Raw genomic sequence first — 72,089 nt, forward strand, 5'->3', positions numbered from 1 at the left:
ATTGAATTGTTTTAAGCATTTTTGAACCAAATTTCAGAACTTTCGGCAACGCTACTTTTGGTTCTTTATTTGACTTTGTGCCTGTTTTTGTGTTTTTTGAACAAATAGTTTAGGTTTGAAGCAAATTATATATCCTTGAAATAGTAAGCTACAGTGACTAATGGCAATACTGGTTATTATGTTTAGCAGGTATTATTTTAGTTTAGTTTTTCTTGTCTATTCACCAGCTTGATTATAAGAGAGACCTAATTACTAGTGATTTATCTGTCTTCCCCATGTACTTAAAAGTGAAATTAAGTCAGACTTAAGACTGCTTTGTTCATTAATTTTCTCTATTCTGGTAACAACGTATTTCTCAGAACTGAATTACAGACGAATACGATATTATTTATAAGTTACTACATTTGAAAGCTGTAATTTAAACTTTTCTTATGTATTAAACACTTTTATGTTACATAATATTTTGTAGCATTTTCAGAATTTATAATTTTTGAACAAGAAACTTTAAAATGTACAAGTAAGTAACAATTGTTAAGAGAATGTTCGCTATTTCATTTTCAGTTTATTATATAAGAAGTTTATTGTATTATTGTAAACAATAAAAGTTGATTACATTTGACCGACCTGTGATTAACGCCACCTTCTGGTCTAGTTTTCCTCTCCTTCTCATGAAGTAGTCATTAAATACTTTATCTACTCAGAAACATAATTTTAGTGTATTTTAATAAGGAGATTAGAGTGCGACGAAACAAATAGGGTAAAACACTAGACACAGAAAAACACTGGATATAATAAAGCCTCTATTTATTCACCCAAACTGTCAAGATCAACAAATAAAATCCGATGATGTGATTTAAAATAATTATTAAGTTTATTTAAGATTTGATATAAAGCAAAAAAAATAGTGGGAAAATTATACGAAAGACCTGTTATTATAATATATGTATGTATTAACTAAAGAAGTGGAGACCTCAGTTTGTAAAGATAAAAAGTACTTGAGATTTTATGACTCTTCAGTACATTTTGATGAATCAGATTATTGGATTGAAAATAAAACTTCAACTGTAAATGCTATTTTCATCGGTGACTTTAGAAAATATGGTAATAAATAATTGATATTTGAATGAAAATAATTAAAGTTATAAATTAAAATGTGTTCAATGATTAAATATCAATTGATTTACTTTCTAAATTACAAGTATTACAATATATATATATATACATATATTAACCTCACTAAGATACACGGTATAATATTACTGCTCTTATTCAACAATAAGTGAGATTCATGATAATACCACATATAATAACAATAATGATTCTGCTCAGTGAAAATTATAATTCATTTTCTAATTCTACTGATAGCGCAGATAGCCCTTGTGTAGCTTTGTGCTAAATTCAAAACAAGCAAAGTTCTACTAATAAGAATATGGCAGGGAAGTTGTATCATATTTATCAAGTGCTTTATGTTATTTTTTAAATACCATTGATTTTCTCAAAATTAACATATGCATTGTATACCAGGAGAGGAAGAAATAGTTAATAAGTAAAAAATTATCAAAATATTTTACTAGAACAATAGTGTAATTTCAGTTTCATATGATAGTTTATTCTAATTTACGATATGAAGTTATCAAACCATTTTCGTGAGCCAACAATATAACGTTTCTCGCCTTATGAATTATCTTGAACCGACGCTCTTCTTATTTAATTTTCATGTTGGAAACTAACCTTAAAACTTTACATTAACACTTACCGTCTGTTTTAAACGTAGATTTATGTATAAAATTCAACAAAATAATTTCTGGAAAGAGATATGTATTTTAGCAAGTCCTTACAAAGTAGCATTTTACTTAAATTATCCGTCATAGTTCACACAAAGCTAGCAGTCAAATTATCCCAAAAAAGGCATATTTGTTTATTCCTCTAACCTTCAAGTGCTTATACGAGTAAGTTACCATTGTCTGGTAGCATGAGTTTTAAAACAATTCTACTTCAACAACCACTCTAGCTCAGGTGGCCTAATTCTCGCTGTCTGATTGGAAAATATTGTCGAATGTGCATATTTTTAAGGCTATGGCAAAATTGATTATTAGTGGAGTCGTTGTATAGTTGTAATACAAAACTTTTTTAGATAAAAGGTAACACCTCTATTTAACATATTAATATTCTAATAATATCAAAAGATTGGTTGGTTAGGACGCGAAATTAAAAATGTTTAATTAATTGCGCCCATATTGAATATTATCATTATTACTTGAAAAATTTTTAAAACCGTTAATTTGTTTCTCAGTAAGAATATAAGAATTAAATTTAATATTATCATTTGAACGAAAGAAAATCTACGTTGTGGTAGAGAATCCGTTGTTTGATTGTTGTTATCGTTATGTGATATGTACGGGTATATTTTGTTCATGAAAAATAGTTCATAAAGAGAAGGGTAGAATAAAGGTTTTTTCAATATTAAACTGATGTAATATACCTACAACAATTACCTGCAAGTGAGTCTAATGTGTTGATTTATTTAGAATGAATAGTCTGAAGGAAGTACATAAGAAGATTAAAAAAATTAAAGGTGATTTTATACATGCACTGAACAGGAATATATTTGAACTTATCTTACATTACAAACTTATAATAATTGAATTTAGTTTTTTTCAATAAACTTATTACAAAGATATTAGAGTTTAAAAAGCAGCTAGCCAAAACCAAGGTTACAATTTTAGTTAGGCAACAAGAAACAAGTATAAACACTCAATGTTTTAATTAATCTCATGTTAGACTTTATATTCCTGATAAAATGACTAAAATATCTGGAAAAGATAATCATTGTATGTTATTCTTCTGTGCATGTCACAATATTTATACAGTTTAACAAAATTATGTTCACCTTTTAGTTTAACAACTGTATTATCAAGTTGTGTTAATAAAATCGGCATCAGAGTGTAATTTATTATTTAAACCGGTTTGGTATCTAAATATTAATTTTTCATTTAAATAAAACAACATAGACGTCATCACAATAATTATTTATTTGTGTCAAGTGGCGTGTCTACTTTCTTATAGTTGCCTGTAGACAGTTGTGGGAAGATGACTACTTTCTGAGTAAAGAAGAAGAATAAAAAGAAGACAAAATAAAAATTAAATCAAAAATACAAAATAAGAATTAGGTTCTACCATTTGGAGGAAAGTAAGTTATATAAACTTACCTTTTCAAGTGAGCACTCCAGCCCTCATTGTTGTAGGAAGGCACTAATTAGTAGTCTAGTAAAAAAATTATACTAATCTGTATGGTCCCAACCACTTATTTATACTAACTAGTATAAGCCCCAACCACCATCCATTAAGTCTAATGTAACTGTCAATATTCATACTCTAGATAAATCTTTATATGCGGCAAGGTGTTCATCCGTACAAAGTAGTGCCAAGTTGTTAAATGAACTTCTCCCCAACTGAAAATAATTATCAGAGATTTTAAGTAAATTTTTTTAAAATTATATATATTCAATATATTCTTATATTTATTACAATGTATTTTAATATATATGTGTGTGTGTGTGTATTGAAAGGCATACTTTGTATTTGGTTTTATAAAAAAAACAAATAACAATTATTCGAGTAAACTGTACCGTTTTCATATCATTTTTTTATTTTTTTAAGGAAAGTAAGGGGCAAAACTACCCAAAGGCTGTCTACGCTTCCTGTCCATGACATTCGACTATTATACAAATTGAATAACAATTTTATCTGACCGAATAGCTGCGAACTCAATGCTCCAAAGTGCGGAGCGTCAATTGTACTGGATGATAATAAAAAATACGAAAAATTTATCCACATATACCTGTTCCGGCACATTAACCAAAAGGCCCCACTCAGTACTATAATTAAGAGTATACTAATAAAATTAACACTTTAAAATGTATTTTATTGTTGTTCTTTGATTATACTCCTGGAATTTATGTGATGATAAAAAAATCATGTGTCCGAGATTTATTGAATTACGTTATGAATGAAATGTTAAAATCGCATTGGAAGTTTGATATGAGTAGTACTGACATTTACAGACCTTTGTTGTAGACACTTGTGTTTAATAATTTTATTTTCCATCATATTTTCGCAGTCGTTCCTACTATTAGGTTTAAGATCTATTTTCGTCTCGTCGAAAACTGGATTTTATCATCACTATTATAACACATCCAATACCTCAAAACTCGGAACGTCACTTGTTTTGGATGATAACTGGATGCAAATGTTGGACAGGTAGAGCCACAGTAAAAGACGTTAACCACTGGCTCGTGCTTAACCCTCCTGGGTCTAAGCATGGCAAAAATATTACTAAATAAAAAAAATATTCTATGATGATTCTTTGTTTTAAGTGATGTATCAGATAATACTGAAGATTTTAACAATTAACTAATGTGTTCTGAGATTTCGATAATGATGAAAAAGTGTATTTCTTTGTTTGTTGAATTTTTCTTAATGATACAATAGGGCTATTTATATTAGCTGACCCTAATGTCGTGGCATCAAAGCTTAATATATAATGTTAAAAACTGTATCAAGGTATATGTGTGCAGTGCTATTAAATTGATTTCCTATAACATGTACAGGTTACATATGCTGGCTTTTTTTTGTATAGTAAAGACACCTCAAGGGGTACCATAACAGTTATTTGAGACCCTAAATTTGATTAGTATGCTCATTCAAGCAGTACTTTTATAAAAATGTCCATGGTACAAGTGTATGGGAATACTAAATAATCATAACTAGAATCACCCTAGCTCGTTCAGTTGTCAATAGGGGTCAGTGCAGCATTACCATAGCGTTGAAATTTACATTTTGTAATGGCGTAGAAAAACTAGTTCCATAAAATAGAAAGAATGAAAAAAAATATTATCCTAATACTTTTGCGCAGTACTTTACATACATTTTATAAAAATCTCCTATGTATATGTTCACTATATAATTAGTGACGTGCAATGTTAATTTTTATTATATTGATTTTGTATCCTAGCCATTCAGTAACATCTTGAAATTACGAAATACATAAATAAACAGTTCAAATCATTAAACAAGGAATTCAAAGGAAGCTGAGAAAAGATATCACATTAAACCCAGGAAGATATGTAGATAGCCAAAATCCAGCTAAAGCTCTTCTAGATAAGGAGGCTGAGAAACCAGAGAAATAATGCGAGAAAAAACAGATTGTTTGACTTGTTCTGTATTAGATTATAGAAGTCGAAAACATAAAACCTTGGAAATCACATCAATAGTAATTTGCCTTGAAATCTGGTCATTAATGAAACATAAGTTTTCACCTTTTAACAATACCTTAAATTCTTTAATTTCTATATGTGTATTTCGGTTAAAACAAATAAATTATCTTCAAGTTCAAATCTCTTTGGAAACGGAACACACAGGAGGCAAGAAACGTGAAAGCAAAGAAGAAATTGTTTTATTGAAATTTCATAAACTACAGTAGACTTAAATTTATTATACTATTTGTTAAAATAAAATAAAGAAATACGATGTCGTTGTTGATCTAATGTCCCAGTAGTAAAATCATTGAACGAGTAGTTTTAACCAGATTTCCAGGAATTGTACGCCTCGTTTATACAGCTCTAAAATATGAGATGTAAACATTAAATTATTGATTATTACACATATAAATAACTGGTTGAACTAAAATTAAAGTTAATTTTGAAACACAATTTAGGCTCTGCAGTTGAGGCGACTATTAGATAGTAAAGCGGTAATATATTATTAAACTTGTCTTCAAGAGTCTCCAAGCCATGCAAGCAACTTAATAATAATAAGCTGAAGAAAACAGTTTAAACTATAATTTTTAATTTACGTCCATGTTCACAAAGTCAAGGTCATATACTTTCATCACGTGATTTTAGAAATTAAAGAATGGTTCATTTTACGAAGAAGCAAAGTAAATACTTTACGAATTTCAATACTAAAATTTTCTATATACTCATATAAGTTTCAAATTAGTGGACTTATAACTTTTGTTTATTAGAATAGTATTTTATGTGACGGACTAGAAAGTTGCAGCTAGTCAACAACAGCTTCTGCCAATTGTTGGGTTACTCTAGTCTCACCATATAACATGTTTGACGTTCATCTTAAAACGTCATTATGGACGAACATCCACAGTCCGGTAATTTATCCATAGAGCTACACTTAGTCCTAACCACCACTAATTTTCACAACCACTTCTTGTGACTTTTTACAAATATGACGCTTATTTTCATGTACTTCAGGAAAAACGTGTCAGATAATTTTTATAAAACATTCTACTGAACGTGAGTTACTTTTTCTAATTAAGTAACACGTGTGAGGTTTTTACTAGATTTTACAACATAATTATTAAATGTGTAACGTTTTATTTTTTAACCATCAAAATCGTCTCTGCTTCTGCATTTCTTTTTGAAATGCTGTAACCTTGAATTGTTAAATTAACAGTTTAAATATTGGAACACGTACTTATATAAATGTAGAAATGTTTGTTTGTTTCTATTTGTATGTTAGTGTTTTGATACTGTAGATGTGTATCGATGTAATTAAAATTAACGTTTTTACGTGCGCACGTGCGTAGGAAACTTTTCAAATTTCACTAAGATATTAAACATACTGTTGGAGTGAACCTGCTTTGTGGTCTCTATGTGGAAAAAATATATACAACGGACAGGTAATACAAAGAAAAAGTCTCATTGACCACTATTCACTCCTTCGTATTATTTAGCGGTTCAAGCTATTCAAATAGAAAATACCCATAAGGAAGAATACATGACATTATCATATACGTTAAGAAATAGTGGGTGTAGACAGTGGTATGCATTCCAAAGCAAAGGGAATTTGAAAAGTGGATCTGTTATCCTTCAGATATTCATCTCAGGCAGTATGTTGAGGCTCTATCTGTAAATTAATTTCACCCTTTGTTGATAGACATTTAGTTTTAAAACTTACCTCTGATACCCAAGTTTTGGGAATGTTGCTGTATTTGGTGTGTTTTTTTTTCATCGAATAAGTTGATTGGTTTGTCATTCATGATGACACCATTCGCCTTAAAGTGTCTTTTGTACTGCAAGTACTTGGTGGACATGAAGTATTATGGAATAAGTTTAATTCATTTAGATTAAACCTAGCAGACATTCTGATGCCTGGCATGGCCATCGCATTTACTCAAAACTCTATGTACTAATGTTTTATGTGGGTAGGTTGTGTTGTTTTTTATTATTTTAAATACACACTACTGTCTTTTTATTGAATATAATTTGTTTTCAAATTCAAAATAACGCAAGCAAAATCATTCCTTACGTCAAACAAAAGTTTTGTTAGCATCTCATTAGACAAACAGTATTATCGTTAGCAAAAGTAACAAGTCCGACTGGTTTGGTTTATTTGTATAATATATTTGTTATATAAGTTTGCGTGTGTGTGTGTTTGAGTGTTCTCATATAGTAAAGCCACATTTGCTTTGTCCACTGAGAGGAATCGAACCCCTGATTTTAGATTTGTAAATCCGTAAATTTACCACTTTCCCAGCGGGGAAAATGTAAGTTTATATTGTTTTAGAAGTCTGTACCCTAAATATATATTTGTTTTTCTAAACGACACTTTACTCATCATATACACTTATTTCATACAAAGTAGTTTTAATTTCGAATTTCAAGGCAGAAGGACGAAGAATAGTAGGTAGCACTTTTCGTCTGAAAAGGCTATTCTAAATAAAACACCAGGATTGACTGTCACTCTTACAATGCGCTAACACCTAAGAGTATGTGAGGTGGTGAAAGAGCTACGTATGATATTACTGATTCAGACCTCCAGTCAGTTACGTTATTCATAAGTAAATGACTTGGCCTAAGAGCTAAATAATGTTTTCATTTAAAGTATCCTTATTGATACTTACTGCTACTTGTCCATATCCGCCCTTGTGAGCCTAAAGAAGACGTTTAAAATATCATCTTACAAAAAAGAACTATATCAACAAATTAAGTAAAACTTTAATTACATATTTTGAACTAAATACATGTTTGAATTTTTATACACTACTTAAGATTTTAAATAGAATATAATACACACAATAATGTAAAAAGAAATAATATCAGTGTTGAAATTAATTCTACAAATTCATTCTAAATACCTTAAATGGATTTTGAACAAAATACTAATAATTTCTTTTCTTATTTGGTAAGTTCTTTCCAAAGCGTGTTGTTAAACAAAAATATATATGATTAATTAATATAAAGGTAATGAAAGATACAATAACAATTCGGTAACTTAATTTATAAAATATACTACACATTCCAACCCTTAGGGTAGTAACGGTTGGTTTTAAATGTATGCATAAACATTTTAATCTTTTCACTTTATTATGAAAGCGATGAGCATAAAATACTATAAAACCTTAATTAATTATGTTTAAGGTTACAAAACTATATTGTATAAAGAATAGACGAATTTAATGTAGAACGGAAAAGCTTTATACTTACTTGACTTTCATGGGCACATGTATTTACCTGAAAGAGGTAATTCAATGAACTTACTAGTGTTTCCTCAACAAACTGAAGTAGATTCTTAAACAATTTAAAAAAAACTATTTATATTAGAAGCTTTTAATGTTTTAAGTTTTTGAGTTTTATTTGCCATCCAAATATTAATATTTAAGAAAGTAGAAACAATGTATTAAACCAATCTAATAGATATGTAAGAGGTTAAGCAGCATGTCATCTGCATTATTTACCATAATAAACAATAATTATTTAAATATATATAAATATGTGTGTGTGTGTGTTTTGAGCCAACGTTTTGTCTATAGAAACAATAATAATAGCAATAATAGCTGAAATACAATAAATTGTATAGACGTTGAATCAAATAATCTGATTTAAGGTGGTACTATCTGGTAAGGAAGTTTTTAATATCTTTTTATGATAGAGAACCACTTTCACAGAAGAAAGAAAAACAAGTTTTTTGTTTGTAACATTATTAGACACTGGCTGATTAAAAAGTATGTGATTAACTAATTGAAAAAAAACATCAACAACATATATCACTGTAATGTAGAGATAGCTAAAACATAAATTCTTAACACTATTTTTCAGAACTTACGTCTTCCCATTTTGTACACAGATCTTCATCCGAAGTAGCGCCAAGTGTTGTTTTGCATTCTTCAAATTTATTATTAAACTAGAACATGATAAAACAGTAAATTGTATCGGAATTTAACCATATACAAGATTAACATAAACTGATTCAGTGAATATTTAAAAATTATCATTGGATTTTATATAAATTATAACAAATATTTTATACAATAATAATAATATATGTTAGCTTAAAGGAAGAATGGAACTTCAGCATTTGTATAAATTTAAATATTAAAAGTACAGAATAATAAAATAATTACACGTAATAGCTTTTCAAAAATTTACTGTTTGGTTTGGTGTAAATTTTCTTAAACATCTCTAGCTCTAATTCCTAAAACAACCTACAACATCGATATTAACTAATAAAAGCTTCCATTCAGACATAGGCTCAAAAATAACACATCATAACGTTTTCTACATAGATAAAACAGTTGCAAATTTCATTTTATTAAGAAACAGCTTTATACTAACCATATATGATTTGTTGTTGCAACCAAATATTAGTTATAATAAACAACAAACTATGTCTGAAAATGTGAAATAATTAAAATTTGGGTATTACAATATTATTATGATTTTTTAAAGTCCATCAGTAAGATTTTAATTTTTGGTTTCAAGAGCTTTATCACTAAACTTACCTCACTAGCTTTCTGCCAACAATCTTTCAAAGCAGTCTTGACATTTTCATCGTTACTTTCTGTTAAAAATATATGATGTGATTTCAAATATTTAAACATCTTAAAACAGCCCTTAGTATAATAGATCACAGCTTGGAAAAAATTATTAACGAAATGTGTTTTAAATTACAACATTGATTATAGGAGTAAGGTTCTAAAAGTACTCTTTGAATATGTGTTTCTTTCTTGTATGATAAACTATGTTACTATAGTTGAAAAAAATATCATAAATATTACAGAAGAGTATGTTAGAGAATGATTGAGGTAGAAACTTTTAAGTTACTAAAATACGGACTTAATATATGTATATCAATATAGATATTTCACACAATAAATTTATAACTTACCACAGAGCATTTCTTGCATTTTGTGGTGAGGTCCATGGGCTGCAACATACGCTACAACAACAACCAGGAGTAGTGCAACAAAAACTTTCATTCTAATCTTATTTAATATTGTGTTTATATTTAATTGTGTGGTATGAATGATAGCTTGGGTGTTGTTTCCTTTTATATTCATCAAAGCTACCCAGAGTATCAGTTTACAGCTGTCCATTTCAAACAGTGAATTTCTGTACAATGTAAACATTCGACTGGTCTTGATGGTAGATTTGCATGACGTATTATCGTTGAATTTCTGATTTTACAAGAATTTGGAACTGTTATTATATTTTCTGTGTGAACACCTGCTCTGACAACCAATATTAATTTAGAATGTTGCTATAGTAACTGAACGAGGTATCTTGTCGACTGTTAACACATAGTGGGTTTGTTTGTTTTTTAAAGATAGTTTCGCTAGTTTCATCTGACTTTATGTATACATCGTGACCTATCGTAGCTGATAGAGTTAAAGAAAAATTTACAGGATATTTGATGTGACAGGTGACAAAATACTTCTACCTGTTTAACAACTACCTCGAACTAAATGAGTTGTATTCTGTTTGTAAACTGTCTCGCCAGCAAACTGTAGTACAATTTTAGTTCAATTAATTTCCTCAGTATGTCTATCCATTATTTAAACGTGCGCTGTTCCTGTATACATAAATTAGTTTTAATGTAATGTTTGTTGCTTAAAACTTCTCATTTTCTTATTAATAAATGTATTTTATCAGTCTAAAAATATAAAATAATGGAGCTTTACTTAAGATAGTTTTAATAAATTCATAATCTGTAGTTTCAATATTCGAATTGATCAATTCAATTGTGTGTGTGCATTTATTTACATGGGAGTCCACTAACAGATAATAGGCTTACCAAAAAGCTTTTACTACTGAAGGTGTAGAATGTCTTCCTATAAATACTAACGTATCAAGTTAATTAATTGAAGTTAACGATTTGTAATGTTAGGACTCTATAAACGTTCCTTGTCAAATATCTGTAGTTTTCCGATTAATAAGTGTTAATTGAATGATTAGTCTCCTTGCACCTGTCCACTAAAAATTAATTTTCTGGTAATATAGGCCTAACGATTAATATGTTACAGAAAACTAACAGTAGTAGGAAAAAAAAAAGAATAATGGTTTGTTCCGTCAAAGAAAGATCTATAGTAATTGAACTACCTTCCATGGGCCTTGTCAAATAGACAGACGATTCTTGGACATACAAAAGAAAATAAAGGAAAAAACAAGTTTAAAATGATATGACACAATCATCGCAACTCAACGATGAAGTAAGTGAACTATATTTGTATAATTTTGCGATAGTAATAGAGAATACAGTTCGGCTTGTCAAGTGAAATTCTAAAGTAAATTAATAGACCTAAGTGGATTCTTGACAAGATGAAAACACAGTACGTAGTGTTTATTATATCCTATAATCTCTATAGTATGAAGAATTTGGTGTACATACGTTCAACTTGTTACGAATATATATATATTATTTTGAAAACAAGTGAAGTGCGTGCCGTTCATTTGTTCTTTAACTTATGGTAAACAAGGCACAGACATTTACTGTTGAAGAATCCTAATCCACACAAGAACACAGTATGTATTTATACTATTAAGAAGTATAAGTATAAACCTTTTTATTCTGACAATTAAAGAAAGTAATTTAATTTTTAGATTCTTACATAAACCTCCACCTAATACAATATTTAATGATTTATTTCTCCAGTAATTTGTGTTTAGTCATGATTGTAGAAGAAATGTTATGAACGACTTATTTCAATTGCAGATTAGTGTTAGATCAGGGATCCAAATATCTGTGGCACTATTTGAAAGGTTTAAGCTCTACCTTTGATATTTTAAAATATTTTAGTTAGAAAATAGCTTGAATTTTTATTTTCCTTTTGTTTTTGTCAGAAAATGTCCATTAGTGTTTTTTTTTTTGCTCTTTAATAAATCTTAATCATTTCTGTCAAAGCAACATTTGCATTCATTTATGAGTTAAGAAAATTCTGATGGTTTTCACACTGGATGCTACACATGCTGCTTCTCTGATGTCAAAAGTGAGGAAAGTATAAGGAATAACGAACTTACCCATTCATTTTTGGTATAGAAAAGAAGTATTGAGAGAACTAATATTATTTTAACGGATAACATTAAAATAAAGTGAACCATAAACAAAAAAGGTAAATATTCACTCACTGAGCCAGTTTATTGTCAATTCTCATGCAAAATGTTTTATGGGATACACAATATTTAACTTTAAAATACTATCTCTTTGAAGTACAAGGTATACAGTGGACGTAAAACCAACATACTTGTTGGAAATGACTGTTAAAGGACGAAGTTTCATGTAGAACATTGAACGTACTGACAAAATTCAATCTGAAAAACACAAGTACAACAAATTTTATTTTATGCACAATTTATGTCAAAATATAGTACCTCAGAGTTTGTTAATATAGTGTGTATATGTACATGTATAGTGAGGTAGAAACAGTGACATCGTAGCGCCACGGTTCACAAACTAATATTAGAAAGTATGTTTTTCTGAGATCGTACGTATCAGATGTATATACAAACACTTGTCATGAACAACCTATTTGGTGTTGTGAGTGGGACACACAGGCTTGTTACAAGAATGACTTTTAGTCCTAGCATTACTCTTTATAGCTTCCTGAAACTTATTCTTAGCTGTTATATTCCTAGCATGTAAAAGCTTAAGCTTTGTTTGATATTCTGCTATCATTTCTCACAGTCTACTCTTCAATTTATCTATTGCTCTTACTTTAATTGATATCCTCAAACTTTTCCTCCAACTTACATACAAATTGCACATCTTATTTATGAGCTTCTTTTAAAGTACATGCGACTCAAATAAAACCCACTCGTTGCAACATTACATCTGAGCAACTGTGAACGCTCAGTTCCGATACTGGTTTTAACCATTACATTTATATCTGTAGCTTGACAAAATACTCAGTATCGAATACAATAAGCCTATTGTCAACGCTGTTACAGATAATAACCTATTATATCAGTGTCTTTTTCACCACTATTTTGTCTTTACACTAACTAAATAACATATAGAATTAAAATTTATCAGAAGTTACAATAACTAGCCTTTGATGTATCAATAATATTATTAACAGAATTAATACAACGTATTCAAGCTAAAGTTTATTATAACCTATCTATATTATAAGCTGAACTTAAACTGCTGGATCTAGGTTCAAATAAAGAAGTTAATTTTTAAAACCAGGAGTGACAAAAGAACTAATTTTTATTTTGTATTTAACCTGTTTAACGATTTACCAGTAAGGTAAAATATACTTAAGTCAAATATACACGACTAAACTCTAGGATTAGACTGTGAGTGTCTTACTTTTATTAACCAACCTTACTATGTCTAGTTATTCTTATGTTATTAAATCAAAATTACTACAAATTATAGTATTGATATCAAATAATTCTGAGAAATTTCTGAGAGTTTAACTTTCAACGTCTTCCCTTGCACCCTCTTCTCCGCTTAAACTGACTTTTCTTTATCTTAGACTTCGAAATTAAACAATTTATTTTAGGAATAACAAGTTATTGTATTATATCTGCCGTTACGCGGTTATATAATGCGAAGAAATGAACAGCAGCCAATCACACTTTTTCTTCACTTCACCTGTATTGCGTATACGTTTTCCACTTAATAACTACACAGCACGTTTATACAAATATTATGTGTGTTACCACAATGTATACAGAGTCTAATTTTTTGATGGTTTAAATGCTTAAACTCGTAAATGAATAGCAGTATAGTCCATCTTACAATTTGTATTCTGTTACTATAAATTATCAGTAAAGTTGACAACTCGATATACTTTTATATTTATGGATAACATAAAGGAAATAAAAATACTGAAGTCTAAATATTAAACTAACTTTCATACAAATATAATACATGACGGTTTGTCTACATTTTTTAAAAATACTTTCTACTCAGATTATCTTACGTACCTTCGTTCATAAGTCATATGGCTGTAAATGACCTCAACTTGAGAATAAACTTTTTCTACTATCACACAATATTTGAGTATAAAGTAAACGAAAACTGATATACGTACTTTGATATATAACAACAGAGAAAATTGATTGTAACTGTATAAATAGATTTTTCCTTTTGTCGTTTTAGGCCTGGCATGGCCAAGCGCGTAAGGCGTGCGACTCGTAATCCGAGGGTCGCGGGTTCGCACCCGCGTCGCGCTAAACATGCTCGCCCTCCCAGCCGTGGGGGTGTATAATGTGACGGTCAATCCCACTATTCGTTGGTAAAAGAGAGCCCAAGAGTTGGCGGTGGGTGGTGATGACTAGCTGCCTTCCCTCTAGTCTTACACTACTAAATTAGGGACGGCTAGCACAGATAGCCCTCGAGTAGCTTTGTGCGAAATTCCAAAACAAACAAACAAATTTGTCGTTTTGTGTTGGTAGTACACATATATAACGCAATGATGTGTTCTGAGGTGCGCGTATGCGAAAATCTTTCGGCTTCTCCTGTATATGTGTCCCTACATATATCACAAATGATTTGATAGACTACACGTTTTATGTTAACTACGATATGCCAAGTCACCCTCTAACAAACGACACGTTTGAATTAAACTATTGAAAACAGAGTACACAACAATACGTTATTTCAAAAGACAGTTCTGGGCGCTATTCTTGGTGAGACCTCTACTCAGAGTTTTACTGCTTTCCATGAAGTAAAAGAAACATCACATAATACAGCATTCTGGTTTCGTTATTATTTAATTATCTGAGAATATTGTTACTTTTCCGTTTAGGCATAATGGTTGAAATGTCACAGGAAATTAAAGATATTATCTGAAATGCTGGTTTCATATTTTTCTTTCTTTTTGGACTTATACAAGTGGTTACAAATATTATGGGGATAATCTAGCTGCCACTGTTATGATTCACTATCCTATACGAAATTTATAAAATAAAATAAACACATCTGTTGACTTTCGTGTTTGATAGACACATTTGACTTATTGTAACTAATAATAGCCCCACTATCCATTTTCAATGATGTATTTGTCGGTTTTGATTATATTAGACTTAAAATATATATTTTGGATTTTAATTACAAGTTATACAATGTATAATCTGCTCTTTATCAACCTTGGGTCATCGAGCCCCTGAATTTCGCGCCTAAACCCCTAGCCATAACTCATACTCACTGGAAAATTTAATATATATATATATATAGATATATTTAAATATATTTTTCAATGCCCAAATTTTTAAATGAAAGAAAGATTCTGTTATTGATTTAATCCAATGAGTAAAATACATAAACAAAAATTTGGTTGGAATATGTGAAATATATGTATTAAAGTTTAATGTTTTTACATGAATTAAATTATTCATAAGATATCTCAAAATCTAAAATAACAGGTTTCTGGTCCTTTATTCTTTTGTTAACTATACAATTTAAATTTTTTTGAAATTCTCAGTTTTAATAGAAACGGTTTGCGGTCACTGTACTGCCTCACATAAAGATTCGTCTCACTTGTTTATTGTTAATGTCTGTGTGACCAACATTTTAACAAATAGAGCTTTTTCTGTTTCGTCCAACTAAATTAACATTTACACTGAAATTATCTGTATCTAACATTAGATTTGTTTTGTCTGGTTTGTTTTGAATTTCGAGGAAAGCTACATCTGAGCTAACCGTCCCTACTTTAGCAGTGTAAGACGAGAGGGGACCAGCAGACTATTTGTAAAATACATGTTAACCCAATGTTTAGAGGCAAAACGAGTCAAAATATGTTAAACTTTGGTAGAAAATTGTAGGTTCTTATTGAAAATTGACAGTTCAACATGTACCTAGTTCTCTTTTAATGACGGAAGAAGGTAATGGATAAAAATAGGTACTTTGGTCTAGAATACTTGGAGATATGCAAATAAGCTAATAACTGTATCGTGGCAAAAATTTATTTTCTAATTTATTTAAAGTATTGGATATGTTTAAGATAACGGGTTATGCGGACTATCAAGAAAATTCTTCTAATGTTGTTAATACCAACATAACCAAATACGATGAATATTTACAATGCATAGATTTTATATCTACTTTTGAAGATATGTATGATATAACTTCTCCCAGTAAGTGTTTAAGTAATCATGAAAGGAGTAATAAACAATATCAAGCTTTTATTGTATTATGCTCTCCATAAGTTTAATTCTTTAAAGAATAAAATAATCGAAAGTAAATGGTATCAGTTTCTTATAACAAAGCCACATTATTTACAGTAGGTGTCTGTTACTTCTTGGCGATACATTTCAACAATAAAGAAGTAGCATACTGTTCTCTTATGTTAAAATAATATAACACGTGTTTGTTGCATTGTTGGTTATCAGAGTTCCAGTTTCAGTTTAAATAATTACTATACTGTTAAATATTCATAGCTTTAAATAATTCTGTTTTCTTTTGGTCAAAGTCCTCTCAGACTGATTCAGTTACCTGAGACTACAACTGACAAGACAATGTATATTTTCTCTACAAAGTCATTACAACGCATAGTGTGATAATTTCACGTTAGAATTTTTTCACTACACACACTTCATGGCAAAGTTACTCAGTCTAGATTTTTATATCTCTCACTAATTAGTTGATTCTAACTAAACTCTGATGCGAATTTTTTTTACACTCAACATAAGCCTTAGACGTTCCCCTCATTATAAGATAATATATTAGAAGATATTACTGTCATGATGCGATAAGTAGGACACACAGTAGTAAGTCGTATGTCCAAAACCTGCTGTAGGATACACTGTATGTTATTAATAGGAGTGATAGTTTAGCGATTTTGCATCTTCTTATCTCGTAATGTGAGGGAACTGAACTGTCATTTATTTTTCTGTTAATATGCACTACTAGACTTTACATCACATATTAAATTCAAGGCAATTCTTTAGAGGACACCTAATATGCAACATTTGCACCAAAAGTTAACAAACTTTATTTGATAGAAAACATATTAATTTTACAGATTTCTTCACATTCTGAACAATGATAGCTATCTTCAAACTAGAATTAGGAGTCTCATTTGGTGCAAAAATTAAAGACGTGAGCTTAGTTTTTCAACTAATGTATCGAAAAGTTTGCACATACCTACGTACTTGAGCTATCAGTCCAAAATATTTACTACAGCTTCACCATAGAGCAAGTGTGAACTGCATTGAATTTTTATCATTCAGAGTATAGACGGCTGATTCAGAGCAGCAAAACTATAAGTGAAAGGACCAACAGATAAATAATTATTAGTTACACGAAACAAAGTAGATTAGTAATTTCTAGGGACAAGTTTTCGAAAGAATCATTTCAGTGAATAGGTATTATCGGCTGTTAATTGAAAAATCATAAGAACTAATTTACTAAGTTCTACAAAATTAACCTAATTGAAGGGATTTTTAGCTGTATGTGACATTAGTTTAAACGATTAGGATAAACAATGATGTTTGGTACAAATCGTCGAACCAGATGAAAACTCTTACGGACGCAGAATGCAGCTCAAGAACAATAAGCCGGCATCTACGAGAGAAAGGCTTTAAAAACCGTAAATGTCTTCAAAGGCCACGCCTCCTTTCACACCACAAAACAACTCGATTAAACTTTGCTGAGAAGCACCAAACATGAAACATAGAACAGTTGAAAAAGGTTTGTTCTCTGATGAAAAAAAAAATTAACCTGGATGGTCCAGATGGCATCCAACGTTACTGGCACGATAAGGATATCGTGAAAGGTAGAAATGTTTGGTAGTGGATGACAAAGGAAGTCTATAGAAATGGACGTCAAATCCAAACAGTGCATGATCTTCGTGAAGCCATCTTCATTACTTGGAATAACATTTCAGCCAGCCTTCTGCAAACGCTTATATCGACCATGCCAAAGCGAATGTTTGAAGTTATTCGCAATGACGGCCATGCAACTCACTACTGAGACCTCTTGTTGCGCATTTCCTACCCTGTTTAGGACTGCTTTTTGGTATGGTCTTAAACTTTTGATCAGCTAGTATTTAGACTAATTTCATATTGTTCACATTTTCCCTATTAAATGCTAAAAAGGTTTTTATTTTTATTTTCCCTTTTCTTATTTTCATCTTTCGAAGCTCTACTCAAATAAGGGTTGAGTCTAGCAAAACAAAACGCATATTTTTTCTTTATGTTCATTGGCTTTAAGATTTCGACCAGCAGTGTATATATTCCATAGTTTTCTAGGTTGTGTATTTTGGTTTACCCACTAGTATAAATCAAGGTTTTAATTTTTTTAAGTGTTGGAAAAAAAAGAAATTTCAACTGTACACATTCGATTGCTTAAATTTAAAAAGTAAGGAAAGTCTTTGCCTTTTGCAATTCCAGTAGTCGGACGAGAGCCTAGAAACCATGATGATTTTTACTTTTATTCGTGAAAAATGCAAGGATGCAACACTCGAATCTCAGTCTGCTTTAAAATCTGTTCCTCATGGACTTGTTGCACAACTAAAAATCTCTGATTTGGTTTCATCTGATTGCGAATCTGATGTCAGTAGAAATGAGGATAGCGATCGTTTTCTATACGAAACGTTTGGTAAACCAAAACTTTTCACACAAAGTATATGTAATGATTTTGTAAGAGATTTGGGTATTGCAAATTATTCTTCAGATATTTTTTTGTGTTCAATCTTAAGGTTAAAACTTAATTTCTCTAGAGACATCAATTAACTAGAGCAGAAATCGTGAGAAATAGTTTATATTATAATTTTCGCAAGAAGGTTTACTGGATCATTAAAACAAATTGCTGAATTAATACCAATGTAAGAAGCTGCAATCTATGAACCATGTAAGTGGCGATTAAAAAGAAAACTAAAAGGTAGTTTCTTCATATATGCATCTGGTCCTTTTCATTATTCGGTTCATTTGAAGGAAACGTATGGAAATTACGAGCTACACAATGGGCTAGCTGCACTCTACTCACCACGGTTAGCGAAACCCGATTTCTAGAGTTTTGAATCTTGAGAATACGCTGTGCCAGAAAGATACTATAAAAATGATAAATAGTACGTAACAAATTAAGACAAAAATCAATATCAATATATATACATACTCATAAGTACTCACCCAAAAATAAAAATATATATTAATTCACATTATGAATCACCGAAATTATATTTTCTAGTAAATATTATTTTAGGGTAGAAATGTCAATGAGTTAAATAAAGATCCTTGAATACAACTTGAACTTTGGACCCTTATATAAGAAAGTCAATGATTTACCAACTGAGATGTCAAAGAGTACAAACAGTCTCTATCTGTCCTTTTTCTCACAAGGATTTTCAACTATTAATGTGAAACTTCATGGTATCTCTGCTGAAAATTACTGGGTTGTTTGAGTTACAAGAGAACAAACCTTAAGAGTCTAAAGAGACTCACATATACATCTTCATTACAATTACTTAATTCGTTTTCTAAATCAATAAGCTCATCTATCCAAACACTTTGTAGTGAGGGACATAGTCAATAAATGAAGAAACTCAAGACTAAAAATTCAACCCAAAACGTTTAATTAACATGAACAATGTTCTACCAACTGAACTATCCAAAAGCTCTCGTATATAAAGACAGTTAGGATGCCTTTAACATAACTGTGAAAATGATAAATATCTAAATATAAGCTTAATATAACGACTGGATTTGTTTTTATTCCTGGATTGTAAATTAAACACATATTTAAAAATATATATACATCTAACACACCACACCAGGAAAACAGCAATGACCAGCCTTTCATATAGATGAAAAAGGACCGAACTCAAACATCATGGTAAAAGAACAATAAAAAAAAACATTCCTATATCCATGGATATCAGTAAAACAACTATTATTTCTCTTGACTGAACAGTGTCAAACTAAAGCCTTATCCCATAGGAAATGAGCTGAAGTTTTCATATTTTACTCTACTTTGCAAGGCCAACACTGGCCTGACATTCTTAAATAAAATAAAAGAAACCTTTATGCTAGACAACAGTCACCAACACTGAATAACATGTAGTCTCCTTATAAACTGCGCTTTTATATAAATATATACAGTATTTTGTTTAGTATTTTACTTTCTATGTGTTTAGTTTGTTTTGGTTAAATTATCATTATTGTCACTAGGTATTTGAGCTAATTGCTTAAGGATGATGTGATTCTTATTTTGCTGTAAATGTTAAAAATACAATTTGCAGAATTCTTAAAAGTTTATTTGTGTCTCAATTTATTGAAATAAACAATGTTGTTCACCTCAAGTGTTATAATCCTTTATATTGTGAATCTTCACGAATTATTTTGTGAATCTTATAACAACTTTGTTGACGTTTAAGATGTAAAGATTAAAACTTTGTGGCGTTATATAGTGAGAATAACAATTATCATGATGAAACATTGTAGAATGGATAGCAAATGCCTGTTGTAAGATACAAGTGTAGAGGACGACGTTTCGAAAGTCCTCCTGGATTCTATGATTGTGAGCTCTCCAGGACCTGCTGGAGCAAAGCAGCCCCAAACTATGACACTTCCCACTTCCACCTCCATGCTTCACAGTTGGTATGAGGTTCTTTTCCTAGAATGCTGTATTTGGTTTACGCCAAACATGTCCTCTGTTCTGGTGTCCAAATAATTCAATTTTGGACTCATCTGTCTAAAGAACATTATTCCAAAAGTCCTGGTCTTTGTCTACATTCTCTCTGGCAAACTTCAGTCTAGCCTTATTGTTTTTCTTAGAGAGCAAAGAATTCCTCCTTGCACACCTCCCAGTCTCTTTCTGATTGTAGAGGCAAGCACTTTCACATCAACAGTAGCGAGAGCCTGCTGTAGATCCCGTGATGACATGTTAGGGTCTTTGGAGACCTCTTTTAGCATCTTGCGGTCTGCTTTCGGGGTAAACTTGCTTGAACGACCAGACCAGGGCATGTTGGCAGTATTCCTGTTAATTATTACAACTGTGATGCTGTTCTTCTTCATATACTCTTATTAAGTCAGATATTGAACCATATCATTTCGGAATCAAGCAGTGTTCTGTCTGTCTTAAATCAATCCATGTAAGAGAATAACTTCTGAAAATGTTTAGAAAAGTAATACATCCATTCTTTAACCATTCCCTTAAATGCAGGAAGGAGTCCATTTAGTGTCGATCATATGGACCTGTAAAGGTGAAATATCCCTTTCTCCTTTGGACTCTTAGCCAATAGCAGGTGTTTTTAAAATTGGTTTTATAGTGGAGCAGGGTTTACTGGGGATGGTACCTCGTGGGCGGGTGTTAGATTCACTCTGTTGTTCTTGTAGAACAGTGATTTAGTAGAATACCTCATCCATCACCTCAACACATAGCTTTCTACATGATTAAAAGTTATTTTGTTAATATACTTATATTGACAGAAAGCTCACCACTGTCTTAGTCCACTCAATCTTAGGTTCACCAGACTCTGCAACACCCTGACGATCCTCTTCATTGGTACTTCTTTCACACTAATATCAACGTCAATAAGTAATATTCACAACAGAAAACCTCTATGTAAAAATACTTAGATATATAAATATCTCTATTACAAAACGCAAGCAGTCCATTGTTCACTGAAACTCGAAGACTTCCGTCGGGCTTCTTCATTTAGAAAGTTCGATGTAGCTGTGGATTCGATACTCATAACTGTTCAAATCAATAAACATTGTTCTCGCGCTCTGTGGGAGTACTACAAAAATGCCTTCAAAGCCTAGCTTTCAGAACTGAGTTCTCAGATGATCTGTGTCGTTTTGTAGGTGTCACAAAATAAAAGGTATTCTTAGAAGTATCGCTAGACATTTCATCTTCATCACTCTCCAATCTAAGAGCTTAATCAGACTTTCCTGTTTTCTTTCTCCATGTCTTTGATTTGCTCTGCAGCTGTTTGCGATCAACTTTTCATGCTATTTTAACCTTTGGTTTTCAACCGATGCATCCACACTGATATCAAGGGCATTAACCACAAGCATCACACATACGCACTTTATAGTTGCACGCCATTTTCTTATTTGCCTGTAGAAACCTTGCTTTATCAATATAGGATCACTACATATACTCGCTAAATATCGATATCTATTTTGTGGCCAACATGGATCCGGTTTTCACAAGGGGACGGCAATTGTCTGCTTTTTTTTTTTCAACCGAGAATTATTAAAAAGTATTTCGTTAAAAGATATTGTGAATTTTGTTTCACATTTTACGAACGTTGTTTACTCAAAACTATTTGAGTGTTAGAAATCAAAATCTATAATTTTATTTTGTGATAAGTAAAAATAACGAGTATCAAAATAAAAGATGTGTATCAGTTAAGATTACAAAATATTTAATTGGTAACCAAATTAAATAACACTTATTGTATCGTACTTCGGAATCCGAGAAATGCTTCTTCAGATTATTTGTATGATTTCTCTGTGTGGCCGTGTTTCTACGTGTTCATTGACTAGTGACAATATTAATTAGCAAGTATAACAGGTAATTTTTAGTTAGGTTTTTTGTTGAGAAACATTGTGGTATTTTGAGGTTTTTTGTTGAGAAACATTGTGGTATTTTGAGGTTTTTTCATTGATTACAATACTTCAAAGTAGAGAAATAAATGCCAGTTACAGCGTGCCTGGTATTACGATATATTGTGCAATAATTCGCTAAAGTTTTCATATCACCTGACCAAAAATGTAAGTGCGTCAAAACCTAGACTGTATCAAAGTCGAAGGCAAGCGACAGATGTTTATATTATTCTCAGAGAGACGCTGACACAGCAAGGGAAAGATCGTGATAATGTTTGTGCAAACCTCATTCGATAGTAGACAAGAAAATCGTGTTGACATACTTCACCAGTATAGCACTGAGAAAGCTACGAGGAATATTTACACCAACTTGGAAAAAATTCCTCATAAACAGTTAGTAAGAAACCTCTGAGGTAGGATAATATCCAGAAGACAAGGACAAATATATGTAAAGATGTAGCTGAGTTATTGTCATCTGACCAATCATTGAAGCATCTTTATTCTTGGGTCTTTGAATTATGACGAATTGCGAAACATTAGCCAGTTAAAAACAGATCTTTGGAAAAGGTAAAGTGTTAGTACATATTAATAGATAAATGAAAATAAAATGTTATTAGCCTTATCCGTATGAAGGTTTGGTTGAAGAAACCAAAGCAGATGATCAAAAGAAGAACGTTCGTGCATAAACTGATATCTCGAGTGAGCTTGACTTATCTTTTAATGAGGAAGAAATAACAGAGGCAGATGTAGAAACCCTAACGTTTGAGGATGACAGTGTCGCATTCTGTGATGAGGTTATAATGACATAGGGTGTTCCAATTAGTAGCACTGGTAGAAAAGGTAGGCTACCAGTATCTGATAATTCATGATGTTAGAAAAACATATAGATACAAGAAGTATTGATAAAAGTGAACAAGAAACCTCATGACCCGAGTGCTCTTGAATGGTGAACGTTTCTTCTTTAGGAAAAAAGTGGGAATAGTGGTGTAATCGAACGAGTGACATACATGTATATATATAGAGAAAGAGGGAATTTAGTGACATCATGAAGGTTATACGGTTTTACTATTGTAAGCGTTCCATTTTTGGTAAATGTAGCCAATGACGAGAGTGTATGAGAAAAGGTATTATGGATATTTTATCTAGAAGTGGTTAAATGTACACCTTGTCGTATATAAAGGTTTTTTTTAAGAACATGATAATCACAGTAAACTAAGTGAATGGGTGGTGGTTGGGAGCTATACAAGTTTGTTTAGATAGATGGATGGGACGCTTAATGCTGGTATAGTTCGTTTGCTGTTCTGTCAATTGATGCCTTGCTACTATATTGGGGTGCTGGAATGCAAACTTACTTACCCCTTAGTGGTAGTGTGTTATTTTTCTTATTTTATTTCAAATATTTTTCTTCTTTGCTTGGGAGAGCAGTCACCTTCCCACAAATGTCTGCAGGCAATGAAAAGTGATATAGATGTGAAACATTGTGGGCTTTAGCACCCACATCTCGTTCTCGTAATTTCTAATTTCTGTTTCTATATATATTGCTTGTATTCTACTTGTTATGCGACACCGGCAAATAAAGGTTAAGACTAAAAGATTGTGTATCCCCACAGCAATGTGGGTCCTACCACTTCAGTCACCTCCTAAACTTAGGGAACATTTTATAATCTCACATTATAGCTCATACCCTGGGATTTTTTCAACAAGAACAGCGTTTTCTGTTTTATTTATTTTTGTTTCGGCTAGATTTTAAATTATAACAAACTAATGTAATCTAAAACTATGCTTAAGTAAAATAAAGACGACACCTGGAGACTGATTGAAAATTACATGTTATACTAATCAATTTATAAAACAGGTTTGAACAATTATCTTAAACGAATAGTAAGTTTTAGGAAATTCAACTTTCATATTTCATGAAAAAATACGCAGGCAATAAAGTTGTTGTTTCTTTTTCTGACAGAGATGAAACCAGTACACGGAGATCACTGATTCCAGGATCTAGATTTATTCTGAAAGGTTGAACAGTGTTTAGATTAGCAATCCAACAAGTATCCTTTATTTCTCTATCTGCTTTAGTTTTGAATCCTGTTACAAAGCCAATGACAGTGACATCGTCATTAGAATGACCGGTTGGTTAAAGTATTAAGAAACAGAGAGGTCTTTTTTGGTGTTAATAGAATATTTATGTTTGTTGAAACTTTATATAAGAGTTGTTTATGTATGTCATACGTATTGGTGATTGTATATTTTTACTGAAAAAGATAAATGGTGTTTTTGTTCCACAAGTAATTTTTTATGTATTTCAAATTTTCTTTGATTGTACTTGTTAGAAAAACGAGTCAGTGGTTTTTATGAGCTTGTAGGTTTTACAACCATTTTTGAATGGAATGTAGTTCACTTTTGTGTGAAAAAGGATTTCTTTTAGACTTCTGCTTTGTTGGAAGGAGCCAACAGAAACTTCAGGAAATATCTCTTTAAGACGATCGTTAATTTGCAGAAGATGAAAATGTTTTTTTTAAGAATTTATCAAACGTTTTTAAGTTTAAACTGATGGATGATAATAACAGGAATTCATTTTGAAAGTTAACTGTTACTCTGTTTAACATATTTTCCGCTGAATGTTGTTAGTCTTTTCAATCTTTCTATAGACTTCGGTATCTTTATATCCTCTTCCTAATAGGCTTTGATTTAGATCCTCATCGCGTTTTCTGTAGTCTCTTTCATATCGCATTTTCCTTATACTAAGAACTTGACTGTAGTTAATGTTTCGTTTAGCGTAAGAGGAGCGACAACTTTTGTATTGAAGATATTGTGATATGTTTGTATGTTTTTGTACAAGTCACTGTATAAAATTCTGTTTATTTAGAAGAAGTGTGACTGATCAAAATGAAAAATATGTCGTATCTGTATGAAAATGATATATAAAGTACCTCACTGACGATATCAGCTGATATAGTGACTCATGACTGTAAGTAGTCCTTTCTCAGCTCAACCAGAAATGACTTCTACACGAAGGAGGAAACGAGTAAAATTCAATCTCAAGTAGTTGTAATTAAGTTTAAGAGTGGCGTAAAAGTAATTGATACTGACTCTAATCACATAAGATACTGTGTATTAGAAGCTTTAAATAATATCATAAAGTAATTACAAAGTTGTAATTAAGTTAGGTAAGTAGGATAACACCTATATGTATATCATTGTGTACGGTATATAAGTTTTTACAGGTAATTTTATACATACTAGTAGTAGACAGGTACGTAGATATACCAGGATACTTGTGCTACTGATGGTAGTAGTTGGAGTTGGACAGAATGTAAGTATTGTTCCACTAGAGAATAAGTTGGGTATGGTGTTTGTTGAGAAAGGAAATTTGTATTATCTGTAGATAAATTGATAATTGTCGAAGATGTGCCATTTCCATTGTTTGTTCGGTTGTTACTCCGTTTACAAAGAGAAACAGTATAATTTGAAAATTTGTTTGACGTTAGCTTTGATACGGAAAGCATAATATCACATGATAAATTTAGGACAACTACCTAAAAATTAGTAATAATTTTACAAGGAGGACTGATTGAAAATTATAAGACACTACTTCAAGGATATTATGATGAGACACATGACTTTTTACTAGAATTAACAGACATTAAATATATCGTTTTGATATTTATCTGAAATCGACAAAAACGTGGATTGAAAAATGCAGGTAGAAGTGTTTAAAATTTTTGTTCGAAACAGTGATCTGTGATAAATTACATGAACTATATAAGAAAATCAAGCTTCAGAGACAATAACCTAGAAAATGGTTCATCTTATAGGTGAACGGATGACTATAATGAATTCATATCAACATTTTTACTTCAAGTGGGTTTCTCGTCATCACGATGAATTACATTTGACATACGTGGGCTAATGTTTATAGTTACAGTAAGGGATACTTATAGAATGTTTAACTTACATGCAATTTATTATGGAATTGTATTTATATGTTTATTTTGATGCCTACGTTTGTTTCGGTTTCATGCGCGTGGCGTGTATTGCGCAAGTCCTGCCTATTCTTTAAATTTGTGGAAGATTCTTGAAAGTAAGAATAAAAAATATTTGTTTTAACAAAAAGGTTCGCATTTATGAATTTGTTGAACGTTCTAAATCTAACGTGATTCGTGTAAAAACAGTTAGCCGAAAGACAGTAATAGAATATTGTTGGTCAGCTAGTCAGTGACTTTTATCCTTGGAATATATAATTGTGATTAATGCTTATTGATAAAAAAACTACAAAACTGGACCAGGAATGTTAGTGTTACATAAATGTTAAACATGCGTATAATTCAAAGCCATCTCTTTATTGAAAATATAGCAACAAAAAATTAAAAACAAATGAAACTGACGATTTAAAAACACTAAACAATTCTATTTACGAAAGCAACAATAAAGAATTAATGGTGTATATCTTCCTATGAAGTACACACTGTTTCACTTTTCAAATTTACTCCAGATGGTTCGAAATTATGGAAATGCCAACACCCAATTATTGTGCTATTTCTCGAATAGCATACCGCGGGTTTTATTCCACTAATGTCCTCAATTGGTCGATTCCAACAACAAAAGGACATCCTCTGCCATCTTTATCTTCAAGACTCACATCTCCATTACTGTATGTTTGCAACCAATTTTCCACTGTATATTCGGAGGTGGTTCCATCATCCCATGCTTGGTTGACATTGGGACTTGTTTGAGATGCATTTTGACCAAGTTACAATTCATGCAAGAAAATAATGCGTAACGGTCTTTTTATTTTAATTTTTAATTGTAAGGGTCTGAAATATTAGAAATAAGTTTTTTAGAAAAGAATAAAACCGCTAATGAAAAGAAGGAAACCTTAGGTTTTTCGTGATATATTTTAAGTCATAAAAATGACAGGTTTCTTATCCCTACAAATGAGTAAAATGTTGACATCAAAATTTCCCATTATTTTTCGAACAACCTTATATATATTGAAATATCTCAGTGGAAAAAGAGGATAAGCTAATTAATAAACTAGATTGTATTGTTTTATACCCAAAAACAATAGATGGAATTCAACAGGATATGGTAGTAATGTTATTCATTATTTAAAATCTTTGCTTCAGATTTTGTCCCAGTGATTCAGTCCGTAGTCTAGCCAATTCTTAGTTTCAAATAATTATCTAATAACGTGATTATTTTACGTCGGCTAGAACTAGGAACCAATAGTACAAATTTATGTTTGAAGCCTACATCGTTAGAAACCGAGTTTCGATATCCGTACTGGGCAGAACATCGAAAGCTCTTTGTGTACTTCTGTACATAAAAATAACAACATCTGTAATATTCGGAGGAGCTGAATAATTAAAACAATGTCCTGCTGCTTGACTCCAAACTTAAACGGTAACACTTGTCATTGCGATTTAACTCCTCTAAAGCTAGACTGTTGAAAATGTTTAACGGGATTTTATTGGTCACGAGACGTTGTCACGGAGAATTCTCAAATGTTGTATTTATTCACAAATATGACCAAATAATGTTATTTAATAAAATATTAAGTTTACTATGAAACTTAAAGGTAACACTTACCATATGCGTGCTGCATAGGAAGATATTCACTATTCATTCTTTATGTTGCTTTTAGTAACAGTGTTGTTTAGTGCATTTAAAATCTTCAATTTCATTTATTTTTTAACTTTTTGTTATTATATATTCCTTAAAGACGTGGTTTTGCATTATTTTTACATTTAAAATTTATTTAAGAATAATGTATATCTCCTAAGCTGGTTTAATTTTGTGAGATCCTGTTGGGTTTGACACTGAGAACATGTTAACAACGATAGTGTACAATTTTAAATCTTTATTCGAAAGACTAGAAGAACAGTGTGTTTGATAGACTGACACTGAGTTGGTAATTTGTTCTGATCAGGAGTTAATATTAATTACAACCTTTGTTTAAACAAATATATATTGCAGGCAGTATACACTGCCTGATTTAAATATACTGTCCCAGTAATAAAACTTACCACTGAAGAGGAAAACAAAATAGTAGATCTAAAACACAATTTGTATGAACAAAATCTGTTCGGGATAAGTTTTGAAATATATTCAGAAAATGTGTTGCCTTCTTAAGCTTAATAAACTGATCAGGATGTCTATTTATAAGTATTATTTACGAATTACATGAACGTAACAAGTATAGTTTCAATTTTCAGAAATTTTTAAAATTTTATTTTTAACTATCTTTTAGGTTAGTGCAAAAATGAAAAATAATATAAGAATAATTATTTTAAGCTTTGACTAGTAATGTAGTTTCTACCCCTGCGGTTTCATCATAAAATAGAAAGTCATACAATTTATCAATAATGGGACAATTGCAAAATTAAGATCAATTTTTCCCTTTGTTCAAACAAGTATCTTTATTTATGTGAGAAAAGAATTATCATCCATATAAACAGCCAGTCACACAAAAATTAATATATTCTGCATCTGAGATTAAATTGGAAAATTTTCTCTTGGAATAGAATGAATACCATTTCGTTATCTATCTTGTCGAAGTATATGATGTTTGAACGGGTATATCAGAGAAGCAAACTATACGCATGCAATTTGTGTCAGTTTTTAAGAAACAAATTCTTCTTGCTTGTTTTAAATATTCTTAGTAAGAAAATCTGAACGTCCTTTGTCACTGATAATTGTACTGATGGATTATCACCTATTAAAAGATGCTAGGGTACGGCTTGCTGTAGGTTTCTTATCTTAATATTCATAGTAACCACAAATGATGAAATATGTATACATTCTAAATCTTTAGTCTTAACTAATGTTTCTCATCTGATTCTATTCATAGTTTTGTAGATACGTCTGTCACATTCCCTTTCAAAAATCGATCAATTTTCAGAGGTTTATGTCTTTCTATGATAGGCTAGACGAGATGAATATATGGTATAACACATGAATTATAAAGGTGACCGCTTGCCATTTACGATTCCTATGAGATTTAATGATTTGAATATTTGTAATTGTTTTCATACAATTCATGGTAAATATTGTATAATCAGACCTTGAATAATAAAATACGATAAAATTTAACGTTTTATGGAGAAAAAGTAGATTTTTGCTACCATAAAAATGACACAAACAAGTAAAATGATGCTGGTTCAATGTACTTTAAATGATTTTTAATCCCTACTTTGATTCTGTATCTCTCCAGGGGTCAACTAATTATAACAGCTAATCGTGGTACAGCCCAAGGAGATACAGTTGGCTACGGCCTCCAATGGTGTATCGAGTGGCACAGATAAGGTGGGTACTTAGTGGTCAATCAATAATACCACCTTTTCATGAAATAAAAATGCAGAAAGATGACAGCATTAGCAGATGTCAAGAGTGTTTCATATAAAGAGAGACACACGGGAAGATAGGAATTGTTCAAAGCCTTGTTTGATCCAAATTAGAGCAAAAACCTTGACAATTACACTGTATCAAAGAGGCTATTTTTTTTAAGTAGAGGGCAACTTGGCGGATAACCCTTCTACGCCGTTATTCTTTAGTGGAAGCAAGACTTTTAACGTACATGAAACCTGCTTCGGGTTGACTGGGTAGATCTCTGTCAGTAAAATGATATTTTAGTGACCCAAGACTGGAAAGAATAATTGTTCAACCTCTAGGGGCTGAAGAAGGTCGACCAGAGCTGTTGCCGAAAATCACGGCTATTAATATGTAGCCCAATAAACACTTGATGTAACAGTGGTGAAAATTACAGGTGTAGGCGTTGAAGTTTCTAATAACGTATTCATTGGGAGCAAAAGACCCTTTGCATGATGTGACTAAGACGCCATTGCATGCACAGATATATATGTTTTACTCCCACTGTAGCAGTGATGTGTAGTGCAGTGAGGGTTCATTTGACACTCATAGGCATTATGATCTTTTCCACCACAAAGAGCACAGATTAAAGAACCACGACAATATGTCTTAGAATGTGTAACCTTTGAGAATGGAAATTTCTGAGAGGAGAAGGAGTATATAGCCATAACTTACAGTTAAGATAACCTGGTAGACGTAGCTAGAAAAACATCAGAATTAGCATAATTCCGTCCTTGTGAGTAGTGATGCTTGACTGGAGAAACCAGAGAAAATCTCCGACTCGTAAAGATTTGAGAGTAGCATGGGGAATAACCTCAACAGGTATGGTTCTAAGGGATTTTGACTTCAATGAAAGTTTTCTATGATGTTTTATAGATGTTTCAACCAAGATCACTCCAGAATGTAACTTCTTTATTGACTTGGGAAAACCAAAAAGCCATGTTATTCTCTTTTGGTTAAATATCGAGGCATTTGACTAAAGGATTTCTCAGTCAGAGCATGTAAAATTAGAAAACGAAGAACAGGAATGGACGTTGATGGTAATTGTGTGTGTATTTTCTTATAGCAAAACTAGATCGGGTTATCTGTTAAACCAAACGACGGAATCAAACCTCTGATTTTAGTGTTGTAAACCCGTAAGCTTACCGCTGTGGTTGTAACTGTGGAACAAAGTTTTCTATACGTGGCTTCTTACCAATTATTATTTTATTATTTTGTTTGGATAGTAAGCCAATAAGAAAAAGATGCAGCGCCTACTAATGGTACCTACCACGGATACCTTTAAGGGGACACACTAGAGTGCAAAATAAGAAAAGTGTAGCAACGTCAGAGCTCCATTAGCACTATACCTAAACACCACCATCAGAGATAATGTCCATAACACCCGTCGTTAACTTCCATTATTGATAGTCAGTTGACATTAGTCAAACAAGACAATTCACTTGATCTTGAAAAGTCACAATAAGGCCACCCGATTACAGGAATTCAAGGAGAAAGTCGGGCGTTATAGTACGAAAGACACCACTCAACTGACAGCATCCTCTCTTTCCTTTCACGGGTCGCCACGTACGGCCAACACGTGAGTGGATGTTCAGATCTCAGAGAAGAAAAACAGGAAAAAAAAACGGAACTTTTCGTTTTAGGTTCTTTCATAATGTACAGATATGTACACCTTGAGGTATAACCATAGTTTATAGCAATATGATTTACAGTTTCTAAATTTAGTTTTACAATTTTCAGTTGATAACTTGTTTGTTTGTAGTTATGTGCAATGGGTTACAGATATTATTCCTGCTGTGGATAAAAAGAAACCCGGTATCTAACAATGTGAGTCTGTAGACATGTCGCTGAACCACTGGGAGTGGGTTCTTCAGATGACAAAGGTACAGAGATACATCTGTATAGCAAATAATGAAACACTGGTATTTTATGAAATATTTGATGTCTTTAAGATGTGTATATCACAATGTCATTATAAGTCGGTTTTATGATTATTTTGAAAAAAAAAATGTATGTTGTTATTTATGTTAATACTTAAGTCCAAAAACCTAATGTATCCGTTTTCGTCAAATTACTTAATATTTTATTTTGATGCTTTGTGATTTAAAAGAGTTACAAAATTATCAAATTGTCGTTTGTAACCTGCCCAAAGATAAATCACGTCATTAACGTATCTCTACAAATATCTGATATGTTTTGTCTTATTTTGAATATCAAACAATTTAGTCTCTGAACACGCTAGAAACATTTTTTCAACACATTTCCAGATAAACGATCTACTTGAGGTTTTACAACAGAAATAAGAACTTTAAAATGTTTTATAGTGTTAATCTCTTCAAGACTGGACATCGATATCTTTATTTTGAAATAAAGCATAATATAATCCCAAAAAAAGTTTAATGTTGCAGTTCCAAAACGAGAAGAATGATATAAAACGTGACAAAAATAAACTTTTTTATGTGATGTATATACTTATGTAAGAAATAATAATTCTGTTATTAAGGTTTCTGTGTATTGTTTCATTGTATTATTTAAGACATGACTAATTGTTATACTTAACACTTTTTGTACTTTAAAAATTGTATTACACTATATATATCTCTTCAGACTTCAAAAACTGGTATTAACTACTTAATATCAGGGATCGACAAGGTTTACAAATAACTTATTCACTGTAAAACAACGTTATTGATTTCTGAAATGAAACGTCTACCGTTGGAAGTATTGGTTACCATATATTACGCGCATATATTCTAATAGCATGGTAAAAGGATCGCTAACATTTTCGACATAAGAATTCAAATATTTCATAAAAACAACTTTTTGTTCAACCATTTACTTTATCATGTCAGCTGGGCTATCAAGCCCTAGATGGCTAGGGGTATTGGTAAAAGATTTCTCCAGCTACTTAACTCATCTGTGAATATCTACTTTATTCATATGTGAATATTTCTCGTAAAAATACCATGCATATACTTAAATATATTTTAAGTCCAATAGATGGCACTACATGTGGATGGACAGACATTTGAAATATTTCAACGATAAAGCATATACTTTATAACTTCGTGATTCTGGTTTTAATTATTCTAAAAGCTATAATTTTGATATATATGCTAAACTGAAAAATTTTCAATATTGTGTTCATTCCATGCACATATAGAAACTGAGAAAAAAAACAGAAAAAATTAATCTCTTAACAGAAAGGGGAGGAAATTTGTTCTTCGAAGAAATGCTCTAAGTATAAAAACATGCTGCATTAAAAATACACTAACAAATACAGTTTTTATTTTAATATTTTTTATTCCTTAATACTTCTTGTGGCAATTCTACGAACATCCAACGATCCTTACTTTTTGATAAAATCTTAATTTGTTTTTTCTATTTAGTATAACACACTGATGTTAAGTATTTAAAAGGTAAATGTTTCAGTGTCCAAACTTTCACTGTTCTGAATGATAATAGTTTACCCTTATGGTTTTGTTCTTAAAACCTTAATACAACATATGCAATGAAACAAACATTGGCAATAACAATATCTATGGTCATGACGAAAAATAATATTTTTTTTTATGTCAATAAGTGACACAAGGGAATTTGTCTTCACTTCACTTAGTGAACGGGGACTAATCTCAAAAGCAAGAAATCTATAGGATACAATATCGGATTTTACCTGATCTCAGAACTAAATTTCAATGAAAGAAAAAGACTGAGTACAAAAGTGCACACATCAATATCGTTATTCCTAGAACACAGTCAAATGTAAAATTAAGTTCAGGCAAGTATTGTTTGTAAACAAAATAACAATTATGACTTGTGAAACTAGTCTCATATTAATAATGTTTTCTTTTGGTGAATGTAATAGTAGAACACTAAAAGTTTCTACTTTATTGAAACTACGATGCAACCTTTATTGCTAACCTTTCATAAGTATTATTAAGAAACAACTCAACTTGAGAATCCACCATTACACCATGATGATTATAGTTAATGTATCAGTTGACAGTAAGAGAGCTGTTTACTTGTCGCCGTGTAATAAGTCATCCAATCTAATATTTCATTTGTGATGTTCTTTTTTTTACCTTAGTTTTAAAAAATGCTTTTAAAAATAAAACTAAAATTAACAATAATTTGATATTTCATGTTATTCACTTTGACAACACAGTAATTAAAGAAGTGAAAGTGTTTTGGAAAAATTGTAAGTGAACTTTTTTGTTAAGATTTTTAAAACTATAGAAACTCATCCTTTCTCTTACAATCTTCTGTGCTGTTATATAGAGGGAGCCTTTAGAGATCATATGTTATACTTCACTCTGGGTACTCAAGGACTATGTTCATAATAAATCCAATTTGTCTGCTCATCCTGCATTAGTAATAAGTTCATGATCTGTACTGCGTAGGTGTGACATAACGTTAGAAAAGTGGAATAGATCTATATGCAATTTCATTATCAGAGTTAAAGTATAGTGAATATAAAATTATTTTTATTGTAAATTATATCCTGTAGTGATTGATAGCCAGCAAACATGTTAGATTTATCAAATATGAAATACAAGAAATAAATTCTTTATGTTTTTTTTGTTGTTGTTTGGAATTTCGCACAAAGCTACTCGAGGGCTATCTGTGCTAGCCGTCCCTAATTTAGCAGTGTAAGACTAGAGAGAAGGCAGCTAATCATCACCACCCACCGCCAACTCTTGGGCTACTCCTTTACCGATGAATAATGGGATTTACCCTCACATTATAACACCCCCACGGCTGAAAGGGCGGGCATGTTTGGTGTGATAGTAATTCAAACCCGCTCCATTGAATTACGAGTCGAATGCCTTAACCACCTGGCCATGCTGGACCAGATGGTAATAAGTAGCCTAAACGTTGAAGGTCGGTGATGTTGAATAGTTGCTTTCCTTCTAGTTTAACACTTCAATGAAAATCAGAGACAAATAGTGTAATTAGAGAGGGAGCGAGTAGCGTCCAACAAAGTTCAATAAAACTACAAAATTTTATAGAATTAAAACAATAATAGAATAAGAAATTTCTAACAATTTGATACAAAAGAAAAAGTTGAAAGGATAGGGTAGACCATAATTTTTTTTAAAATAAAACAGAAAAACCTTTTTATAAACTGGGTACAAAAAAACAAACGAGTGACAAAAATAATCAGAAACGAAAGATTTTTCTGTTTTTAACAGGTTTTTACCTCACTGTAAACTTTAAAATATTTGTTTATATTACGTAAATATCAGCCCAGTAATTATGGGAAATTCGTATAAAACCTAGACTCAGTGTTTTCACTTTTTTACAGTCCAAGTGCTATATAAAAAGGTGTTTTACTTGCATTCCACAAAAGTTTAGCTGTTTTGACTAGATATCCAAGTTTTACATAAAATAGTTAGATGGAATTAATTGTGTTTAAAGTTTAATTTTCAAATAATATAATTTACCACCAAAGTTCAAATATTACTTCTAATTTAAATGAATCTAACGTTTTGGATGAAATTAGCTCACTATGAAAAACAATGTGTGCTTATGTCCTAAACGGTATTATAAAATTTCACTTCGAACATAACAAGCTGTCAATGGTTAATGAAATTTACTATTCTACTTAATGCAGACCTCGAATCTCTAGATGTTGTTGTTTAAATTTAGATCAGAAAAAAAGATCGGTATATTCTTAAAACATTTTACAAAACCGTATTATACATTGTCACTTCAAAGCAGAATATATAGAGCAAATCAGCTGTGTCTACATACAGGTTAAAACTTTCGCAGCTGTTAGCAAGGTAAAACTGGAAAGCTAGTCATTTCGTTTGATGCGTATACCTTATATGTTGATTGAATACATTAAAGTACACGTACAATCTTTTATGTTGCATTGCTGCTACCTCAATATCACATCGACGTGAAATTACGAAGTCTTCAGTCTTCCTGTAATAATACAAGTAAGTTGTAAAATTCGTACTTGGATGTTTATTTTATAATTACGATGCTTTATAGTATTTGTATTATTGAATTGTTAACACTTATTACTTCATTAAAATTCATACTCAAATTCGTGTTTCAATTTGTGAGACTTTTGAACAATCATACTAAGGAATTATTAGAATTATTTCTGCTACTTGAATAAAAAAACGTAACTTAATCATTTTAAAACTCTGAAGGTGTCTCAGAAAATCTTTGGTGATTCATCATGGTTATATATTTGTCTTCACAATCCATTCTGAGTTTTATAACTCAGAAAAGGTCATATAATCAGTTCGTGACAATCTAATTGGTGTAAATTAAAATATAACATTCTTTATGTGAGATAAAATGTAATAAAGTTTACAGCCTGAATGCAGAGAATGTCTGAGCCCTAAACACTCTAAAACAGCATCTCACCTTGAATTATAAGCATAATCGTATATTATTTAAACTTCACTGTTGACGGTAAAAAAGAAAGTCACTGGAAAACGTCTTTCCATCAATGTATACGAACCAGCTCGAAATATAATTATTGAAGTGACGATGGCTTTCAAACCTAACCTACGCTAAATATTTTGCTTATTAAATTAATTTATTTTTCTTTGAATAATTTGTGATATTTCTTGAATGTTTTATTTCATTTATTAAATCACATTAAAACACAATCCTCAGAAGAAAAAAGTAGTTTCTAGTTTTGTTAGTATACGTTGTTATGGAAGAATAATGTTTATCGACATAAGTATTTCAGAACGTCTTATTATAAAAGAGAATGTACTTAAGAAAATATGTTCCCAAATACCATTCTCTCTAAGATTTTCAAATGATGATTCAATGTATTCCAGTCATTAAAATTGTTATTTTCTTTGATAATGACTTATTACATTAATTATTTTCAGATATTATGTTATATATGTTTACCTCAACAGGATGATTTTCTAATTTGTATTTTTTACATATATAATACTTTTTTTCTAATAAAAGTTATTATTAACTGTTAAGGTGTTGTAAGTTAAGCATCAGTTTAACCGTTGTGTTTTGTTTATAACAATCGTCGGAATACATTTATAGTATTGACAACTCAAGTAACAATAAAAACTCGGATACTTGTGGTTGATATCTTTATGAAGTTGAAGTCACACTGTAATAAAAAATATATATTTTCGACACACTATAACTAACAGTTTGGGAGAACTCAAAACATGACTTATTTTGTGTAACACACATCATATGTTAGCCCTTCATGGCCATAAATAGTAATTCCTAGCTGTATTTTACTTTAAAAATGTTAAGATTATCGCTTTATTTTATAAAAGATAAACCCAAGATGTAGGGATTTATCGTGAAGGGTATGTCTAGTTATGGAAATCGAAAAACAACAACTTTAACTTCGTTATTTCATGGTAGATAAAACTTTTATCATTTTAAACAAGTACTCTGTTTTTCATGAAACAACTTTATCTGAAGTTAGTCTGTAAAAATAACGGTAGCAGCTTTCTGAATATTATAACGGACTTCATTATAATCAGTCGATGATAAAGCCGATTAAAAAGCATTATCTAAATTAAAGCTTCTTTCAAACTGAAATTGGTGATCTTTTAAAGTGTTATATATGTCAGATGTATAAAACTGTTCAGAACCATTTCATAAGATGGTATTTATATTATGTTAGAGCTGCAGAACATTCATTACATGGCCCTTTTCCTCCTGTGAAATCTGGTAAGCTTTCGAAACATTTATTATGTAAATAACAGTTAAAAATACATTCAACAATGCTTAGTAGTGTTTGTGCTTATTTTGCCTTTTGTATTCTACAAATTTTAAACATATGGCGCGTTGTAAGTCATCCGTGACGTAATATAGTGAAAATTATTTTTTGATAACAGATAAACAGCTATTTAATCGATTTAAATCACTAATTTATTACTCTTAATTGTATTTTACATCTCCTCACCATCTGTATATCCTAAAAGGATGATATTTTAATTGAATTTTATATTAAGCTCTATAATTACCAATCAAATGTTTCAACATTTTCACTGACATAAATATATTATTAATAAATATACATTTAATTTTAATTATTTTATTTTATTTTTTAAACTCCATGTGGATCTTTTCATATAGGTACAATAATCGCATACTCAAAACAAGCTAGAGAATAAAAACGCCATTAATGTTATCAGATGTGAAAACATACCATTCAAGTCATCAGACTTTCGTTTTCTGTGAGATAAGACTGTGAAATTGGGCGCTAAATTTTTCCTTAAATAGAAGTGTGATAAATGTAATAGTTTTGAAAATGATACAGTAAATGCACTTTACATTGAAATTTGTATATATTATTACGTATCGTGTCTTCAAGAGAACTATTCTATAAACCTTTTGACGCTCAACAAAGTACATAATATCATCTAGACTATTCAGACACTCCAAGAAATGATTTATATTTTCATAATACCAAAAGTGATATCGGATTATCGATGTCTAGAAAATGGCATATAAATTTGAATAATGAAGAACAATAATTCAGCCGTTCTTTTCCATGGTCACAAAATCAAGCTAGTAAGTAATGTTTCAAATATTGAACCCATCGCGACACTGTTAATGTAGTTATAAATGATATTATTGAGGTAAAAAGGTTCATTGATTGCATACTTCAATATTTATTATGAAAATATTTTGTTACTACTTCTTTATTTTAATATTTATGTAATAAGTAATTATAAAATACCAGAGATAGATTATACACCAGGACCTGGGGAGGTTCCATTATACCAATATTTTCTTATTTGTTTACTTCATTTATCTATTCTGATACAACTTCTTCTTTACTCTTATTATCATATATAAATTGACAGTAATAATTATTGTAAACACAAAGAGTTATAGCATCAACTAATACTGTCAACTTTTTTCAACATAGACCGAATTATGTTATTACTTGATCTAATAATTGCGCATTCAACAAACAATAAATTTAAAATTTAAATTTCATTTGTATTATAGCAAACTTATCGTCATGTTAGAAATTATGTAACTTCACAGAAGTAGTTTTATTTATATGACTGACTTAAAAAGTCTTCACACCAACGTCTGGTTCCGTTTTTAAAATTGTAATTTTATATTAATTTCAAAGTTTAACAAATGTTTCGGAATTTGTCGATAGTGTTTAAATCTTATCACTAGATAGATTCAAAATGAACAAAGTCGTGTACAAGTTTCTTTTAATTGTGTCTTAGTTGATTTTTTGGAATGATTAGAATCTCAACGACTTAAAACTTTTATTCAATTTAATAGTTTAATTTTGGTATAAATATTGTTGTGTTCAGTCATAAGTTTTTTGTTGTTGTTTTTCCAAATATTTGTTTTTTTATCGTTCACGTCGGGAACATATGGAATATAGCAATGTAAGGTTTTGTAGTTTGTTCCATTTTGTATTTATTATCGTTTGTTTGGTGGTGACTGTGTTGTTGATCTAAGTGTATGTGTATAATTTTATCAAGAAATTTGTTGATTCTGATGAAAGTGTTGTTTGTTTTTTAATTTGTTGATTTCATTGTTAATTTTATCGGGTGAGTAAAGTTTCGTTTCTGTGTTTACTTGATTTCTTAATATGATGAGGTTTTGTTTTGTTTCATGTGCTGATTACCAGGAAATGTGTAATTCAGTATGGGTGATTTTTCTGTGGATTTATGCTTCGAATTCTATATTCATTTTTGTCATGTTGAGGTTGAGAAATGCTCTTTGATTGATTTTCCTGTTTAAAGAAACTAAATGTATTTTGTAGACGTAAAACCAGCAATTGTATCGTTAACATACAACTCTACCAGTACAGTTGTGGGTGTAAGGCTGAGTCGATTGCTAGAGATTCAATGTGTCATAAAAATGTTGGCCAGAACTGGTGATACAGAATTCCCCATACATAGGCCTTTGATTTGTCGATAATATTGGTTATTGAACATGAAGTTCTTTTTGGTGGTAGTGAATTCTATAAGCTTTCCTAATTGGTTGATTGATATGAGTTTCAATGGGTTAAGGTCTTGAATATAAAGTTCTGAAACTATTTTTCAGGCTTCAGAACTTGAGACGTAAGAGAAGTTACATCAAACTTCCCATTGAGGCTTTATAATTTAGTTGATTAAAAATATGTTTAAAGTTAAATGCGTGAGAATTTTCTAAATGTGTAACATCAGGAGGCTCTTTTTTCAAAGACTGTTTTATTCAATGCAACCCAGTATTGCATTGACAGCGCAGACAGACAGCGGTATGTCTGCGGACTTGCAACGCTAAAAACACGATTTTGAAACCCGTGGTGGGCAGTGTACAGATAACCCATTGTATAGCTTTGTGCTTAATTCAAAACAAAAACTTTGGTCAAATATTTTAATTTTTGTTGATTCCGTTGATTGCGAAATAAAATATATCATCTTAATAATGAGTATAGATAATTAAATATACTTATCTTTCAGCAACGTTTCATCAGTCGAGTAACCACGCTGTTAACGAAATTTTCAGCCGCTAACATTATGAATAAATATATACGTTGCTGGCCCAAATCTTAAGGCCAATGAACATAAAGAAAAAATATGCATTTTGCGTTGTTAGACTCAACCACTTATTTGAGTAGAGCTTCGAAAGATGAAAGTAAGAAAAGGGAAAATAAAAATAAAAAACATTTTTAGCATTTAATAGGGAAAATGTGAACACTATGAAATTAGCCTAAATATTAGCTGGTCAAAAGTTTAACACCATACTAAAACGAAGCGTTAATCGGTAAATACGTAACGACATTTAGTCATTTGTGTTCAAGCATTAGCGTTGTCAACATCTCCCACTGACATCTCCTGTGTTACATTGGGTGAAAACATGGCAAAGGCTAAACAGTCGACAGTGTTTGAACGTGACAGAATTGTCGAGTTGCAAAAGCAAGGTTTCTCTCAACGTGTCATCGCTGGTGAGATTGGGCGTAGTAAAACTGCTGTTGCAAATTTCTTAAAAGACCCTGAGGGATACGGAACGAGAATTTCAAGTGGTCGGCCCAATAAAATTTTTCCGGCGTTGAGCAGGAGGATTCGACAGATTGTCGAGCAAGACACTAGCCGATCGTCGAACCAGATTAAGGCTCCTACAGACGCAGAATAAAACTCAAGAACAATAAGACGGCATCTACGAAAGAAAGGCTTTAAAAACCGTAAACGTCTTTCAAGGCTACTCTTCCTTCCACACCACAAAACAGCACGGTTAAACTTTGTTGATAAGCACCAAACATGGGACGAAGAAAAGTTGAAGAAGATTTTGTTCTCTGATGAGAATAAATCGAACCTGGGTGATCCAGATGACTTCCAGCGTTACTGGCACGATAAGGATATCCCACAGGAGACATTTTCTACACGACACAGTGGAGGAGGTTCCATCATGATCTGGGGTGCTTTCTCCTCCCATGGAACAATGGAGATTCAATTTTTTACAGGGGCGTCAAATAACAACTAGCGAAATTGGTATGTTGGAGTGAGCATCCTTATTGACTGAAGACCCTCGCTTGTGTGGAAATGATTAGATCTTTCAGCAGGACAACTCTGCAGTACACAATGCCCGCAGAACAAAGGACTTTTTCATAGCGAATAACGTAATTCTGTTGGACCATCCAGCGTGTTCACCTGAACTGAACCCCTTTGAAAATGATAGTGGGAGGATGGCAAGGGAAGTCTATAGAAATGGAGGTCAATTCCAAACAGAGCATGATCTTCGTAAAGCCATCTTTACCACTTGGAATAACATTCAAGCGAGCCTTTCGCAAACGCTTATATCGACCATGACAAAGCGAATGTTTGAAGTTATTCGCAATGACAACCGTGCAACTCACAACTGAGACCTCTTGTTGGGCATTTCCTGCCCTTTTTTGTATGGTCTTAAACTTTTGACCAGCTAGTATTTAGGCTAATTTCATAGTGTTCACATTTTCCCAATTAAAGGCTAAAACGTTGCTTAATTTTATTTTACGTTTTGTTATTTTCATCTCTCGAAGCTCTACTCATATACCGTTGAGTCTAAAAACGCAAAATGCATGTTTTTTCTTTATGTTCATTGGCCTTAAGATTTTGGCCAGCAGTGTATTTTGTAGAAACGTTTAAATTTTTTATGAATTAATAAGAAAATTTAATCGTAATGTATGACTTACTATTTTAAGGAATTTTTCATTTACTCTTTTCAAATTAATCCTTCTATACTTCAGTATTTGGTATTTATTTCAAATTAAAGAAAAATATGATATCAAACATGGTTATTTCTCGACACATAATTGTTCAAGTTGAACACAATATTCGTATATTTACTCAACATTCCATAGTATACTTATTTTATTAAAAACAAGATATTTAATGTACTCATTTTTTTTCTCAATTTCTCTAATTTCTTGCTTATACACATTAACATTTTCACCGTGATCTACGTTTTATGCGTTTTTTCTTAAGGTATCAATCAAATGACCTGTGGTCGAAAATATTTTGGAATTATCCTGATAGTGTTATCATGTTTTTTCGACGCTATGATAGGGGTTTTGGTACAATCTACCACAAACAGAACACTTATGGACATTGTGGACTTATCACAGATAGTTCAGATGATTCTTATTTTACCCTTGATTATTTATAAAAATGTGAAGTTCAAATTCAAACTGAGAATGAATCTGTTGATTTGTCTTCATTGTCTAACTGGAGCACTAGGAAATGCTATTCTCTACTATTCCTACACTGTTCTTCCCCTTGGAGACGCGACTGCTATTTATTCTACAAATTCAGTTTTTTCTTGTGTTTTTTCACTTTTTATTTTCAGAAGATCGTTTCGGTGGTCAATTGTTATTTCTTGCCTCGTTTGTGTAATAGGAGTGATTACCATCTGCCAACCACACTATTTACTTGGAGACGATGAACAAATTTCTATTAGTTACAAAGGAATTGCTGTTGCACTAGTAGCTTCTATTCTGGATTCATTGTATTTTAATTTGAACAGTCTTTTAGAAAAAGTTAATCATGTTTTACTTGCAATGTATCTTACAACAAGTATGATTTTATTGTGGAGTTTCTATTTGATAATCGAGCAACGGCTCCCGGTCATAGGATTTGAATATTGTTCCTGGACCAATTTTTACATCACTTCTATAGGTTCTGCTGGCTTATTGTGTGTGATTGCCGTAACACGTGGCTTTCAACTTGTTGAAGCTGAACCAGGCAGCATAATGTTACAGAATTCTATCTGTAATTATATTTGGCTATATATTTCAATATTTGATTCAACATTCACTCGTTCGATTTAAAGGTATTGCTGGAGCTTTGCTGATCATCATGTCTATGCTTATTTCATCTTGGAATATATCTTACAATAAAATCAATATACCGGAATACATGACTGAAAACAGCCACTCACCATGTTATGAGAGTAACCCAAGAAATGATGCGTTTAAAGAAGTCGATTCATATGTGCAACATTTGTAGATTGATAAAGACTAAAAACTATAGTTCGAAGAACAATATTCTTAAAAATCAAGTTCCAAACTTAGTACCTTGTATTAATTGATTTATAGGACAATAAACATATTTCTTTAGTCCTTATAAAACATTAATAAAAAGAAATACTTTATAAATTAATGCGAGAATCACAGTATGTACTGTTCGCTATTGGATTAATTTCAGTTGTATTAGATTAGGTTGCTTATTGATATGAAACTAAAACAAAATATTAATCATTTTCCAACATGTTAAAATATCCAGTCCCAGTTTTTACAACAGATGCACTGAAAGAAGTGTATATGCATTACAAAACATAGAAACTTAATTAACCGGTTTATTTATGTTTTAGTTTTGCTCAGGTTTTTGTCAAATAAGCTATTCGAACAATATTTTGTAATTGCCTTATTTCTCCACCTTGTTTGTGTATTGCCTTGATTGGTTTAATAACGAATTGTATTAAGTTCTATAAAATGAAAAGTGACTGTTAGAGAGGTTTTAGCATGCTTTGGTGATATAAATGTTTAAATACAACAATATAGAAAAGAATAACCTGGGTATCAGATGAAATGAAGGCAATTATAGAAGAAACAATACAAAGTTAGTATGTAGAAAAAATTAGATAGAAACTCTGCCCTATTAAAATATAAATAACTCAACTACTGGAGTTTACATCAAAAAAAAGTTGGGAAGTAGCATAAAAGGATATTCAATAATATTACAAACCTTGCTACATTAACTAATGATAAAACTACAGATAATGGTATGGAGACGAGGGAAGTTTATTACCTTATTCACGAAATCTCTAGAAACTGAAGAGTAATGAATGATTTACATGTAAGAGATCGTGATGGAGTAAAAGCAACATGTGAGGACTAAATTATGTTGAGATAAAAGGAGATTTTCAAAAAAGCTACGAATTGGATAAATTAGGATCACGGGAATAATCTTTGGATATACTTACACCTTCAAATGAGTCGAATACAGATTCAAATAAAGCTAACACTAAAGAAAAAATGGAAGGCACCCGAAACTGATGAATTACAGGTAACATATTGAAATCGGGTAATAACTTTATACCAGCAATGTGATCGAATTATTTGAAAGGAGACAAAAAGACTGAAAGTAGAATATCATCAGAATATCACAAAGGGGGCTTACTAGAGTGTTAAAACTGGAGACAAATAGATCTAACATTAACTCTTATTAAATTTTAATCTTGTCCTTCTAAACGGAGTATAAACACAACTGAATAACAAATTGTGAAATAAACAGGCAGATTTCAGGTGCAAAAGAAGAATGTTTGTACTGAGATACATTACTCAAGAATTGTATTGACTTTAGTGAACCTCTTGCTCACTTTGACAAAGCTTTCGAAACCTCAGTAGTGTCGTGAAAAATAATTTCACATTATGATATTCGTCAAAAATGAAATTTTATCTAATTAAAGCTTTGCATGTTTAACTAAATCTAAAATGTTAGCTAATCATGCGACAACGTTGATGTAGTGGTGTTCTTCATGGGCAAAACATATTAACTCTGTTCTTCGTATGTTTCTAGAATAACAAATCAGGTATTCTATTCGTTGACGATACGTAAGTCGCTTATTAAAATGGGGCTTTGCATGGCCTAGCGCGTTAAGACGTGCGCTTCGTAATCCGAGGGTCGCGGGTTCGCGCCCGCGTCGCGCCAAACATGCTCGCCCTCCCAGCCGTGGGGGCGTTATAATGTTACGATCAATCCCACTATTCGTTGGTAAAAGAGTAGCCCAAGAGTTGGCGGTGGGTGGTGATGACTAGCTGCCTTCCCTCTAGTCTTACACTGCTAAATTAGGGACGGCTAGCACAGATAGCCCTCGAGTAGCTTTGTGCGAAATTCCAAAACATACATACATACTTATTAAAATGATTCAGATTATTATTATTATCTTAAATAAAATTCTTAACACCAAAAATGTTTATTTAAACGATTTGGATAGATTTACAAAGAAATTGGTTCCTAGATAGAGAGAAAACAAAAACCACAACTGAAATATAGTTCTTAAAAGTCACGCTTAATAGCAAACTCTTAAAAGAAGTACGCATTTTTAATTATCTTAACAAAATAGCAACTAAAATAGGGCCCCTTAAAACAAAACTAATGAAACCAAGTCAGACAGTGAGTATAATATGAGGAATGTGAAACTTTATTAAACTTTTTAATCACACCAAGGTTAATCTATATATCACATTAGTCAGGTCAACTTTTCTATATAAATACTAAATATAATGCAGAAACAAAAGTGCGTGTTAAAGACATGTCAAATTTAATAACAAAGGATCTGAGAAGAATATTTAGAGTTACTTATATATATCGGGTACGTGTGTAATATGTTGGAAATGTGATATTATTATCGTGAATTGATTATATTATGAAGGTTAGATGGTAATGAATACAAAAGAATTATTAATCAATTTATTAATTGCGAATCTATAAAATATGAAGAAGAAGTATCCTTGAACTAACTTGAATTGAAAAAAATAGCTGGAAATTGGTTTATTTGTTATGTTTTTAATGTCGCGAAAATATGCACTACAGCTATCGGCTCTAAATGATCCTAATTTAGCATTGATAGAATGGAGGAAAGGCAGATACTCAACAAAACTCTAATGAATATTGGGGTTGACTATTACATTGTAACGTCCGTATAACTAAAAAGATTAGGATGTTCATTTAGAGAAATTCACTCCCGCAACTCTCGAATTGCGAGTTAAGCGCCTTAACCACCTTGTCTTGTCAAGCCCAAAGATATCGATTGATTATGTTGCTTGTGAAGAATAATATTGAACTAATTTAATCGAGACATTTTTGTTTCTATGCATGTAAGGTCTAAAGTAAGGAAGTATTTGCAAATAATTTCATTTCACATGAAGTTTTATGAACATGGATTTCCTCTGTCAACAAATTGTCATTCTGTTGAGCTTCCTTCTTTGCCTTACTCCATGGTTAAGGGGCATTTTTCACTAGAATTTATAAACGGTTCTTGTTGAGAAGGGCTACTGTTTATTTTATATACCTACATTTTGGTTTTTCTCTATTTTCATATTTGACATCATATAAAAACCGTTTTATTTATAAATTATTATTTTTGTTTGTTTTGTCAATGAATATTTTATGATGGTTTTGTTGTTTACTTTTATTTTGTATTATGAGAGAGTTGAAGCAGACGAGTATTTAAAGTCTAGTTTGTTACTCAGTGATGTCGAAAATACAGAGAGTAGACGATTTGATAACAACTACATAAGAAGAATGTGATGAGCGAGAAACAACAGACAGAACTTAAAGTAAATACAAGAAGGAGCTCAGTGAAAGTTAATTATCATAGGAAGAAAAGGCCGAACGATAATATAGGCCTAATGATTGATATGTTAAAGTAACTCTAGCAGTAATACAAAAAAATAAGAAAAATAGTTTCGTTCCTCAAAAAACGTTCTAAAGTAAATGAACTAGTCTTAGTGGACTGTGATTAATAGACAGAAAATTCTTAGAAATACACAAGGAGAACAGGAAGCAGAGGAGTTTAAAAATCATTGGACGTTGTGTAACTCGACGATGAAATAAGTGAATTATATTTGGGTGGTTAGGCAATAGTAATGTTTATAATATGTATTTGTTCTGAATATATATTATTTTGAAATCAAATGAAATACGAGGGCTGTTCAAAAAATACGCGGACTGTTTGAATTGCGCGGTTCCAGTTGGTTCCAGGGAAATCCGCTAGCTGTCGCTAGGTTCGCACAGATCAGCTGATTACGACGCCATTTTCAGATTGCAGATATCTTCATTTGTGTATTAGCTACGCGGTTTTAAGTGAAGTGCGATTGTTTCGTTTGGTGGATTTCAGAATGAATGACTTGAAGGAGCAACGACTTGCTGTGAAATTTTGTGTTAAACTTGGAAAATCTGCGACTGAAACTTTTGCTATGCTTAACACGGCTTACGGTGATGTTGCTATGAAGCGTACGGCATGTTTCAAGTGGCATGAACGTTTTAAGGATGGTCGACAGTCCATTGAAGATGATGAGCGTCCTGGACGTCCTTTCACGTCAACTGACGACCCCACGTCGACAAAATCAACACCCTGGTGCGGGCAAATCGACGTCTGACTGTCAGGAAACTTGCTGAAGAGTGTGGGATATCAGTTGGATCTTGTTACGAGATTTTCACCGAAAAATTGAAGATGCACCGCGTTGCGTCGAATTTGTGCCTCGGAACTCGTGAGTTTTCGGCCAAACACTCGATCACTGTACTTCCCCACCCCCCTCTACTCACCTGACCACGCTTCTTGCGATTTTTTCTTGTTCCCCAAACTCAAAAGACCCTTGAAAGGAAGAAGATTTGAGACGATTCCCGAGATTAAGGCAAATGCGACGAAGGAGATGGAGGACATTACAAAAGAAGCGTACCAGGACTGTTTCAACAAGCGGAAACACCGTTGGGATAAGTGTGTGCGTTAGGGAGGAGAGTACTTTGAAGGGGTCCCAGACCTGTAACTTCTAAGTCCGCGTATTTTTTAACAGACCTCGTACGTGTTATTCATTTATCGTCGAACTTAACGTCAAGAGGTCACACTCACACAAAGTGGCGGACAAAGTGATTGGATTTTTTTTTCTTTTATTCATATTGGTATAGAGGAATTAACAAATAATTCTGTATTACCTTTTAAAAATCAGATAAAAGTTAAACTGTAATATAATAGAATATAATGTGTTATCAGTATGTGACTTTTTTCGAACACATTGAAGAAGCAATTGTAGCTCACATTTATATTATCTTTCATCTCCTCAAGGAATATAAATAAACACAGAACCAAAATTACCGCTGTTGAGTTTAATAACTCAGTAGTGCCAACATGTCTAACTGTGGATCGAAATGTCTCATCCACTATGTATCAGCGGTAATATTACGGACTTCCAATAATAAAAATCCGTGTTTTTATATGTTTCTTTTATTAATCATACTTAAATTTCTTTATTTCTTATCACTAACTTCTCACAATTTTATTATTTGTGGTGATAGACATCAGTAAGGTGTCGTTCACTGTTTTCACCGTTTTCCCTATTATAAAAAAGTAACATTTTTCCACGACTCTTACTGCCTCTCAAAATGTATGATTGTGTTATTCTTTAAAGATTTATTACTAGTATTTGCATTTCTATTTATGACAAGATTATTAAGACTTTTCCGATTAACTTAGTTTTGAGTTACTGGCAAGTTACAAACAATAACTTCAAGTAATTAACTTCGATTCTTACGATACTTCCTGGCCCGGCATGGCCAAGCGTGTTAAGGCGTGCAACTCGTAATATGAGGGTCGCAGGTTTGCATTCCCGTCGCGCCAAACATGCTAGCCCTTTCAGCCATGGGGCGTTATAAAGTTACAATCAATCCCACTATTCGTTGGTAAAAGAGTATCCCAAGAGTTGGCGGTGGGTGGTGATGATTAGCTGCCTTCCCTCTAGTCTTACACTGCAAAATTAGGGATGGCTAATTCAAAATTCAAAAACAAAAACAACTACGATACTTTCATGGTTTAAAATGCTGAGAATATTTCAAACCTGGTTCAATATCTCCGAAATTTCAACAGTAAAGTTAACTTATACATTAAATGTCATCAATCAGTTTTTATTATCAATATCATGCTGAGCTTCAGAATAATATTTTTTAAGCTCACTAAATTATATTATTGAAGATAAATATATATATATAAACTTCCATTACTACTAAACATAACTGCTATTATTCCAACCTGTAAGTTAAGAAAATGAAGGTAAAAATTCCACTGCAGAGGCAATCAATAAAACTGTCACGCTCTGTTAACACCCAATGTATTAGAAACATAAATAATAATCAGCAGTCCACAGAGAAATTCGTCAATGGAAAAGAACAAATGTGTAATTCACAGAAAGTCGCAAATTTAGTTCACATGTTTAATGCCAGTCCGATTATAATTTCTTGGGTAATTCATTAATCAACGTTGTATACACATGGACAACCGAAGAATATTTGGAACCACCAAAGTGTCGTACTTTGTTACGTATGTTCTAGCTTCTAGTGATATTCTGGTAAATAGCAAGCAGTTTACAATTATTGAAATTGCTTAAAATGAGTACGTTTCACCAATGAAATAAATACTTAATGTTTCATAACATGAATCAATAATAATGTAGATATCTAGAACAGAGAAAAGGTCTATATATTCACAAAAATTCTACAGAAACGTATTGTAGTTAATCATTTCTAGAGGAGATAGAAACGTATTATTCTCAGTTTATATACAGGTTAAAACTCTTTTCATCGTCAATTAAGTCAAGCTGGAAAACTAGATTGTATGCAAAAAGCACGTGTACAACACACTGTTACAAATATATATAATGTAACTACATGTACAAACTCTTATTCTGTTTTGAAGCACCTAGAATATGACGTCATCGTGTAATTACTAAAACTTCCAGAATGAGTTGTAAAAACTCATACTCAGTTATTTTATCTTAATCAAGCCCTCCGCTTGTACAGCCGTTAGACTACCGATTTACAACGCTAAAATCATGGAGTTCGATTCCCCTTGGTGAGCTCAGCAGATAGCCCGACGTGGCCTTGGAATAAGAAAACGCACACAAAAGTATTGTATTATTTAATGTTAAGTATGTGCCAATCTAGTTCTAACACTAAAGAGCAAGAAGTAAGCATCTTAAAACACGATTCCGTAATGAAATATGACTATAAAGAGAAATCACTTACACGTTTACATCTCCTTTCATATAAAAAGGTCATTCATAAACATTCCTTAACCACCAGTCTTCCTGAAAGAATGCGATACTATAATATTCAATTAACCAAAGCCATGGCCTAGCGCGTAAGGCGTGCGACTCGTAATCCGAGGGTCGCGGGTTCGCGCCCGCGTCGCGCTAAACATGCTCGCCCTCCCAGCCGTGGGGGTGTATAATGTGACGGTCAATCCCACTATTCGTTGGTAAAAGAGTAGCTCAAGAGTTGGCGGTGGGTGGTGATGACTAGCTGCCTTCCCTCTAGTCTTACACTGCTAAATTAGGGACGGCTAGCACAGATAGCCCTCGAGTAGCTTTGTGCGAAATTCCCAAACAAACAAACCAAAGCTTTCAGTCATGACCTAAACTTAATACTTCACATTTTAAATTAAATTATTTCGTTAGAAAGAGCATTTTACTTCATTAACTTTATTATTCTGTTCAATAAATAATTTATAAGATCCTTCAGAAAAGGAAGGAAACTAGAAGTTTTAGTTTTATTAGTACGTATTGTGATGGAAATATACAATTTGATGTTGTGTTTTTCATAATATTTTTTGGAAGAAGAAAAATATTTTTACACTTTAGAGCAGAAAATATTACTAATGTTTAATATACTCTATTAATAATTCACTCTACGGTATGATATATACATGATTTGTTTATTTCTCTTAATTTGTGACAGTTAATACATGTTATAATTTGCCTTCGACGAAACTCGATTTATTATTTTACGTGAAATTGAGTTAAATTTAAATATGAATTCAGAAATTCTTTAAACGTGTAGATGTAATTTATATTTGCTGAAAAGATTGATACACACATATTTCTTTCTTAATATAAATACAGCGGTTCGTCATATCCAGGTGGGTTAAGTCGTTCTTCTCGTTATCGGAGTGTCGCAGTTCGAATCCCTGTCGCACCAAACATGTTCGCCCTATTAACCGTGGGGGCGTTATAATGCGACAGTCAAACCCTTTATTCGTTGGTAAAATAGAAGTCAAAGAGTTGGTGGTGGGTGGTGTTGCTACTTGTCTTCCCTCTAGTCTTACACTACTAAATTAGGAATGGGTAGCGCAAAAAACAATTCAAATATAATTTTATATACAAATATTAATACCATTTATAATAACGATTATTATAAATATTTATCACAAATAATGATTTATACACAAATGTTTGAAAACTCTTACTGTAAAAACTGGGTTTCAAGACCCATAGGAGTTAGAGCGCAGATAGCTCATTTGTAGCTTTGTACTTAATTCCAAACAAACAATCAATTTAAAATAAAATTTTCGGCTATTATAAATCGTAATACATAACATGATAATTCAGTTTCGTTCGAGATACGTTACAACAGATAACATTTATTACCTAAATTCTCAACTCTCTACCAAAACGTAGAGATTAATATTTCCAGAGGATATTTATTTTCCTAAATGTTAATTATTTACCAAAAAGAAGACAAATAGAAGAATGAGCATGTGATGATTTGAAGAATCTGTTATCATGGTGAATATCTATCACCCCACATTTCAGCTGACCACGTACTAATAGCCTATTACAAGTTAATATGGGCACATTTCTCAAAAAGAATAGATTATTTGAAAGTTTGCAACAAATAACAAACACCTACAGCAGCCGAATTATTTGAGATGTACATTTTAGCGTATTAGTGTAGTTACTGTAAAAATATTTAAAAATACCAGCTTCTGTTTTTCAGTTCTTAATAAAGAAATTAAAAAAAATAATTTTTTTAAGCTTTCAAGTATGGTTCTGTAACGTTAAATCCTGTGTAGTGAAGAATCTAGAATTCTGTTCAAAGTAGCTAACTGGTCAGGAATACTTCAATAAATAATATCGTTTATAAATTTAGTGTAATTTGATCATCATCATAAGGACCAGGTAATGATGATCCATGTAATCCGATCTCCTGAAATTATCTATACTTATCTTATTTTGTTGTGTCATTTTCAAACAGTCTAATTCTTCCGTTTTGGAAATAATTCGTCCCAAGAAATAATATACTCATTGCAATACCTGAATATAGTGACATAACATTATAACATAGTAAACTGCTTGTTTACTGTACATGTTAACTGAAAGTGGAATGATGAAAGCCATGCTTTTCAGTATACGTAGAGTTAAAGACTATACCTGCTTTTATATGAGAAAAGATGAAAGAAACAAAACGCCAAGTATTTTATTCTGTTTTTCTAAGTCTCTCAATCGTAAATTTTTAATGTAAATTTATTCCCAATAAAATATTATCCAGCTACCAAATACGTGCTCAGCAATTCGTAATGTGTTGTTTCAATTGAATGTATGTTTACTCCCTTCTTTGCTTGGTTACATGTGGATCAGTTCATTCATACGTGAAGTAATTTGTAGTTGACAAACTAGAGAGTTTTTCTAAATAGTATGTTATTATATCTTGAAGTTTTCTTCACAAATGTTTCAATAAACTTGTTAAATATGTTACTTTACACACATATACCAGCTATTTTTCATCGGGTTATCATGTGTCAAATAGTGGTTCGTTAGAAAGAAATTGAGAATTTGACCTTAAAAACTGGGCTTGACGTTTATTTATGAACGGAGACATTTTCGTAAATTTGCATTTACTAAATATATTATATTAGTTTATGATGAGAAGTGAGTATCATACAAGAAAATCACAGAACTCTGGTGATATTTATACATTTCATAAAGTATAAATAACAGATTAATCGTGTAAATATTGTCAAACTACTGTGTTCAGCTGTGTGTATTAAAAAATAAACGTTTTCAACTTAGAGTGACTTTTGTCTGCATTTACTGTCTCTGAGACACCATATTGGCTATGACGTCTACCTAATAATAGCAGAGTAGAAGTTTGACTGAAATATTACTGATAAAACAGAATTTGGAATCTGATGTATATTTAGTGGCTTTCAATGACATAAAATTATGGCTGCTTACTTTTATATGTGTTATTTCTAAAGTGTGATTTAAACGTATGGTAAGTAATCTATATATTATGGTAAGTTTTGTTAGTTTAAGTGTTAGTAAACAAGTTGTTTAAAGAATAATATGAGACGATAGCCTAAAATAGTAACAGCCTCTTCTTTATAGTTATCTGTCTTATGTATCAGACTGAGTAACATATAATTTTTTAAGATAAGAAATATAATAAATTAGTACTGAAAACATATACTCACATGACTGAGTAAGTATTAGTTGTCGTAATAAGGAAGCTTAATGTCCTTTTATAAGAACTCCGCCTTTGTAAAACATGAGCTAAAGAAACATGTGTAAATTATTTTGTCATAAAGTAATGAAAATTTTAATGATTGCATAATAAACGTTTCATTGTTTTAAAAAGTTAAATTAGTAAAAGTATAAATTTTAATTATTATATGATAGTGCTTTTTTAAGGTAGATTTAAACCTATAGTCATGTACTGTATGTGTAGTTAAAATGTACATAATTGTGATCATATTGCGTTAAGTAATATATCATATCACTGAAAAGCACTTGATTGATAATTAAAATAAGTTTTACTTGAGATTGTCTTTATCTAAAGGAAAGTTAATTGTTTAATGAATTGGTGTTGAGCATCCTTTAAAAGTATGAGTCATGGCCATCTGTCATAGTGATACAATAACACGTTCTCTTATTTGTAATGTAATCATTCATTATTGCGTTCCTTTTTGGCGAAAGTAACTCGCCCTAACGACAAGCGCTCTTGTTTCAATTTTTGTAACTGTGACTCATCATCATTAATGATAGCTCCCGATACCAACCCCAAAGAGGCAGCCAATCAATGTGAGGCGTAATAATTTTTGTCAATAAAGTTTGAGGAGAACTACTAATTTACGGAAAGACAATTATAGACAAAATTGGCTTATAACAAACGGCTGCCTTTTCTCTCAACCTTTCTTATATCACGGCGATAATAGTTCTTAATCGAGAAACATAGCTTTCTTCATTCTCCGTTCACTTAACATGTAGGGAAAGTAAATTACTCAGTGGGTTTCAGTAAAGGTTTAGTATCTTATAAAGTACTCTTACTACAACTGGGTATTGTATTCAATATAACGATGATATTACATTAAATTTATAAATGATATTATTTATTGAAATATTGCTGAACAGATACTTTGAACTGATTGTATAGATTTTTTATTACACGAGATTTAACATTAGAGAATCATTCTTGAAGGCTTAACATTTCTTGAAGTGTATTAATTTACTGAGGGTGGAGAGGAAGAGGTTAATGTTGAATATTTTTGTGGTAAAAAACATCATATTAAATTATACAAATTATCCAACTAATTTAGTTACTTTTACTCTTCCTTATTTCTTTTAACTTTTGAAAGAATCAATTCTTTATCAGTTAATTTGACATACTTCTTTGTCATAGATTATTAGAAGACGGTCAGCTAAAATTGCGGTAATGGATAGTTACTATAAATATCAGAATTCAGAAACTTTCACATGTTTAATTTGTAATAGTCTGTATTTAGGTGGAGAATGAAAACTGAGGTAATTAATGATCTACTTTAATATTAACTTCCAGAAAGCTTTACAAGTTTGATTTTTAAAAGTCTGTTATTTGGTGGGTAGTTCTTCGCCATAAATAACACATTGCAGAATGTTTCACGTTTCTCTTTCATTTTAATTTATTTTGGTAACGAAATGAAGTATTTTTAATTTGGTAATCATCAAATATATCAGATTCAGTAAGCTTCACATATTTAGTTCCTCATAATCCATTTCCATGTGTTCAGTTGTAAATTGTGATAATCTATATTTAGTTTGGGAGCTTGTATTTGTTTTTGCTTTAAAATATAATTTTATTTCAGAAGTTTTTAGGAAATTTTTTTTTCAGTTAAGCATTTGGAGTTTATATTTTATATCTTAATTGTGTTTGTAAAAGTTTGTAAAGTAACTTTTGTAATTAAAAGTTCTGGTGTTTGTTTATTTCATTTTCATTACTCAAAGTTTTAAGTCACAAGTGATGATAAGCCTGCATTGAAAAATATTAGCTCTAAACAAGTAAGTTATAGGACAAACATGGCCTAGTTGTTTGTTTTTAAAGAAGCTAGTTTTTACTGTTTGATAATTTTAGTTATAAATAAGAGTAGAATAATTTGCTACTGTTGATGAAAATCATCACCTTTGAACATTAATATTATATTGATCAATCTTAAACTATTTTGTTATAAATGCAGCTGACCAAGTCCAGACTTGAATTAGACATCCTTAAAATAACTTGTTTTTAAAGCTGAAGAATTAAATTTACTGGTAACAAAATATTTATTTTAAATTATTGGAATGAAAATAAATGAGAAACTAGGGAGTATTTGTGGTGGGATAAAAAACCTGAATTACAAATTCCTATACGTGTAGAATTCACATTTTATAAATAATTTTAATTACATCGATATTATTGTTGTTTATTTATTATCTTTATATTATACCCAAGCGCCAAGAAAATAATATATACAGTAGATATCTATTTCTGTATAAACACACATAATGGCATGCTGACAGGACTGTTGAGTCCACTTACTGGTATCGTTCTCGCGATTTACAGATTTCTGAAAAAGTGTTCTAACCATTAAAACTTACATTTCTGGATAATAAATATAAAATACCGAGAAAGCAACGCGTTGTGCAGAATATCAATAATATCCATGTTGTCATTTATTGAGTAGCGCGCTGACAAGTCAACGTCTACTTCTATCTTTATCCTCTCCATTCTTTTCCGTGAGTGTATGGGTTCCCTTTCATCAGCTCCACTTTCTAGCGTCTGTTCTAGTCCACCTTTTTTTGGTACCGAGATGTACAACGATTATTCATTTACTACCTCAGTCACTGGAACCTCCGTCTGCAGACAGAGAACTGTCCATTCGACACAGAGGAAAATCCATGGAGATAATTAGACCTACTTCTAATACAGAAAGAAAAAGGCGCAGTCATAAACCAAATAGTTCTCCATTTAGTTTTCCTCTACCTAAATAAAACTGGCCACTTTTACAAAATGGAGCTGTCAATATTTCTGTTGTAATTTTGTTGACATTTAGGCTTTGTTTTTTCTATCATTGTGTATGACTTTTCAGAGAGAAAACATTTCTCAAACCTGCCAACACAGTCACATTTGGCAATTTTGAAATATTGCAATGACAGGTTATGTGTTAGGTGAATACATGATCAACCAGAACGTGCCTGCCCTGCCTGTGCAGCATGATACATTGGAGCCTATAACAGTCCGTGTTTCTTTGGGTTGTACCATCACTGTTTGCTTTCTTTACTTGTCTTCTGGAGAACCTTATGATTAATCAGTTCATTGAACACTTTCTGACTCCCTTTTTAATCCTAGGAGACTGTAACAGACATAATCGCTTCTGTCGTGGCGGTGATAAAGATAGGAGAGTTCATCTCATAGAATGTATGCTCTTTAATCACAACCTTTCTCTTTAATACTGGTTCCTATGATTATTTTCATGCACCATTTCAGCCATTTACTGCCATTGATCTCTCTTTTTGCTACCTTTCACTTTTTCTCGCTTTTCATCAAGGATTGACAGTGACCATCTGCGCAATTTTTATTCTCTTGTCATTTTATAGGAGATTTGCCATGGCTGATGTTACTCGACCAGTGTGCCTGAGTGGAAGTTGGACAAAGAAATCTGGCTCTCTTTCATCATTCTCTCAGATTTGATCCTGCTGTCATCTATCTTCCATTGGTAGCAGCGACAAGAAGCTGATCCTTCTATTCTTAAAACTATATATGGTTGAGTCCTGCCTACCGAGAGGCACGGGAAGCTAAAAACTGGTCTGAGATACCTTTCAAAAATATCAAATTATTTTGAACTATATAGCTTTCCAGTGGGCTTGTGCCAATGCACAGCAGGTTAGACATCGAGCCTAAAGGAATCTTGGATAAAGTTCACAACTAGCATCTCTTCTACCACCAGTTCCTTTAAACTGGTAGAACTCATGCATGATCCTCCTTTCATTTGGCAGTACGTCAGCCGGATTTGATGACGTTCATTATGAGATGAAGCACCATATTTATCGTGCCTCTTTTACTATTATTCTGGTAGTCTTTAGTTGGATCTGCCAGAATAATATTTTCTCTGATATTTGGTGCCGCGCTGTTGGCTTGCTTTTCTCTAAGGCTTGGAAGGTTCACAGGATTCCTTCTAACTATTGTTCAATTGCTTTGAGAAGCTGTCTCTCTAAGGTCTTGGATAGAATGGTTAATGCTTGTCTTGTTTGGTTCTTTGAATCAGAAACATACCTTTGTCTACCCAGATTTGTTAACAGCGCTCCACCATGGACCATCTGGTTCGACTTGAAACGTCAAGACAGGCTTCATCAAGATCAAAATCTCGTTTTCGTAATCTTTGTCTTTGAGAATGCTTATAACACTATGTGAAGGTACAGCACTTGGTGGGACCTCCACTTCTACGGGTTACGTGAGTATTTACCCATTTTAATCTAGAACGTTTTACTGGACAGGCGACCCCAACTCTGTGTAAATTCGAAACATTTCCATTATTTATCACAGGAATTTGGAATACTCCAGGGTGCTGTCTTGAATGCCACATTTTTCAGTATCAGGATTAATGCTGTCACGATTACAAACTGGCTGTATGTCCACATTTCGTGTCGTCAAACGCGAGGATTCTTGAGTTTTAGCTTCACATTTCTTTCAATCACATTTTGAAGCAAACCACACAAATGGTTTTACCTTTTCTTTCTTTAAAGCCATTTGCATGCAATCGTGCTACCAACAAAATATAGATAGTCTGCTATTTTCCCATTCACCTTCGTATAGAGGAGCAGCTAAATTAATTAGGTTTGTCCTTTGTTGACTTTGGTATCTCCAACGATCAACCCATCACGTCATGACTTATAATCATCACCTCCTGTGACTTTCCTTTGAAACATCTTTCCAACAATTGTTCCATTCTGGTTCGTACAGATGGTTCGAAATCAATTAACTCTGTGAGAAGTGCCAAGGGTTGTTATGATTCAATAGTTGCTCATAGAATCTCCTCTACAGTTAGAATACAGATAGAAAAATTACTTTTCACCATTAAACGCTAAATAACCAAACATGAAAACCAGTTATCTACCACTGAACTCTGGAGACTCTGAGAGGTTTTTCTAAACTAGTGTATGAGGGTTTTGTTATATATATATACTTCCTTTTGTATACATTAGGTTGCTTAAATTGTTAAAAAATATAATCTGCTTTTATTGCGTCGTCGGTATTGGATATAGCAAATAGAGTGTGGTTGGAATACCATTATTTTTATTCCTGTAATACTGTAACTCTAAGGGACTATATGTAGTGCACAGGTTAAAAATTATAAATATAATTATGATAATAATATTCTTAATGTAGTCTATAATAGTAATAAAGTTTCTTAACCAAGTGACTAATTCTTGAAAATAGATATACTTAAGCATAGTTAAGAATTTACCTTTGTTAATAGTATGTCTTAATTCACAGATTCATGTTAATAGTAAATTATATTTTCCAATAATCTATATAAAGCAGTAGCTCTTACTTAAAATGGATAGTATTCAAAAAGGAATATTGTACATATATATAAATAACCTCATTAAGTCTATGAATTATTTTTAAATATGACCAAATAGGATACAAATATATACATTTTTGGATTGTTTTATTACTTAACACCATAAATGTCTTTAACAAGTATTAATTACAAACAAATTAAAAAGACATATGGGAGACTTAGACTAAGCCATAACTCAATAAAACTAATAAAACGGATAAGTCACATTCAAACTGCACCAGTTCTACGTAATATCTTTGAACTTAATTAAAAATGTAAGACATCTCATAGTAAAATAAAAAGGTATTATTTTTGTATAAAATTTTGTGTTCATGCTGAATCGATAATGTTTTTGTTGGGTACTTCAGGAATCCTCTGTAGCTAGTTGGTGTGGTCCTCCACTGTTGACATATGTGGCTTTTTGTGTTTGGAATAGGCAGTGTTCTCAGGGATATTGCATCCCTCAACGACGACATCTTGCTCCGGACGTGTATACCACTCTAGTATGGCAATCTTACTGACATTGATAACATTGTAGAAGAGGAGGCTGTGTAAATTTGATGTTGGAAAACCATGGATTGTGAGTTCCTAAAGAATTTTTCGTCTTGATATCAAATGAGGACACTTTTAAGTGAAATTGTGTTTTGATCGAACACAAGTATTGTTTCTAACTAATACAGAGATTTTTAGAAAGTACCAGTACCAGTAATTGGTTAACATTTAACTCTAGAAAGTACTGCAAGTCCAAGTCCCTTAATAAATCAATTGTAATAAAAGGGATAATATCTCAGGAGACAGCTGTTTTTAATAATTTTAGGTTTTATATTTCAGAACGTTTGGTATGGCTATTAACACTTTTAATGATAAAGAGAGAACAACGTTTCGATCTTCCTAGGTCATCTTGAGTTTAAGAAAGAGAGAGTTTGAATGTGACTGTTGACAGACACATGTCTCAGGAAGTTCGAAACGTTGTTCTCTCCTTATCAATAAAAGTGTTAATACCCATACCAGCCGTTCGGAGACACATTTTTATTTAAAGTGTGTTTCTCGTCATCAAGAATCTTAGCTTTTGATGCGAAAAGAAAGTTATCTTTTGCAATCAGCCCTGGCATGGCCAGGTGGGTGAAGGCGTTCGACTCGTAATCTGAGGGTCGCTGGTTCGAATCCAGGTCGCACCAAACATGCTCGTCCTTTCAGCCGTGGGTGCGTTATAATGTAATGGTCAATCCTACTATTCGTTGGTAAAAGAGTAGCCCAAGAGTTGGCTGTGGGTGGTGATGACAAGCTGTCTTCCCTGTTGTCTTACACTACTAAATTAGGGACGCCTAGCGGATAGCCTTTGAGTTGCTTTACGCGAAATCCTAAACAACTATAACAACATTAGTTGTTTTTTCATTAATCAAAGGTCTTATTTTAACACATTTTTGTCTCAGTGAAATATACTGGTCAAAGTCGGTTATGAAATACAGGACGCTGTATAAAACTTAATCATTCAGACAAAGGAATCTAAAATTTACTTACAAAATAAACAAAGAAACGAAAAAGTCTCCGTAATAATATCTGACGAACAACCTTACTTTCTTCTGATATGTTAATTTTAGGACACCATTCACTTTGAGGGCTTCGTACTTTTATCAATAAACTTACCTAATGCCACATTTCTGATAAACTGATCTGTCTATAATTAAGATTTCTTAATTACGTGTAACTAATAATAAAACAATTTCTTAGAATATTTCTATTAGTAATTACATGTAATTACGAAATATAAATATTGTTTAAATAAGAAAATTAAGAGATTTTTTCTTTCAAAAAACGTAATTGAGCTCAATAGACCCCACAAAAACGTTGAATTAAGTTTAACTAGTTTCGTACTCATAGGGTATAACGATTGATGAATTGTCAGTAACAATGAAGGTATAAAACGATTTGGTTTGGACTTTGGCAAAGCTATAGGAAGTTTATCTGCACTACCCTTTTATAATTTAATAGTGAAAGACCAGAGGACAAGCAAATACTCATCACCAACCTTTGGACTGAACTTTTATCAACGAATAGAGAAATTGATCATAACTTTATAACGTTAAAGAACGGCTAAAAAGGTGAAATTATTTTAGGGGACGGAGATTCGAGATTGTGACCCTAAAACTGCTGTTCGAGCGCCTTAACCTTCTGGCCATGCCAAGCATCCGAACGACTAAAAGAGTAAATGTTGATCATCTTAATTTAGAAGAGTATATGGGATTAACTGTACTAATGATAGGGTTCGTTTCTTGTTATGACTTATACAATTAGCATAATTTCTTCGGAATTAATTGTTATCAAATTGGTTTAAGGTGTTGAGAGAAAGAAAGCATAAATGTACAATGAAGATGAGTGAGAAACAAATAAAACTTCATTACTAAATTTTTATCAAATCAAAAGTTGCAACTTGGAACTTAAATGTCAAAATTCTTACTTCCCTTCTGCTGGGAATGCTTGAAACATTGACAACGTAACTTATAGATAGGGGAAAATAATAATTATTATTCTAACAGGTGGTGCCACATCAAGAGGTTTGCAAGGAAATAAATTAGAAGTTTTGAGAAAAAAACAAACAAACTTGAGAGTTGCGTAGCATTTTCCAACCGAAAATCCCCCAGGTAATACAGCGGTGTGTCTTTGGACTAATGCAGCTATAAACTGGATTTCGATACTCTTGATGGGAAGAGCAGAGAAATCCCATCATGTAACTTTGTGCTTAATTCCGAACAATCAGTCAACCTACCGAATATTCTTACTATCCTGAAGGAAATAATTTAACAATGTTCTTGGAAAGTTCATAATCTCTAATTTATTACGGTTGGTTTTTAAAGATATTTTATTTATTAAGTAATACGATTCTTATTTATCATTCATTAATTTTACCTTTCATTTTAAGACGACTTTGGATAATAATTTCAATATTAAAACTTGTCAATATGTAGTTTATTGATTTTAATATATCATCATTTTATCATTTATCAATACATTTAATAAGTGTATATAGTGGATTCCATACCTTTCAAAAAACATTTTCTAAGTGTATGAACTATTATCAGTATTTTTCAACTCACATAGCGGATTTAAGCTTCCTTACTGAACACTCATCAGTTTTCATACTAAATCCATTGTATCCAATGGACCTTTTTTTTTTTATCAGAGACTTGTAATCATATACCAACATTGTTAAGCTGAAAACAAATAATGTTCTGTTTAGTATTCATTTATTTTATAAAGGACTGAAAAAAAGAGTGGTGTAAAAATATTTATTGCATCACAAATAGTAGGCCTGTTGCTAGTTAATGTTGATTGTATATGTCACCAGATGATAATTTTCTCAATCAGTATAGAAAGTTACTAAAACCTGTAGTAAATAGTTACATCACTCCTTCTTTGGCAATTCCTACAATTTGCAACTACACGGATTGGAAACTCTTGCCCTTTTTGGGTTTTTAATAATGGTGATTTAGAGGTACAGATTAATCCCAAGATTAATCTCTCGAAGAACGCTATGTTACAGGAAATTCCCAAATGAAGTTTCAATATTCAATGATTGTTCATATATGAAAAGCATTCTATCGCTTCAAAAATTGAATTTTTCGTGTTGAATAATATCGGTAAAGAAAAAAAAAATGAGTCCAGGAAGTAAGGACGGGATATTCTGAAATAATTTAACAATTCGTGTAATAAAACTACAAATGTAACACAAGAGTTGTATTTCTTGTTTTCAAAACTTATAAACAGCTTTTGAATGATGCTCAGCAGGAAGCAGGTATGAAATCGAAGAAATATCTCGTCGCAATGGATGAATCCAAGCTCTTATGGAAGAAACTGAAATAAAAGTAGTGCTTTTTTATCACCATGTTGTTAAAAAACACTTCATCAACGGAACAGAACATGTTACACAAAGTTTTATTTTTTCTCCTGTGTACTTGTGGTGGTTTAAGGTTACAGATATAATTGTATCTTAAACGACTGGAAAGTTGAGAAAAATCTAAAATGAAGTTTGTGTGATATAGGGCGAATGAACCAACACTACTATAAATTGATGAAATTACACATTTGGATTGTCATCGGTACGACGTTTATTTGCTAATGGTTGATGAACTTTAGGTAGAGACGACAAGCTATAGGTCTTGGAAATTCCTCTGTACAATAGTTTATTCCCTTTCACTTCCACTTTAGTAATACCTTCTGTCAGTGAAAGACGTTATATCTCTCTGCATATTTCTTTCACTCTTTTGAATAATATTTACAACAGAAAAACTTAATATCTTGTCCTTCTAAATATATAGGCCCGGCATGGCCAGGTAGGTTAAGGCGTTCGACTCGTAATCTGAGGGTCGCGGGGTCGAATCCCGATTGCACCAACCATGCTCGCCCTTTCAGCCGTGGGGACGTTATAATATGATAAAAAAGTAGCCCAAGAGTTGGCGGTGAGTGGTGATGACTAGCTGCCTTCCGTCTAGTCTTACACTGCTAAATTTAGTTAAAGTAAAAACATGATAGTATAGGTAGTTTTGCTACTTTTAATACACATACATACATATATATTGTAATCTGATAAGGCTTAGACTGATATCTGCTGAAGTACTAAACTTTATAAAATCATGTGTAAAATCTGATTAGCATTAAATATATATACACTGCTGGCCAAAATCTTAAGGCCAATAAACATGAAGAAAAAATATGCATTTTGCGTTGTTAAACTCAACGGCTTATTTGAGTAGAGCTTCGGAAGATAAAAATAAGAAATGAAAAAATAAAAAACCTTTTTAGCATTTAATAGGGAAAATGTGAACACCATGAAATTAGCCTAAATACTAGCTGGTCAAAAGATTAAGACCTTACTAGAAAGAAGTCCGAAACAGGGTAGGAATTGCCCAACAAGAGGTCTCAGTAGTGAATTGCACATCCGTCATTGCGAATAACATCAAACATTCGCTTTGACATGGTCGATATAAGCGATTGCAGAAGGCTGGCTGGAATTGTATTCCAAGTGGTGAAGATGGCTTCACAAAGATCATGTACTGTTTGGAATTGACGTCTATGTCTATAGACGTCCCTTGCAATTCACCACCACACATTTTTAAAGGGGATCAGTTTGGGCGAACACGCTGAATGTTCCAAAAGAATCACGTTATTCGTCATGAAAAAGTCCTTTGTTCTGCGGGCATTGTGGATTGCAGCGTTGACCTACTAAAAGATCCAGTCATTTCCATACAAGCGAGGGCCTTCAGTCAATAAGGATGCTCTCTCCAACATGCCAATGTAGCCAGCTGCTGTTTGACGCCCCTGTATAACTTGAAGTTCCATTTTTCCACGGAAGGAAAAAGCACTCCAGATCATGATGGAGCCTCCTCAACTGTGTCGTGTAGAAAATGTGTCTGGTGGGAGATCCTTATCGTGCCAGTAACGTTGGAAGCCATCTGGATCACCCAGGTTTAATTTTTTCTCATCAGAGAACAAAACCTTTTTTCCACTTTTCTACGTCCCATGTTTGGTGCTTATCAACAAAGTTTAACCGAGCTGTTTCGTGGTGTGAAAGGAAGCGTGGCCTTTGAAGACGTTTACGGTTTTTAAAGCCTTTCTTTCGTAGATTCCGTCTTATTATTCTTGAGCTTTATTCTGCGTCCGTAGGAGCCTTAATCTAGTTCGACGATCGGCTGGTGTCTTGCTCGACAATCCGTCGAATCTTCCTGCTCAACGACGGCAAAATTTTCTTGGGCTGACCACTTGACATTCTCGTTCCGTATCCCTCAGGGTCTTTTAAGAAATTTGCAACAGCAGTTTTACTACGCCCAATCCCACCAGCGATCACACGTTGAGAGAAACCTTGCTTTTGCAACTCGACAATTCTGTCACGTTCAAACACTGTCGACTGTTTAGCCTTTGCGATGTTTTTACCCAACGTAATACAGGAGATGTCAGTGGGAGATATTGACAACGCTAATGTTTGAACACAAATGACTAAATTTCGTTACGTGTTTACCGATTAACGCTTCGTTTCAGCATGGTCTTAAATTTTTGACTAGGTAATATTTAGATTAATTCCATAGTGTTCACATTTTTATTTTTATTTTCCGTTTTCTTATTTTCATCTTTCGAAGCTCTACTCAAATAAGTGGTTGAGTCCAAAAAAGCAAAATGCATATTTTTTCTTTATGTTCATTGCCCATAAGATTTTGGCCAGCAATGTATATAGACCTTGACAGATAGAGAGATAAATACATATTTATATTTAAAATCCATATCTTCCGAAATAAAAAGATTTTCGTTTGAGATTTCATGTTTATTTTTTTATTTTCTAATACGCTAGCCATCCCTTCGTTAGCATTGTAAGACTAGAGAGTGGGCAGCTAGTCATCACCACGCTCCGTCAACTCTTGGGCTATTGTTTTAGCAACGAACGAATAGTTGGACTGACCTTCATATTATAACACCACCACGGTTGAAATGTGAGCAGGTTTGAAAGGACAGAGATTCGAACCCGTGACCCTCGGATTTCGAGTCGAGCGTGCTTTCCACATGGCCATGCCGAACCTCATGTTTATCTATTTATTCTATAGCATCAAGTCCATTCTATTCTGTTCAATCATCACATAATTAATAGATTAAAAAGAGTTCAAAATGTATCACTTGCATACATCTCCAAGATTATCATACGTCTTAATCTACATCGCAAAAGTGAGATAAAGTTATTATAACATTAACTTTGATGAATATAATTTATCTAAACAAAAATATCATACTACAAAGTGTAGGAAGTATGAAAATAGTCGTTTCATTTTATTAATGTTCCTCAAAGAAAATATATTTATCTTTAACACAATGCACAGACAGGTACAAGACCAAAAGAAAAAATAAACACCTAGCCGGCATCACACGTTTATTTATTATTAAAGTGAATATTTAACAATTCCCTCAAAATGTTTTGTAAGGAGAACTGAGTGGTAGCTTGATAGGTTTCAAGATCAGAGATATGCTACGGAGAGATTTAAATATTTGATAACCTAGGCCCCGTGGTAATTAAAACTACTTATATTAGTTGTGAAACCACCAGTGTTACAGTGGTATGTCTTTGAACTTATAGTACTATAAACCTGGTTTCGGTTCCCTTAGTGTGTACAGCACAGATTGGCTTTTATGTTGCTTTGTGCCTAAATGTGTACACACTTACAAACAATTAATTGTGAAAATGTTTATTCAAGTCAAATATCTAGAAATTCAAGAATTCAATTTAACGAATATGTTTTCGACATACATCTCACTCAACTATATGTAAATGTGTTTTATGAAGAAGCGTTAATAATATGTTAATAATGAATAATATTTTATTTTTAGTGAGATGACTATTCTGTTACAAGGAGAGAAGCTCACATAAAACCTTAGCTCTTGAAACTTGGACACTGTTAAAATAATATAAACTTTTACTGCCATGAAGGAATAAGTTACATGTTTATTGCTCGTTTGTACCCATTTTTTGTTATGTTTTTGCTAATAATTTCATCTCTGGTGTAAATTATCTTGTTATCTACTATGATTGATGCGCGTTAACAACTCCTTGACATTGAGGTTGACTAATATTATTCAGGAGAGGCATTGCTTAGAAACTAATAATTTAGATGTTTAACCAGATTAGTATTTCTCAAAATAAAAATGGTGTAAAGCAGTCATAGAAATTAAAAGACTCTTTGATTTTCTTATTTTAAGAAATAGAAATCGTATTTAAATTTTTACATACAAGGATTAATTTGAATGATTGTCTTTGAAATCCTAAAATTTAAATTTCATAACTTAGAAAAACTAAAGGAGGTGAAATGTTACTGCATAAAAATAAACTCTTAAAGAGGATTCCTAAACGTAGCGACGGAATCTCCTAGAGAAAGTTCTGTACCTTAATTTTACCCTATATGGGATATAAATATCCACCCTTGTGTTTGTTGTGCATGGAGATCTATAGAGAGGAGAAAAATATCATGGTGGTTGAGTGGTGTCTGGGAATATTGCAACCTACCACTTTGTCCTTGAAGTCCTGCAAATGAGTGGTTTTGGAATGCCCCAGCCAATGAAACAATTGACTGCTCCTTTTGTAATAGGGTTATATGAGTATCAGTGTCAGCATCTGTGTCATTGGGTGTTGTGCACATTGTGTCTGGTAATGATGTGTGGGTATAGTGCTCACGTAATCTTGGAGTTGCTGCAGTGTCTTTCTTTGACTTTGTAGTGCAAGCTAATGTACGATTCCATGATAGGTAAGGTCAGTAGGTACTGAACCAGTTTCTATTTATTATGGATCTTCCAATCTTTCAAAATGTTCAAATAGTAAATATCAGCTTATATGTAAACAACCATGTGTAGTGGGCACTTCTTCACAGTGACCATCAAAGTCAGATTCAATACTTCGATATCTAATTTTTCATTATTTATCTAACAAATCATTAAGACAAACGTCTTACCCTTTTTGATTCAGGGATTACAGAGCCTTGATGTCTCCTCCAACGCAGTCAGGAAATTATACCCTTGAGACATTTGGTTGGAAACATCTATACTTAGATATAGTGAGCTCATACTGAGGTCACTATTCATGCTACTTTGAATTCCTATCGAGGGATGATCGTTGAGAAGGGTATGTTTTTGTTGGTTTTACTGATCGTTTAATACAAACCATTTTTTAAAACTGCATTTAACGTAAAAGAATTTCCCACATTAATTTCACAATTTTATTAATCAAGTTTTTCTTTTAATTTTCAGGATTATATTCTGTAACTTTCAAATCTGTTTATAATAGTTTTAGATGTACAAAGCAAATGAAACATTTTCATATTTCTATCTTTACTTTTCTTAAAAGAATTGGGGCCTGGCATGGCCTAGCGCGTTAAGGCGTGCGCTTCGTAATCTGAGGGTCGCGGGTTCGCGCCCGAGTCGCGCCAAACATACTCGCCCTCCCAGCCGTGGGGGCGTTATAATGTGACGGTCAATCCCACTATTCGTTGGTAAAAGAGTAACCCAAGAGTTGGCGGCGATGGATGGTGATTGATGACTAGCTGCCTTCCCTCTAGCTTTAAACTACTAAATTAGGGACGGCACGGTGCAGTGGGCTAACAACCTACTTGCTTAAATACCTGTTGAAGAATCCGCAAGCGATTGCGGCCCTATGTTCCTTGATGGAATCTAATGGTGATAACTAACTAAATGTATGAAAGTGATGGCGCTGCTGTTACTGGAGTAAATGTTTATTATTGTTAAATATTGTAACGTTTACAAATTATAAATACCCATCTGGGAAAAATCTAAGTTTTACAATTACATACTACTGTGATGAGTTCTTGTTTTCTTTACGTTGAAATGCTGCAAAGCAACATAACAGGTTGATCCTCAAGTTTAGATTACTGAAAATCATATAACTAATAAACAAATATAAGTAAGATAGGCTGAGTAGATAGTATAAACTACCTAGAATTTTAAATTACAAGTGACGATATTTCTGAATCATTTCAGGAGGAACAAGGTTTATGACTCACACGACCCGTTTTTTTAAAACAAAGATAGGTACCGTATTTGTAAAGTTATGTAGGTACTTTACATTAATTTCCTAAAATGGATATGGTTTCAGATAAATAATACTTTTATTGTTACTGATACTTTTCTCTTACTACAAAAGAATAAAGATAATCGTGTAGCGTGCAGATTTTATATCTTCTGCGATGACATGTTATATAATCATTCTATAATAAACAAAATAAAACATGGGTTAAGATCGAAATTAACACCAATTATTAGTGCATACAAAATACTACAGATAGATACGTATTTAGTGTACAATATAAGATATTCATTTACAGCTTTTAATAGAAAGTAACTAAACTACATACATATAGGCCTTTGTCCTGTGAAAGTGGGTTTTCTCGGGACACTCCCATTTCCCCCCCAATTCAAATCTCAGGCGTTGGATGTTTAGAACCTCGAAAAAACAATATTCTTGTCTAGCCCTGAATCGGGCCGTTTTAAGTTGATATCACATCGGCTTTTCGGACTGCGGGCTCCGGCCTGGCTTTTTTATCTTGTGCTACCTTTGTCTCGCTTTCCCCTTTCTCACTTGTCATTTTCATAATGCCCCATCGCACTTTATCACATTAAAGAAGTCAAAGTAAAACACAGGTAAATTTCCAAGCAAAATTAAATAATATTTCTTGTGAGGGCACGAAGAGAAACCACAACGTTCCTGACCACCCCTGTTGGGGAAAGAATTCTTCAGACTTCTTTCTCTCTAAACTAAACCCCTGCCAAGTCGTTTGGGTTTTTACATACATCAAAACTCCAAACAGCTCATGTGAAGCCAAATCAGTAAATAAACTCATTAAAATTAATTAAAGTTATAAATTGCTAAACAAAAAGATAAAACCTGATTTTTTTCAATAACATTTTTTAAGTTTAGAAATACGTCTTGAAGAACAAAATTCGTTAGAAGATGTATTTATTTAATGCTTATTTGGAATTAAGCACAAAACTGTACAATGGGTTATCTGTTCTCTGCTTACCACGGGTATTGAAACGCGATTTTCAGATGTGTTTCTTCCCTGTTGGAAGAGTAAGCACGTTCATATTGAAGAAGTTTTACTTAGTTATGTCAGAATTATAAAGAATAATCGGTTTTCTTAAAACCTAAATCTTCCAGGCTTTAATCTTATTACTTTTCTCAAAATGCCCTAAACTGTATAAGGAAACAAACAGAAACAAAAACTGATCGAACAAATAATTCAAAAGGTTAAAGAAATATCAGCTGTGATTAACATAAGTGAGGTAATTAAGTTCCAAAATGAAAATTGAGAGAAACTATTGAGGAACTCTCAGTCCCTAATAAAAAAACTTGAAGTTTCTACTAGCTATAAAAATTGCATAATTTGAGCTTTGTCCTGTAAATGTTAAACGTATTGCTCATTCTTATACAAATGCGATTGGAATAAAAATAATTATTGAAATAATATTTCATTGACCCTCGACTTATAAAGAAGATATTTCACTGATAAACAAAATTAAGAATCTAAGATACTTGAAACTGTTCAGTAATTTCTTAGAACCTCATTTAAGCTAAAACACATTTAAAGGTAATCCCAATAATGACTAGAACATACACTGGTTGTAGCATTATTTTAGAGGATATATCTCTAATAATAAAGTTTAAACATATAATTATCCCATAAAAGAAGACATTTATTCACTCGATCATCGCTTGGCTTCAAAAACTTATGAAATGATTATAAAATTATAGACTATTATATAAATTAAAACAACGTATCTCAGAACAACTGGTACAGGTATTAACACTTTAACTAATAAAGGAGAGAACAATGTTTCGACTTTTCTTCGTCATTTTCAGCTCAACAAAGAGAGAGGTTGCAACTGATCGTTTCCTGGCACATGTCTTAGTAACGAGAGTATAAACGGATATGGATTGTAGAGGGCGTTGCTGTTAGATGTTAAGCTATTAATTAATATAGGTATGAAAAGGTGTTCCTTTGTAATAGTTTAATTTTGGTTTTTGTTATTGTATAAGCAGGGCTTCTTTGATTATATTTTTTTTCTCACTTAATATCTGGGTGTTATCTTTCGTTATGTTGTGTTTATTTGATTTCCAGTGTTCAAAAACGTGTAAAGGTGTTTTGTGTGTGTGTGTGTGTCATTTTTGAATCTGGTTTCCATTTTTCTGCTTGTTTCCACAATATAAAAGTCGTGGTAGTTGTTGCATTGTATTTTATAAATGACGTTGGTGTTGTGTTTGTTAGAGTAGATTTTACATAGTATGGACCTTAAGTTTGTACCGGCTTTTGGAAAAAAATTGACATTTACTGGAACTTTTATTGTAATAAGTTTTTCCAAATGTTGGTTATTTTTTCTCTGATGTCGGGACATATGGTGTTCAGCAGTATAAGGTTTTGTAGTACCTTGGGATTTATAATATTTTGTTTTTGTTGATCTAGGTGTGTGGATATAATTTTTTCCACGGTTTTTGGAGGAAATTTGCTGATGTTAATGAAGTTTTGTTTTATTTTGTTGATTTTATCGTTAATTTTATCGAGTGAACATAGTTTTGTGGCTGTGTTTATTTGGTTGCTTATCATGTTGAGTTTTTTTTTTTTCGTGTACTTAATCCCAGGGAATGTATAATCCGATATGGGTGATATGTCTTTCGATTTCTGTTTTAAACTGTCTATCGGTTCTTGTGATGTGGCAGTTGAGAAATGATGTTTATTAGTTTTATTTCCTGTTCACAGATGAACTTAATGTTGGGGTGTACAGAGTTAACATGGCTTAAAAAAACTAAATGTGCGTTTTGTAGATGTGAATTTAGCAGCTGCATCGTCAACATACCTGTACAAGTATAGTGGTGGATTTAAGGCTGAATTTATCGCTTGAGATTTGATTTGTGTCACAAAAATGCTGGCTAGAACTGGTGACACGGGATTCCCCATACCTATCCCATTTATTTGTAGGTAGTTTGGTTATTGAACATAAAGTTAGTTTTAGTGGCAGTGAATTCTATAAGAATTGCTAATTGGTCGTTGGGGACGTGTATCAATGGGTTGGAGTCTTGAATATAAAGTTCTAAGGTTATCTTGAAGGCTTCCGTCGTTGGGACTTCTGTGAAGAGGGAGATTACAACAAAACTAGCCATTAAGGCTTCATGAATTATTTGATTAAGAATAGTTTTGAAGTAAAAGAGTCTTTGAAAAAGGAGTCAGCTGATGTTACATAATTAGAAAATGCCTACGCTGTGTATTTACCGAGTTTGTAGTTAAAAGGTTTATAGGTCTACATTATGGGTCGTAGAGATCACTCTGGTTTGTAAGGTTTGGAGGTGCCGTTGAGTTGTGGTGTGCGTGATTCAGTCTTTGTAGGTAAGAATAAGGTTTTCTGAGATTGTCAGTTTCTTCCATTCGTACTAGTATATTTTTAATTTGTTTTCATGTGTTTTTGTTCGATTAGTTTAAATGTATTGGTATCTGATAAGACGTTGTTCGTTTTTTGCTCTAAATGTTCAAAATAGAA

At 32.1% G+C, this 72,089-nt stretch overlaps 1 protein-coding gene and 1 long non-coding RNA gene across 2 annotated transcripts; one reads left to right on the top strand and one right to left on the bottom strand.

The window, feature by feature from the left end:
- Positions 1-5,433: 5,433 nt before the first annotated feature.
- LOC143258416 (uncharacterized) lies at positions 5,434-10,343 on the bottom strand. The gene is made up of 6 exons (XM_076517319.1): positions 10,186-10,343; positions 9,800-9,858; positions 9,124-9,201; positions 8,505-8,531; positions 7,922-7,951; positions 5,434-5,621 (listed from the first exon to the last, which is right to left on the bottom strand). Exons 1-6 carry the CDS (start codon positions 10,274-10,276, stop codon positions 5,580-5,582), a joined length of 327 nt encoding a protein of 108 aa, XP_076373434.1. The 5' UTR covers positions 10,277-10,343; the 3' UTR covers positions 5,434-5,579.
- A 12,716-nt stretch (positions 10,344-23,059) lies between these two features.
- On the top strand, positions 23,060-32,660 carry LOC143258417 (uncharacterized). The gene is made up of 2 exons (XR_013032271.1): positions 23,060-23,363; positions 24,757-32,660. It is a non-coding gene; the product is annotated as an uncharacterized LOC143258417 (long non-coding RNA).
- Positions 32,661-72,089: the final 39,429 nt, after the last annotated feature.

This window comes from Tachypleus tridentatus, chromosome 8 (genome assembly GCF_004210375.1).
Source record: "Tachypleus tridentatus isolate NWPU-2018 chromosome 8, ASM421037v1, whole genome shotgun sequence".
In the NCBI taxonomy this organism is placed as follows: domain Eukaryota; kingdom Metazoa; phylum Arthropoda; class Merostomata; order Xiphosura; family Limulidae; genus Tachypleus; species Tachypleus tridentatus.

Excerpts from the sequence above, each read along its gene's own strand:
- LOC143258416 (XM_076517319.1), bottom strand. The coding sequence starts at position 10,276 with ATGAAAGTTTTTGTTGCACTACTCCTGGTTGTTGTTGTAGCGTATGTT. Across the intron at positions 8,532-9,123 it reads TGTGTACAAAATGGGAAGAC|GTAAATACATGTGCCCATGA; the intron begins GTAAGTTCTGAA and ends TACCTCTTTCAG. Across the intron at positions 5,622-7,921 it reads GCGGATATGGACAAGTAGCA|AGCTGTATAAACGAGGCGTA; the intron begins GTAAGTATCAAT and ends CTCATATTTTAG.